At 57.8% G+C, this 67174-nt stretch overlaps 3 protein-coding genes across 3 annotated transcripts; all 3 read left to right on the plus strand.

Moving 5' to 3' along the window:
- The first annotated feature begins 6078 nt into the window (after nucleotides 1–6078).
- Nucleotides 6079–21794, plus strand: RAC2 (Rac family small GTPase 2). Its single transcript, XM_058568416.1, has 7 exons — nucleotides 6079–6261; nucleotides 8360–8431; nucleotides 15839–15956; nucleotides 16434–16496; nucleotides 16831–16990; nucleotides 20321–20453; nucleotides 21029–21794. The coding sequence occupies exons 1-6, from the start codon at nucleotides 6227–6229 to the stop codon at nucleotides 20449–20451; spliced, it is 579 nt and encodes a 192-aa protein (XP_058424399.1). The 5' UTR covers nucleotides 6079–6226; the 3' UTR covers nucleotides 20452–20453; nucleotides 21029–21794.
- Nucleotides 21795–36500: 14706 nt separating this feature from the next.
- On the plus strand, nucleotides 36501–38637 carry SSTR3 (somatostatin receptor 3). Its single transcript, XM_058568819.1, has one exon. It carries the CDS (start codon nucleotides 36530–36532, stop codon nucleotides 37796–37798), a length of 1269 nt encoding a protein of 422 aa, XP_058424802.1. The 5' UTR covers nucleotides 36501–36529; the 3' UTR covers nucleotides 37799–38637.
- Nucleotides 38638–47799: 9162 nt separating this feature from the next.
- C1QTNF6 (C1q and TNF related 6) lies at nucleotides 47800–55606 on the plus strand. Its single transcript, XM_058568417.1, has 3 exons — nucleotides 47800–48154; nucleotides 50602–50860; nucleotides 53322–55606. Exons 2-3 carry the CDS (start codon nucleotides 50608–50610, stop codon nucleotides 53867–53869), a joined length of 801 nt encoding a protein of 266 aa, XP_058424400.1. The 5' UTR covers nucleotides 47800–48154; nucleotides 50602–50607; the 3' UTR covers nucleotides 53870–55606.
- The last annotated feature ends 11568 nt before the right edge of the window (nucleotides 55607–67174 follow it).

Genomic DNA, 67174 nt, shown 5'->3' on the forward strand with positions numbered 1-67174 from the left:
AAAAAAAGGACAAGGATAATATGAAAAAGACTGGCCAGTCTTACTGATGAACATCTCCCCCCCAATCCGCCCCAATATTGGCAATTTGAAGCCAGCAGTATATAAAACGCACCATCATGACTGCATTGCTTAGGGTAGAGTTTAAGCTGCTATAACAAAAAGACCCCAAACACAGTGGCTTAAAGAAGACAAAGTGTGTTTCTCTCTGGCGTCCAGAGGTGAGTGGTCCCCATCTACCGTCCCCTACACATCCAGGATTGTGCCTGATTTTCTGTTTCCTAGCCAGTGGGGAGAGCGGAAAAAGATGTGCAGGACAAACGGATTAGCCTTCAAGGAGATGATGACTCCGAAGTTGCACACACCACTGCCACTCACACCCTTTGCCCCCGGACTTAATCATAGGGCCACACCTGCTGCAGGAGGGACTGAGGAAGGTGGTCTCCAGCTGGGCGAGCATGTGGCTGGCTGCACTTCTTGGAGCTCTGTTGTTAACAAGCAGCAGAGAGTGGCCACTGAGGGACAGTCAGCAGCCTTCCGCAGGGTGACTCAGTGGGGTTTATGCCGGAACGAGCGGGTAAGTGAACATTAGAACATGTACTAATGTTATTCACACCATCTCCATAGATACAGAAAAAAAACATGTGATAAAATTAAACACGATAAAAACAAAACAAGACTGTTGTTACTAAGAATAGCAGGGAAACTTCAGCTGATAATAATATCTGCCGAACGCTTACATCACGTTCAGTAGTGAAACGCCAGAAGCATTCTTTTTCAAAATCAGAAACAAGACGGAGATGCCCGCCATCACTGATTCTGTTCAACGCTGTAGTAAAGGCTCTGGGCAACCCAAGGAATTAATGTTATAAAAATTGGGGAGGAAAAACATAAAACGGCCATTTTCCCACAAATGATAAGATGTCCACAAGGACAGTCTTAGACTTGTTAGTGGCAAAATCTCTAGATAAACTATAATAAGAATTTCCGGGGGCCAGCCCGGTGGCGCCAGCGGTTAAGTGCGCGTGCTCTGCTGCGGCGGCCTGGGATTCGCGCGTTGGGTTCCGGGGCGCGCACCGACGCACTGCTTGGCAAGCCATGCTGTGGTGGCGTCCCATATAAAGTGGAGGAAGATGGTCACGGATGTTAGCCCAGGGCCAGTCTTCCTCAGCAAAAAGAGGAGGATTGGCATGGATGTTAGCTTAGGGCTGATCTTCCTCATAAAAAAAAAAAAAATTTCCATACAGGTTGGCATACGTATACATCCAAGATGCAAAATTTGACATTTTTCCTACAAATAAGCAACAAACAGAAAATGCGATTTTAAAATGTGTCAGTTGCAATGGCACTGAAAGTAATAAGATATCAAGAAGTAAATCTTATGAAAAAATGTGTGTGACCTTTCTGGGGGGAAGTTATGAAACTTTATTGAAAGTTATAAAGAAGAAATATAACATGTTAATGGATAGGAAGATCGAATATTACAAAAATGTCAATTCTCCCCAAATTCCTCTGTAAATTGAACAGAATTCTAATCAGAATCCTGACATGGTTTTTCCTGGAACTTGACAAGCTTATTCTAAAATATATACGGAAGAGCAAATGGTTAGTGATAATTATAACAATTTTGGAAAAGTTCAAGAGAGGAGAAATTGCCAGGCTGGATAGAAAGAACTGACAGAATCTCGGTCATTAAGGCAGCGTTGTACTGGCTCCAGGGTGGACTTACAGACCGGTAGACAGAGAAGCCAGGAATGGACTCACAGACGTTCAAACGCGCGCAGTGAGACAGCCCTGCTGCAGCTCACTGGGGAAAGGCGGGCAGAGCTTCCCGGTAAATGGTGCCGGAGCAATTGATCGTGGAGACGACGAAATTAAATCCATATCTCACAAAGATTGAAGAGGTTCATATCTCACCACACTCTAAAATCCACTCCAAGTGTGTAAAGACCTGAATGTGAAGAGCAAAACTTTAAAAGCATTAGAAGAAAATGTAGGAGGACCACCTTTATGAAATTGGGAGCAGGGAAAAACTTCTTAGGCAAGACACTCTCCAAAGGCACAAGTCGTGAGGGAGGACGTTTAAATTAAACTGTATTCAAATAAAAATTCTGTTTGTTGAAAGTCCCGGCTGATTAAAAGACATCCCTAAGACTGGAATGAAGATTTGCAATGCATACAGCAATTTAAGTTTGGAAATCAGAATATACAGAGAACTTCTCCAAATAAATATAAGAGAATAGAGAAATGGACGAAAGATGTGAAAAGACAGTTTGTGGACTAGGAAACACAAATGTCCAATAAATACTTGCAAAGAGGCTCAACATCACCAGAAATAAGTTAAGGTAAGTTAAAACCAAAATGAGATGCCGATTCATACCCACGAGGTTCGAAAAAGTATGACACCTTACAAGTCAAATGTGGGCGAGGGTGTGGACCGTGAGGGCCTCTGAAGAACGACTTCTCCCTCTACTGCGGTGAAAGGTGTGCGTGCCCTCCAGCTCTGCCGTCCCCCGCCTGGAGAACCTCACACACCAGCTCCAGGAGTCCACAGATGCTCATGGCAGGACTGTTTGTAAAGCAAGCCTCGGACATATCAATTAACAGGAGATAAATACATCTTGATGTATTCGTATTATGGAATATTACACACCAGCAAAAATAACTACACTCGAGCTATAAGTTCAACATTTGCCAGCACGTTGCTGAGTGGAGGTTGTGCCTCCCGAATCCTAAGGCCTATGGTGGGAAGGAGGGAGCTGACCGACTTGAGTGTCCCCAGGATAAGAACTAGGACTTCTGTGGGGACAATCTAGGGAGGTGGATTTGGACTGAAAATGACGAAGGGTTTTCTAGCAGTTCCGGCTGCCCAAGCCTGGAAGAGACTGTCTCCTAAGGGAATGAGTTCCCCGTCATTGGAGGTATGTAAGCAGGAGCTGGGGGCTGCTTCCTGGGCAGTGAATACCAGGGAACACCAGCATTGGGTACAAATGGTGCAAGGGTGGGTTGAGCAAAGATGGCCTTGATGATCCCTCTATGCATGCCTGGGGCCCCGTGGTTCTGTGATTCAGTGAGTCTGCAGAGTGTGGTTAAAAGCAGACAGGATGGAATGAATAACCCAGCTGTGACAAATCCCCGCGATGGAACACTGCTCATTGATGGGGGGGGACGAATCGAGGCACATGCAACAACATGGATGAATCTCAAAACACGCTGAGTGAAAGAAATCTTGTGCAAGAGGCCACATGTATGTGAAATCCCATATACCTGAAATTCTAGAAAATGCAAAGTAATCTATAATGACAGAGAGCAGATCAGAGCTCCTGTGTGTGGCGGGAGGAGGGCGGGCTGGACTGCACGGGGGTGCCAGGAAACTTCCTACGGCGATGGAATGTTCTGTGATGTTCTGTATCATGATTGTGGTGGCGGTTCGGTGGGTGTATATTTCTGTCAAAATGAATGGAATTGGACACTTTAACTGGATTTATTTATTGTATGTAAACTATATCTCAATATAGATATTAAAAAAGAGAAGAAGAAAAAGAAAAGGTGAAGAGGACTGGACAGGAGGCTGGGGCTGCTGCATCATCACGGCCTTGGTCACATGGACTGGGGCCTCAGTTTCCCCATCTGTGAAACGAGCATATTGGACAAGGAGACCTAAGTTCACTTCCACTGTAGTGGCCATAAGTGTGTCTTCCTGGGCAAGTGAGTGATCCTCTCCGTGCCTCGGTTTCCTCATCTGTAAAGTGGGGGAACGGTCGGAGCCACGGCCCGTCCTGTGTTCCGAGCACTGGCCACTGCGCTGGAAGCACACAGCGATCGCCACTCTCCTTCTAGTCTTGCGTCCACCTGGCTGCTGTCGTCCAGGCTGCCTCACTCCCCGTCTCGTTCCCCTGCCAACCCTGGCCTGTCCACACAAGTGACCCTAGGGCCACCTGCAGATCAGGGACATCCCAAGACAGTGGTTTCAGGGTACCCATGTCACTCAGGACAGGTCACAAGTTCTTCAGGGCTGGCTTTCTATTCTTCTGTGCTTTGTACTCAGTGTAGTATCAAGCCCAGAGCCAGCTATTCAAGTGGCGCATAATCAATGCATGCGGGATGGAGGAGGGAGTTAGAGGGCCCTAAGTCAGGGCTGTCCTGGAGAAATGGCTTTCTCAGGATGGAGGGCAGGTGCAATTTTAGGGCCACCGTGGCCATGTATGGTTGGGCAGGTTGCTTACTGCATAAGGAAGAGCCACGCTAGGGGGCGAATAGGGAATAAAACCCAGTTCATATATCCTTTTCCAAGTAGTGTGGCCATCCTCATTGGCTGTGTCTTCCCAAAGATGTGCATCATTTTCTCTTTCCTTTTTTAAAAAACAAATGTTTTGTTTTTTAATAATTTTAGACTCACAGAAAAATTGCACAGATAGTAAAAGAGTTAAGAAATTAACTTAATTTCAGATTTGTTTTGGATTTTACTACTTTTTCCGCTAATGTTCTTTTTCTGTTCCAGGATCCCATCCAGGACACCACGTTGCATTTAGTACGTTGTTTTTTCAGATTAACACAGAGGCTGTCCTATGGGCTAGGAGTGGTGGGGAAAAGAATGTGAATACGGCTGAGGCCCCAGAGTAAAGTCCTTAGGTGGCCTGTGAGGGAGGGAGCCCCGGTGGGTCATGGAGGACGCTCGGCCTTCCTGACCCGGGCTGGGCGCCCAGAAGTGCATTCCACCGGCCAGCTCAGCCTACGAAAGCACACAGGGAAGACAACAGTTTGTTGGCTGGTTTTAATCACTGCCTGGCCCAGTGTCGGAGCAGACCCTTGGGGAGGTTGCATCCCGCTTTCTGCAAAAGCCATTTTTGCTGACCCTGTAGCTTGTGTGGACAGCTCTGGGAAGGTTCAGCCTCCAGGTGCCGGGGAGGAGTCTCTAGCTGTGCCCTCCGGGCTGGGGAGCTGCAGGGGTGCTGGCTGCCCAGCAGGCCCCTGCGCTCCACACGCTCCTGTGGGTTTCCGGTTTGTCCTGAGTGAGTTCAGGGTGGGTGACCAGTGACTGCTCATCCCCTTCCCACCCACTGGCCCCTGGAGCTGGAAAGGTGGTGGACGTGGGGAGTGGTGCCAATGAAGAGTACGAGTTATGTGAACTTGGAGCCCCCCGGGGTCCAGTGCTGCTCAGACCCTTGTCTCCCCATGGAGAAGGGGGAGCACTCACCCTCCCCACCAGCTGCAAAACTCAGGCTTTGCCCCCCAGACAGCAGCTGGGGTGCCAGAAGAGTTTGAAGTCACTTGGCCCTGGGTTTGTTTTCAGGTCAGCTGACTTCTCAGACCCTCTGTTTCTTCGTCATTAAAACGGGCCACGGTGCCTAGTTCCAGGGTGCCTGTTCGCACAGAGCTGCCTCCAGCCCAGGGCCTGGCTGGCACGGGGCACTGTCTGTCACTTCCCTTCTATTTCCCCTTCTCCATCAGCTGGTCCCCACCTCTCTTCCTGCCTCATCACCTCCACACATCCCCCATCCTTCACACTCAGGGGTTCCGGCACCGGCCCCTGCTGGGGGAGCCTCTGTGTCTTCCTCATGCAGTCCCCTCACCTGGAGGGCTCTCTCTCCAACATGGCCTTTCAAGTGCTGGCTTGAATGCCACCTCGCAGACCCGGCTCTCCCGCTGTGTAACTCTGAGGTCCCCTCCCTGTAGATCCCCCGTGGCCCCATCACTTCCTGCCTTGTGCTATGGACACCCGTGATGAGGGCGTATCTCCCCAGGGACCAGCCATATCTCTTGCATGCCGGACTCACCAGCACCCGATACTGTGCCCGGCACACAGTAGGTGCTCGTTAAATGCATATTGCTTAGAACTGAGATGAACTGAATTCTTAGAAACTTCGAGTTCTTGGAGAACAAATCTGGCCCTGCCCGTGCAAGCGAGTCCCCAGCCAAGAGGGTCCCCAGGTCTCCTGCTGGCGCCCCAGAGCAGGGGCGCCCGAGGGGGTGGCCAGAGGCCAGCCCAGCACCTGAGGCCCCCCCCCCCCCCCCGCTGTTCTGCCAGACCGCATGCTCCGCCTCCTGCAAACGGCCATGGGGGCAGCAGCTTGGGTAAGTTCCCCTTCCGCTTCCTCCTGCCTCCTGTCCTGCTGCTGCCGCTGCTCCACGGCTGGGCGCCCCGCCAGGCTCTCCACACCCCTGGTATCGGCAGAAACGCTCTGTGCCCTGAGCTGTCACCACTGCTGCCCGCCAGGCCCCGGACACGATGCAGGCCATCAAGTGTGTGGTGGTGGGAGATGGGTAGGTACCTGGCTGAACTTCCTCACAGCCCCCTGCCGGGGTAGCCCGGAGACTCTCTTGCCCTGGCGTCCCTGTGGAAGCCCCCTGCCCTGCAGATGTGGGAGTCTCCGGGAGAAGCCGCTCCCTTCTTCTCCAGGGCCCAGAGGGAGCCCCCCGGGTGGGTCGAGGACAGCTTCACTCTCTCTGCCCACCTCACCCCGGAAGCTACGTGGGTGCAATGTACAGGACTGCAGATGGGGGTGCCTGGGGCCCTTCGCCTGCCCTCTGAGAGCTGGGGCAGGTGTCCCCTGGGACCTCAGTCTTCAACTCTGTGGACGCAGGGCGGCGGTGGGGAACCAAGAATCTGGCCTTTGTCCCTGGTTGACCTGGGCTCTAGTCATTGGTTTGTGCTGCTATCTGCCCTTGGCCAAGTCACAGCGCCTCTCTGAACCTCAGCCTGGCTGTTTGGGAAGAGGCCCGCGCCCGCAGGGTTGATGTGGGGTCACTTGAGATATTCCGAGTGGTTGTCCTGTGCTCAATAATTGTTAGCCTCCTACCCCCACCCCCTCTCTCCTCCCCCTCTCCCTCAGCGGCCTGCTTGGGGAGGATGTGTGGGGGATGTGGGCGAGGAGCAGAGGGGGAGGGGGACACGAGAGACAGAGTTAAGAAAGGAGGAGGCAAGAAGGGATGGGAGGGTGACTGTGGGGGTCCGTGGGGACTGGCTGGGCTGAGGGGCCTTCTCAACTGTCAGACCTCGGTGACCTCGGGTCATCGTGTCCCCTTGTGAGCCTCAGTTCCTCATCTGTCAAATGACAGGTCTAATATGCCACTCCCTCGTGCCTCCCAGCGACAACGTCCTAGGGTCCAGCCCAGAGGTACATCCTGGGGTTTTGTGTAGGTCCAGCCCAGCACAGCCCAGCATAATCCAGCTGGGCAGCCCTCTTGTCTGACTCTCCCATTCTACAGAGGGGCGGCTGAGAAACTCGGATCTTTGCTGGCCTGGGTGGCCGGGGTCTCCCGGGCCCCTTCCTGTCAAGGGATCGGGACGCAGGGGGCCCAGTCTGGCAGTCTCGGCAGCGGCGGGCGGGTTATCAGGCAGCCCTCAGCGGACTCTGGTGCACGGCTGGCGTTATCTGGCCGCCTGCACAGCCCTGCTCCCTTCTGCTTTGTATCTGATATAAGGAGGGCCGGGCGGAAGCCAAGGGCAACGTTCTACTCATTCAAAGTTACCTTGGTGGCAGGCCCTGGAGGGCGGCGGGGAGGAGAGGGGGGGCAGGCAGCCCCCTGAGAACGGGAAGTGATGAGACCTAGCAGGGGAAAGCCCAGGGCTGCCCCTTTGTCCCCTTGGCTCCCCACTGGTCTACCTGTGCCCCCGTCACGCCCCCTCTAGTTTATCCTCCCACCAACCCTACTATGAGGCCCATTTTGCAGGTGGGAAAACTGAAGCTCAAAGAAGTTAAGTAATGTGCCCGAGACCTCATGGGATTTGAACCCGGGTCTCTGACTCCAAAACTCCGTGCTCTTAGCGGCTACGCTGTCTGTGTGGCGAGGGGAGCAAGGAGGCCTAGGGTCCCCTGACTTCCGCTGGCTGCTGCCCCATGCCAGGCACTGTGCTCAGTTCTGTTATGGACTTCACCTAACTCACTTCTTGGCACACTCCTGTGAGGTTGGACTCATCCTACCTCTATTTTCTAGACGGGGAAACTGAGGCATAGGGAGTTTAAGTGACTTGCCAGAGGTCGTGCCACTGGTAGGTGGTGGGGCTGGGATCTGAAGCCCCAGCGTGCACTGGCAGAGCCCCAGTCAGGCAGGCAGGTCTTAATCCTCTGTCCCACATCAGCGTCACCTGGGAAAGCTTGTTAAAAACACAGATCCCCAGTTCCGCCCTGCACCCCTGGATCAGAATCTCTGGGGTAGGACCCTGGAGACTGCCCTTTAACAAACACCCTGGATGGCTCTTACGACTCTCAGGTTTTAGAGCACTGATACGGGGATTCTCAGATGGGGAAACTGAGGCCCAGAGGGGTGGGCCTGGGGGCTGGGATAGGGGACTGGGCAGGTGCTCAGAAACTTCCCCGTGTCCCGTCACCCTTGGCCTCTCGAACTTCCTGTCTTTCAGAGCCGTGGGCAAGACCTGCCTTCTGATCAGCTACACCACCAACGCCTTCCCAGGAGAGTACATCCCCACCGTGTGAGTGCCGTGGGCGCGGGTGCTCGGGGGGCGGGGAGACACGCCTCGCCAGGCCCACTGCCTCTCAGGCACTTCTTGTGTGCCGGGCAATGAGGGAACTGGGGGTCGGGCAGCCGGGAGATGCCCCAGCCGGTCTCTGCCTGGAAGACTGCCTGGTGATCTGGCCAGAGAGGCAGCTACCAATGCTGAGATGAGCTGAGGGCGAGCGCCGAGGCTCCCAGAACGGGGGAGACTGCGTCACTGTGGGGTGGTGGAAGGGAGCGGGCGGCCTTCAAACAGGCCTCTAAGAAGAGGGAGATGGAGGGGGCTAGCCTGAGCAAGGGTAGGGTAGGAAGAGGGGCCGGGTTGGAGAAGTGGCGGGGGGTGAGGGGTGGGTGCAGGAGGAGGTAATCCAGGCCTTGATCCCAGGGAGCAGAGACCCCTGGACACGCGTGTGCTGGGGAGAGGGCAGTGCCATCTGGAGGCCAGTCGGAGGCCCTGTGGAAGCAGGGCTGTCACTCGACCGACCGTAGGTAGGAGTGTGTGGGTGTCAGACTCAGGCGGGAGTTGGGGGAAGCAGCCCTCCCTCACCAGCCCTCAGTGGCTCCCATCTCTCAGAGGACAACTTCCCAGCTCGGTGGCTTGGCGTTCAAGGCTCTATGTGGTCTTCTCTCAACCTCCCCTTCTAGCTTCACGGCCCATTACTTTGCTTCATGTTCAGTCTGCTGCCCGCCCTCTCTGTTCACCAGACATTTCCACCTCAGGGCCTTTGCTGAAGCTATTCCCTCACTGGACTGCCCTTCCTTCCCCTGAGCACGTGTCTAGCTCCTCCAGGCCAGCTCCAGGGCCCCCTCCTCCAGGAGCCTTTCTGATCTAGCCTGCAGGGGTCTCTCTGGGGACTGACTTTATCTGATCTTTGCCCATGAGCCTGTGGAGGGCAGGGAGCAGATCCAGTTCTTTTGGGGTCACCTCTTGTCTTAGCACAGTGTCTTACGCATGGTGTCATCTACACGTTGTCTCATACATGTAGACGTGTTTTGCGTTGACCTGAATTGAACTTCATGGAGAGGCCCTAGGAGAGTCAATCATACCTACCGTCTATTGAAGGCCTACTGTGGGCTGGCTCCTGCACAAAATGGCACATGTGACCTCATTTGATCCTCACGGGGGCTGGGTATTATTATACCCAGGACGCCCTCGGGGATCTGAGGGTCACAGCAGCTGAGGGGCCTGTCCCCAGGGTCACCAGGTGCCCTGGGCTCTCTCTACTGATATTTTTCCCCAGGACACTGACCCAGGCCCCGGTTGCCTCAGACACCGTGGCCGGGCAGGAGGAAGGCAAACAGAGAAACCTGAGTAGGGAGGCTGGAAAGCCGATTTCTGCCCCAGCTCTGTCCCCAGCTTGGTCCCCAGCTCACCATATGGCCTTGTGCCAGTGCCCGCCCCGCTCTGCCCCTGCCCTTATCTGCCTGTTCACCATCAATCATCAAACGTTTATCAGCAGCTCCTAGTGCCCAGGGAGGGCTGGCTCTAGACCTGAGTGGGGAGGCAGGTGCAGTCAGGGAAGGTGGCTCCTGCAGAAGGCCATCGTCACCAGCCGTGTGCTGGCACTGCCTGCGTTCCTTCTTCTGCCTGTCCAGCTGGCCTGGAAGGCCCACTTGCCTAAGGACCTTAGACTATTCAGCTCCTCTCTCTGAGCCTCAGTTTCCCTTTCTGTAAGAGCTGGGGGCTGGGCTGGGAGATCCCAAGCTCGTTGCCCGGGTGCCTTCTCTCTGCAGGAGGATGGAAGGCATATTCTCTGGTGCAAGACAGTGGGACTAGCGGCAGCCAGGCTGGGGCCGATTGTTCTCAGCAACTTGGAGAACCCTGGGCCCTGGTGGCCTCTAGTGGCCTCAGGGCACTGGACAAACTTGCAGAAGGACGGACAGAATGGACCAGACAAAGTCCACCTTCCCAGGACTCTCTGAGGAGCTGAGTCGGAGACCAGGGCCGGCTTCCTAGCTGTGCCGTCTAGGCGGTTGCACAGGCCCCGTGCTCAGAAGGGTCCTGCACTTGGCTTAATACTCTGATGTCCTCGTCTTGAAATTCTTAACTTTTGAACAAGGGACTTTGCATTTTCATTTTGCATTGGGCTCTGAAAGTATGTGGCCAGTCTTGCACGCCGCCCTCCTTGGTCTTTGGGTACAGAGTTCCTCAGCTCTGGACAAACCCCCAGAGGGGCTCCTGCTACAATGCCTGTGCCCCTGCGACAGGAGGGGAAAATCAGTCACCCTGAGCCCGTGACACTGGAGAGTGGGGGCAGCGGGGAGAGTGGAGTTGGGGAAAACAGGCCGCCAGAGAGCTCTGGCACAGAGATAAAGATTTGGGGAGTTTCTGGGGCCGGGGAGGGGAGGGCTTGCCGGGGGCAGGGAGGCATGTGCCACCACACAAGATCAGATAAGCAGGGGAGCTGAGCTCCGCTGGCTGCCAGCGGCTGGGGGTTAACAGCCAGGGTCAAACCCCGTTTTACAGATGGGGAGATGGAAGCCTGCTCCGTGGATGGTCCTGTGTGGGTGCTGGGGATTCAAAGACACAGCAGGAAGACCCTGCCCCTGGTCACAGGAGACCTCTGTGACATGGGGGTCTCCCCTTCCATCTCACCTCCTTATAACCATTCTCAAAGGGAAGCCCAGGTGAGCTTTCAAAAGGGAAAATTCGATGGAGCCACACCCTGGCCTGAATCCCTCCATGGCTCCCTGCGCACTTAACACCCATCTCCTATCCTGGCGTCAAAGCCCTGAATGGTGCTCTCCGTCCTCCCCCGCGAGCCTCCCCCCAGCCTCTGTGCTTTCCCCTTCCCATCATTCGGTTCCCTGCCCAGGTATCACCTCCCTGACCCCCCCCAACCCTTCTAAAAAGGCCCTTCCTCCCCCCAGGACCCCCCCATCCCACCACCTCCTTCATAGGCGGTGCTGAGCTGACTTCCCTCCCCGAGATGGAAGCTCTGAGAGGACAGGGTCCTGGTCTGTCTAGTTCACTGCTGTCCCACCAGCTTCTAGAACAGAGCCGAGCACACCGCTGGCACTCCGTAGTGACAGGACCACCATGGCAGGCAGGCAGGGCACACTCTGGCCTGCCCCGAAGAGGTGCGGAACTCGCCGCCAGCGGGGTGCTCAGCTTTTGGGTCTCCTCTCCGAGAAGGAAGAACACAGATGGTTCATTCAGGTCTGATGGGCCAGTACTTGATGTTCACCCTCATCTGTGAACCGGCAGATGGAGCCTGGAGACCCCATAGGTGGGATGACATCAGCGTCCCCTCTAGCTAGACGAACCGGGGGCCCTGCCCAGCTCTCCTGCCTGGCCCTTCAACTGCCCCTCTGCCCAGACTCCGGCCACCAGGCGTGCTCTTCCTCACCGTGCTCAGCTGGCTCGAGCCTCCCATCTTGGCTCATGCACCCCCTCTGTCCCTTCACACCCCATCTGGGACCCCTCCCTGCTTCCGCACCTCCCCCAGCCCCCCTCCTCTCTCTCCACTGGCTCTGTAAAGCCTCCCATTTGTCTCCCAGCTTCTCCTCTGGCCCTTCTCCAAACTGCTCCACGAGGCCGAGAGGGGCATTTTCTAAACACAAGTCTGATCACGTCACCCTCTGCCTGGTGAAGCCCCTCAGCGGCTCCCCGTTGCCCTGAGGACCAAGACCTCAATCCTAACAGCCCGCCTGACCTGGCCAGTCCTCCCAGGCCCCCCAGTCACCAGCCACGCACGCTCGACGGTCTCTGTGTTCCTTGAAGGCACCATCCTCTCTCCTGACGGGTGGGCTTGGGTGTGGGCTGGGTGACGCCCGGCCCCCTTTCACCTGCCCCCGTTCCAGGCCATGCCAGGGTCAGGGCTGGGCCTGCAGGCCTGAGGAGCGCAGAAAGAGGCTGCGCAGACTCTGGGTGAAAACACCCTGCTGTGTGACCTTGGGCAGGTCACTTGCGGTCTCTGAGTCTCAGTTTCCTCGTGTGTAACATGGGGACAATGAGAACGTCCGCTTCCTGGGCCTACTGAAGGGCCTGGAACAGTGCTTGGCACCCCTGGGTGCTCAGCAAACGTGAGCTCCTGCCCTCCCGCAGCTTAGGGCAGCCCCACGCCCCAGCTCAAACCTCGTTGAGCCTCCAGCCATGAAATAGCTGCGATGCTTACCACACGGGCTTGTCCGAATTGGGTAACGGGATCTAGTCCTGGCTCTGCCACCAACGGCTGTGCGATCTTGGGCAAGTCCCTTCCTGTGTGTGAACCTCAGTATCCTCCTCTGGAAAACGGGTGCAAGGACTGGCCCCAGCTCTGGTGGAAGCTTCCCCTGGTCCTGGCTCCCTGTGGGCCTCTGCAGGAGGGGGCCCGCCGGGCGTTGGGGATCATGGAAGCATTGTCCCTGCAGCGATCCTCAGGCTCCGGCAGCTGGTCCTCTGGGGAGGGGCCAGCGAGGGGTGTGGGGACATCGCACATGAGATTGCTCAGCTTCTCGGCATCCTTCATGGGGTGGCTTGAACATCCTCTGTCTTTCTGGATCCTCCTAATTGCGCCGAGAGACAGGGCTTTTTTCACAGTGAAGAAAGTGAGGCTCAGAGAAGCTAGGTTACTCACCCAGGGTCACGCAGCCAAGGCAAGGCTTCACAAGGGACTCTATTCCCTCCCAACCCTGGGTGGCTGACGGCAGGTGGATCAACCCTCTTGCAGTGCATCTGTCCACTCACTCGCTCACGAATGGGTGTCACAGAAGGAGCAGGGCTGAAATCCCAGCTCCTCGGTTTATGAGCTGGCTGGCCTTGGAAAATTTACTTGGCCTCTTGGGGCCTCAGTTTCCTCATCTGTATAATGGGTCCTTTTGTCTCGGGTCACATGGGATTTCCAGACCTAATGTATGAAGGCCCTTATCCCTCTGCCCGGCCCCAGAGCAGGTGCTCAGTGCTGTTACAGGTCCCAGGAACTGGCTCTTTTCCCATCGCCGCGGTCCCAAGACCCTGGGGGCGGCTCAGAGAAAACAGACACCTTTGGCTCAAGAAATCCTGGGAGGCTTTTCATCTCCAGAATTTCAGACTGGACGTTAGAGGAGGGAGTGTCGCTACATCCTAAGCTCATTGCAAAGGAGTGTTTCTGGCTGAAGCCAAATAAAGTCTGGTTGCTTCTTTTCCCATCATGCCCAGCAGTGTCTCCCCAGACAGCGCCGCCTTCCTGAACCCCCGTGGTTGAATGGGTGGTGCCCAGAGGAGGTACACTGTGCCTCGACTACATGCCAGATGCCGTGCAGGGAGGAACAAGCCAGGCTCGGTGCCTGTTTCTTGGGGTGCCGAGTTCACTGCAGATTGCTGGGTCAGGGCAGTGTGTGGGCCCCGACCCGGCTAGGAATCAGGAAAAGCTTCCTGGAGGAGGTGACCTGGAGACGGGGCTGGAGGAGGGCCTGAGTAAGAGTCAGCCCAGCACGAGGGAGGAAGAGGAGTGGGAAGTCTGAGAGGGGTGTTTGCAGGAGCAGGAGGCAGGAGGGAGCAGGGCCATCTGAGGGACGGTGAGGCGACCAGGAACACACTCCAGGGCTGAACCAGCACAGTGTGTTAAAAATGTCAGGCTGCCACGTTGTGTGTGTGTATCTGGGCGGCGTCTTTCTCAGGGCAGGGGCTTTGGAGTTACTCTGGAGCAGTGGGGCTCCTGCAGCCTGTCACTGAGCAGCCTTCTGTGAGGGCTTCGCCGAGGAGGTGGCGTCCCTGGGGCTTCCGTTTAGCTGGGTTTAGTTCTGTTCTACTTGCACTCACTGGGGCCAGGCCTGAGACTGTGGAGCTGAAGCCCCCCACAGCCCGTGGGGACAGAGATGGGACAGAGACGCACTAAATGTCTGCTCCTCTGCTCATGGTCAAGGCAAAGCAGTTGCCCGAGGGAGGGAATGCGAGGTCTTTCCAGCTGGGGGACAGGGAAGGAGGTGGCCCGGAGGCTTCCCCACAGGGGAGGAACTGCCTGGGCAGGGTTTTGACGCATGAATAGGAGACAAGGGGGAAAAGGAAATGGAAGGGTGTTCTAGAGAGAGGGCCAGACAGGAGCAAAGGCCTGGAGAGTGTGGTGACCACGTGGTCAGGGTGGGTGGGAATATTTGGACAAGGAGAGGTGGGGAAGGGCGTTCCGGGCAGGGGTCACAGTGCGAACAAGGGCAGGGAGGAGCGATGCCTGGAAACGGCTTGGCTGGTGTGTGACAGGAAGAGAAGGAGGAGAAGCTGGAAGAGCCTGAGGTCTCAGTGGGCCAGGTCAGGAGACAAGGAGCAGGGCCTGTGCGGTGACTTCAATGAGGAGAAGTAGGGTGGTGGTCCCTAGCTCTCAGGGGAGGGATGCGGGTATTGCGGAAGCACAGCTGTGGCATGGGGCAGTGAACCCCAGATCAGACAGAACTGGCTTCTCACCTAGTTTGGTCACTCGCTGGCTGTGTGGCCTTGGGCAAGTCACTATACCTCTCTGATCCCAGTTTTCTCTTCCGGACCTGAGGAACCAGCCCCTTCCTTGCAGGGGTATGTGTATGTAGAAATACTGCGGGGTTGAATTAAAAAATCTGGAAGCTCATTTGATGGCCCTGGAGGCCTCTCTCGTGCTGGTGGGGAGATTTTAGTCCCTGTCGGTGCCCCACCCTATCCCTTGGGCATGTGTCTTTCCAGTTTGTGCCCCATTTCCCAAAAGTGCCCGTGACGGCAGGCTTTCAGTGTGCACTCCGGGGTGGGCTGGAAGACCAGGAAATTAACCCCCAAGGATGTGCCTCTGCCAGGGGAAGATGGAGATGGCGGGCAAATACCCCGCTGCCTGCCTCCTCTGGGGACGCCTTGAGCACAGTTCATGCTGTCTCCCAGGTGGCCCCAGAGCGTCCTGCCCCTGCTGCCCACAGCGGTAACAGCTCACCCGCACACGCTGTGTCGGCCGCTGCCCCTTCCTGTCTCCTCCCCACTCCCCCCTGTGGCTGCCGGGGGTCGCTTCCCAAATGGCTCAGGATTTGCTTCTGGGGGCCGCACCTAAGACGGAGATGAGCATTCATTCAACAACATTCAAACAGTCAGACACTGGGGGACCGACTTCAGGGTCCAGCGTGGGAGGGGGGCAAGGTTGATTCTGACCGAGCCTTGGAGGGAATGTTATGCAGCCTCAAAAAATCGCCTCTCGGAAGGATAGGGCAGGAGATTGCAAGGGCAGAGCTGCAAGGGCAGAAAAATGATGGAGACAGTGTTGTCCTCTTTATGCTTACCCGCATGAAAAACATTTTTAATGTGATAGACCAGTAATGAGAAAAAAAATAAAAGAAAACCCAGCCACGCAGTGCTGTGTGACTTCGGTCCTGTCCCCGTCCCTCTCTGGGTCTCGGCCTCTGCCGTGGGGCTGGGGACCGGGGCTCCTTGAGCTCTAGGGTGGGAGACTGACCCTTCTGTCTGGCCTGCTCCGCACAGGTTTGACAACTACTCAGCCAACGTGATGGTGGACAGCAAGCCCGTGAACCTGGGGCTGTGGGACACGGCCGGGCAGGAGGACTACGACCGCCTGCGGCCGCTCTCCTACCCGCAGACGGTGCGCCCCCAGCCCCCAGCCTGGCCCGCGCTCTCCCGTTCCCTCTGTGGGGGATGCCCTCGGCCCGCTCGGCCTAGTGGACCCTGACCCGCCCCCTAAGGCCCAGCCTGTGGGGGCTGTGACCAGACGGTAGGGTAGTGAGGGCCTGGTTGGGTGTATGGATTCTGGTTCCAGACAGCAAACGCTATAACCTCTGTAGCCTCACCTTCCCCGTCTGTAGAATGGGCTAGTAGCAGCACTTCCTGCAGAGTTCTGTGTGAGGATGAAGCTCTTAGGGCAGGCCCCAGCCTCTAGGAGGTGTTAGACGAATGGATAGCAGCCTGGGAGCAGAGGGGGAAGGGCACCCCTGCTCCGCCCAGATCCTAAACCCCCAGCGTCCCCAGGCCCCACCCCTCAGTGGCTGCCAGGGGTGGGAGGGGCCCAGGTGGGACCCCCTCCAGGCACCGCCCGGGTAACCCTGGCCTGCTCTGTCCCCAGGACGTCTTCCTCATCTGCTTCTCCCTGGTCAGCCCCGCCTCCTATGAGAACGTCCGAGCCAAGGTGAGCTGGACAGAACAGGGTCCTGGGGGCACGAGGCAGGTGACCCAAGGGAGAGAGGGATGGACAACTTTAGGCCTGCCCCTGGGGCAGCAGTGGGCCTGGGCAGAGAGTGTCCCCGGTGGCAGCCAGGGCTGGGGGGACTCAGGGGGTGAGACCTGGAGGGGGTCTCAGAGCGGGCTGGGATGGCTAGCTTTCCTCTCTGCCGTCTGTAATCTTGTCCCCCTCCTCCCGCACCACCCGGTGCCTCTTCTCACACCCTTGCCTGCCTCTCCTCTCCTCCCTGCTCTCATGCCCCTCCTGCCCCTGCACAACGCCTCCCCGCGCACCTGCGCAGTGGTTCCCCGAGGTGCGGCACCACTGCCCCAGCACGCCCATCATCCTGGTGGGCACCAAGCTGGACCTGCGGGACGACAAGGACACCATCGAGAAGCTGAAGGAGAAGAAGCTGGCGCCCATCACCTACCCGCAGGGCCTGGCGCTGGCCAAGGAGATCGGTACGGGGCCCGGGCTCAGGGGGGACCTAGAGGCAGGGGCCCGCCTCAGCCTCGAGGTGGCTGCAGACAGGGCTCCAGGGCCAGGCTGTGCAGTTCAAGCCACGTACCGGCTGTGTGACCCTGGACGAGTCACTTAGCCTCTCCGTGCCTATTTCTTCAGCAGTAAAACGTGGCAATAGTGATAGTTCCAGGTGGTTGGGAGAGTTAAGTGAATTAGTACACACGAAGCTCCCAGAGCCCACTCACCATGTGGAAAGCCCTCTGTGTTAGTTAGTCGTAGTAGCAATATAATCCATAAGCAGATATTGAAATAGTGTGTTTTGAGCAGACAGAAGCAGGGATGGAGTGAGTGTGCTGTGGTTGCCCGGAGGACGAGCAGACAAGTCAAGCTTGGGTTTTCCAGGAAGACTTCCTGGAGGAGGTGCTTTGGTCTTAGGTTAGAAGGGTGACACCTTCCCTTCTGCCTTCTTCTCACCTCCTTTTTCTCAACCCCCTGGCTTCTCAGCCCAGCTCTTCTTTGCCTCCTGATCACTGGGCCAGAGAAGTAAAGTGACTTCTCAAGGTCACACAGCTAGCAGGTGTCAGAACTGGGATTTGAACACAAGGCAGCCAGTTGCTGGCTTGGGGGCCTCCGTGTGGTGGCTCAGGGCTGCCTGCTCAGGGAGGTGGTGACTGGCCTGGCCTGTCCATGGCGTGGGGGCCTGCTGTCCTTGGCGAGGCCCTGATCTGCCTGCCGCCCGGGGATGCGACACTTGCCTGAGAGCCCGGGATCACCAGCTGGGTGTGGCCACTGTGAGCAGTGCCCCAGTTGCCCCGGCTCGGCCTCCCCACAGGCTCCTGCAGGCCAGGGTTTGGCCCCCGAATAGGTGGGGCCTCCCCACTCGTCCCTGCCTCGGCCCTACCACTCTTCCTTCCGCCGGAACTGGGAGGGCCCTGGGGACTCACATCTCTTCACAGGAAGAGAAACCGCAGCCACCACCTCCCCCTCCTGTGACTAGCCCAGGGACATGGCCATCTTCCCCAGGGGGCCTCAGGCTGCCTCGTAGACCCTGAGCTCCATGCCCCATCCTAGGGGCTCTGGTTCCCAGCTCTGCGGGTCTTTCCCACAAACATCGAGGATTGCACCCCTGCCTTCTCTTCTTTCCAACCAGCCTGTCCCCCCCGGACTCCTTCCGCCCAGGACTGACTCTCCAGCCTGCACTGATGCTTTCCGTTTAAAGCACGTGCCCTGGGATAAGGAGAAGGGGCCTGGATTCTGGGCCTGGCTCTGGCACTGACTTTCTGTGTGACCTCGGGCCAGTGGCTCCCCATCTCTGGGCCTCTGTCTCTCCACCCACACAAGCTGGCCTGGACGATCCCGCAAGGTCCTTTCTCCTCTGCAAGGAGATGACTCAGGATTCTGCCTTGGCCTCTAGCCAGCCCCTCCTGGAGCTGATCCCAGGTGCGGGTGGGGCAGGGGCTGCGAGTTAACTAGCCTCGGACAAGCCCAGGCCGAGGGGAAGGTTGGGGGACCTGCGGGGCTGATGAGGAGGACAGCGATTGCCTCTGCCCGCCTGGCCCCTCCGCAGCCCCAGGGTGACAAGGTGTGGGCGCCACTCTGACCCCAGCCGATAATCGTGCTGCCATGGACTGAGCACGTCCTGCGTGCTGGGCCCCTGCATTGTCCCTCCTCATTCTTAGAGCAACTGTGAAGGAGGGACTCACCACCCCCACTTCACAGAGGAGGAAACTGAGGCTCAGGGGGAGGAGGTCACTGGCGCAAGGCCACTCAGCCAGGACGTGGCAGAGCCCAGATTCAAACGCAGGCCACCCGGCTCCCTCAGTCATGAAGAGCAGGGTCATCTGCTGCCCCCATGCCCCCTCTGCAGCTCCCCTGCCCCCCTGGCTCAGCTTGACAAGCCGTCACCTGTCAACATGTCCTAGACAGGTGGGAGACCGAGGTGCAGAGGGGGGACTGGCCAAAGTCTAGACTGGTCAGAGGAGGAGCGGCAGGGAGCCCAGGCCCCCAGCTCAGGACCTTTGCTCTGGGCGCCACTGAGCCAAGAAGAACAGGAGGGTGGGGGCGCCGGGGAGAGCAGTTGGTGGGTGTGGAAGAGTGGACACTGGCTATGGTCCCCTGCAGAGAACAGTGGCAAAACGCCCAGTGCCACCCTTCTAGGGACAGATGGTGATGGCGGTGAGGCCCCCAGAACTCAGGAGGCTCCGTTCCTGCCAGCCGAGCCCTGGGACCACTGCCCATGCGCCCTGGTGGGAGCGTGCTCCCCCTGGAGGAGACACGTCCAGCGTGTGACTCTGGACAAGCCACATCCTCTCTGAGCCTCAGTTTCCTTGTCCCTGTCCCCTCCCCCTTTCTCCCCAGCCCCGGGCCTTGGTGGGCTTCCCCCTTCCAGGGGCTGCCCCTCCTAAGGTCCTGGCTCCCCCTCCCCTGCTGGGTGTCCCTAGGCCCGTGGCTCCGCCTCTCTGGGCCTGCTTCCTCATCTGGGAAGTGGGGAATCACAGTATTTCCTCACAGGGTTTCTGGAAGCACCCGGCTCGGTGCCTGGCAGGGAGCAGGTGCCCAGCAGTGTCACCTGCTTCCTTCCCTAGAAGAGGGGCTGCAGGGAGGAGGCAGAGTCCCCCTACCACCTGGATCCTTCATCTTGTTTCTGAAATTGGCCCCCAGGCCTCTCGAAGAAGGGATTTGCAGTTCCTCACTGCAGGGGAACTGGGTTGTAATGGACTCGCACAGGTTGCTTCCAGAAGGTCATGGCACGCTGCCCTGGGAGTGGGGCTCTGCCTGCCCTTCTGGCTGTCCGTGCCCTGGGCTCCAGCCCTGAGTGGGCTCCTCGTGGGGCAAAGGAGAAGCTCTCCACTCTCCTTCCTCTTGCTGAGGCCCCAGCTGCCCCGAGGTGAGGAGGGATGTCCAGCGTGTGACTTTGGACAAGCAACTTCTCTATGAGCCTCAGTTTCCTCGTCTGTAAAATGGGTGATGCTAAGCAGTGGTCAGACGACTTTTGGAGGGTCCTGGTGAGTTGGCCCTGAGGGCCTCAGGCCTCTGGGGGAAGCATGCAGGCAGGTATGTGGCTGTTTTCTAGAAGAAACTGAGGCATGGAGAGATTCGGTCACTGTAGCATGAGCCTTTCTCTTCCCAGGAAAGTATCGAAATTCCCACTTGTTTTCCGCTGATTAGGGGCTTATGTGTCCAAGAAGGACACGGACCTGCTCTCATGGGTCTTAACCCCTTCCACCGTATTCAAGCTCCTGACTTCAGACATGAGGGGGCCTGGGAAGGGGTCTTGCCCAGGACTCTCCCCTGACCAGGGCCTCTGCCCTCTTTCTGCCCCGCCCCAGACTCAGTGAAGTACCTGGAGTGCTCGGCCCTCACCCAGCGAGGCCTGAAAACCGTCTTTGATGAGGCGATCCGGGCCGTCCTGTGCCCCCAGCCCACGCGGCCGCAGAAGCGCCCGTGCAGCATCCTCTAGGGGTAAGAGCCTCCCTCGTGCTTCATGACCCCGCCCCACACACACACAACAGGCTCTGGCAGGGAGGGGGCATCCAGCCGCCGCTCATGGCCCTCACTTTCACTGGGAGTGCATTTAGGCCAGGACAGAAGGAGGAGTGGCAAAGTGGCCTCAGTTTCCCCATTTGCCTGATCCAGTCCCGCTCGGTGAGCCCAATTCCCAGAGGAAGGTCCAAGGTGTCAGAAAATGCCGGGGAACCTGAGCCGAGGAGCGAATGTCAGCAAGCTCCTGCTCTGCCGTCCCTGCAGGAGGGCGAGGGGACAGGGGATGGAATGACACCTCGGCCCCTGCCCCCAGGAGACCCCAGTCTGGCCAGGGATACCTGACACCCACGTCGGGGGGAGCAGGACAGACCGAGCTCTGAGACTCTTGGGGCGGAAGGAGGACGGAGAGGACTCGGCGTGGCGGCTGAGGAGGGGCGCCGTCCTGGAGGGAGGGCCCCCCCTGGAGCAGGAGCCGGGAGATGGGAAGGGGCCGTGAGCGGGCTGTAGAGTCTGCTCGTCCCCAAATTCTCAGCCCCTGCCTGCCTCCCTTCCAGGTTGCACCCAGCCCTCCCACCCAGATGGTTGTGACCTCCAGGAGCCCCGCCCAAAGCCCGATGGCACCCCAGCTGGCCACACTGTCCCCTCCTTGTGGCGTTTCTTAGCAGATGACTGCAGAGCTTGGTTGATCGTCTTCTCCGTGCCGGAGGCCCCCTGGGGCCTGAAGGCTGTGAATTTGTAGGTGCTGCGTCCCCATCCCCTCATACTCCTGCCTTCTCAGGGGCCAGAGGGGACCCCCGGACCCAATAAACCCCTGTGCTACCGTGGCCAGTGCCGGCTGCTGCACGTGGCAGCGTCCACCCGTTACTCTACTCCCACCCGATGCCTGAATCCCCTCTGGAAACTTCGGGCCACATGGTTGCTGGCCACCACTTGTATACCTTCAGGGACGGGCCTCTCCCTCCCTCTCGAGGCAGCCTACTTCAATACTGATGGTCCTGCTTGTCTGAATATTCTACCGAACTAAAATAAGCGTCAGATGTTTACTCCTCTGGTCTTAGTTTTCCTTTTTGGGACAATGTAGGACAAATCATATTGTGTAAGTCTCTGTGGGCATCTGCCCAGCCAGTCAAAAGCCTGGGTCCAGCTGACTCCTGCCATGTCTCAGGTCTTTCTGCTCCACTCACAGGATCCTGAGCTGCATTTACCTGTGAGAGTCTTAAAACTTTCAGACCCCAGTCGAGACTTTTGCTATTGCAAATAGAAAACCCAATTCAACCTGCTTAAGCAGAAAATAAATTTATTGATTCAAGTTTGGAAATATCATGATTTCAGGTGCAGCTTGATCAAGGGGACTCAAATGATGTCATCAGGGCTCACTTTCCTGTACCTCTTTGCTCTGCCTTCTGCTCTCCGGTTCCTTCTCAGGCAGGTGACTCTCAAGGGCTTCATCCTTCCAGGTTCAAGATCAGCAAAAAAGAGCCAGTGTTTGCCCCCGACGAAGTTCTAATTAAGGTTTACTCTGATTGGACCAGCTTAGGTCTGGGGCCCTCTTTCAACCAATGATATTTGTCAGGGAGATGCTGTACTCTGATTGGCCAGGCCTGGACCACATGCCACCTAGAGCAAGGAGTGGAGGCAAAGCCACACACACCAGGTTCCCAAACGGAGACTGAGAGCCTTGCTGGGATTTGGGAATATGGGTGTCACAGCCAGAGACCCCCAGCCTCTACTATTGCAGGTCACGGGAAAGTGTCCCAACAGCGTAAGGAAGCAATGGCGGTCCCAGCAGGCACTAAGCAAAGGCAAGTCTCTAGGAGAGAGATGGGGCTGTCGTAAGGACTTAGGAGGGTCATCCATTAAGCACACGGTGCCTGGTATGGCGGACCCCACCATAGTGCCTGCTAATTTACAAACGCCAGACTCTCCGCTCCTGCGGACAATCACACGTCTCTATCTAAACCTCATCCATTATTCCACACGTGTTCATTAGGCACCTGCTCTGGGCCAGGTGCTGTTTCAGGTGCGGGGGTGGGGGTGGTGGTGACGTCCAGCTGCGGGGATCCAAGGATGCACACAAGTTCCTGCCCTAGCGGCCTGGCACTCTAGACGCTAAAATAAAGGAATAAACAAAGAGACAGAAGACCTCGTCCCTGACGAAACAGAGGACCCCCAGTTCCCAGCCAATGAAATGCCTTGGGTTCCCATTTTCGGCTCCCCCAGAGCTCCTGGCCCCCCCACCGCCCCCCCTGATGTCCTGAGGCTCTGAGGCAGGACCCTCCAGCTCACTGGCCTCCCGGAGCCCCACCGTCTTGAAAGGGACTGGGCGCAGGGGGAACCCCCACGGCCTGTCTCAGCTGCAGCTCAGACAAGGTTGTCGTGTTTTTACCGTTACTTCTCCTCTGAAACAAAACAACAAACCCCATTAAAACCCACACCCACCTGACACGAATGCAGACATGGGTGGGTCAGACCCCACATCCTAATACAGTCAATGTTTAGGCACCCCCTGAGGCGCCCCCTCCGCTTGGTGAGAGTCTGAGGGGAGCCTCCTCCTGCTCTTACTGGGGCCTCAGGATAAATTCGGGGTCCCTGCCATGGCCCTGGAGGCCAGGCCACACACCCCCCTCCTCGGTACTCACACCTCCACTGTCGGGCTCAGCTCTCTCTCATTTCCTCAAAGCCACATTCCGAGACCTTTGCACTCTCTGGTCTGGTTTCCTTTCCTCGAATAATTTCCTCTGCTCCTCCAACTTCCCTGCATGCCAAGGGCGGGCTTCTTCCCCTGAGCGTGCCCCAGGGGACACAGTCCTTGCTTTATACCAATAATCACATCAGCGAATAAATTCTCTCACCATTGTGTGCTCCCACCTAGCACATATTATCTCATCTAATCCTCCTAGCAGCCTTCCAATGTAGGTAGTAGCAGCTCTGTGGTGCAGAGTAGGAAATAGAGGCACAGGAGGCCACAGGACCTGGAGCTCAACTCACTAAGGCAGACACTCTCCTCTCCCGCCCTCTACCACTACTCCCATCCTCCTTGCTAACAGGATCCTAGCTTTGTGCAGAGCAGTAATGTACCTAGCCTCAGACAAAAATACTTGCTTTCCCAGCCTGCTTTGCAGCTGGGGGTCCCAAGGTCGCACAGTTCTGGCCCACAAGACATAGGTGTAAGTCAGCTGGAGAGGTGGCTTCTGTGAAAGTTTTTGTTTTCTTCCATAAAAAAGTGATAGACCCAAGCAACACTGCCCTTTGTCCTGTCCCCTTCCCTGACGAATACTGATGAGATGTCTGGAGCTGCAGCAGCCATCTTATGAACTTGAAGCCACAAGCGTGAAGATACGAGCTAACACGCTAAGAATGGAGGAGCAGAAAGATAGAAGGGCCTGGGTCCTTGACAACTTTGTTCTGTAGCTGAGCCAGTGCCAGTGGCTGCCTTGCTATGGAAACAAAATGAAAATGAAACCACCTATTTGTTTACGCTGCTGTTGGTCGGGCCTTCTGTTACCGTTAGCTGACAGCACTTGTAACTTAGGTCTTAGGACTCCTAGGCCTGTGCTCTTTCTACTGTATCAGCATGCCCAGCAGGCACTGGACATGGGGTGAGTCACTTGTTTCTGCTCTGCAAGGTGGCAGAGGGCCAGAGGCCCTTTAGATAGGAAAGAGAAACCTTGAGGGAAGTCGGTGAGGAGCCTGTTTTGAAACAGGAAGAACTGTTGGTTGTGGGCAGGAGCTGAGAGCAGGTGACGCTCGCTCAGTTGAGAGCAACCGCTCACGAGCACCCACGCAGTGCCAGGCCTGGGCCGGATGGCGGGGCTCCAATGCATCAGACTTGGGCAAGGAAAGCACCTGCCAGACGAGACTACTTCATTCGGTCTCGGTCTCAGAGCCTGGCTGCTCCTTGCTCCTTCTTCCAAAGCAGAGGCTTGGGGGTCCCCCTGGCTGCTCCCGATCCCTCATCCCAGCATTCACAAGCCTGGAAAATTCGGCCTTCCAATATCTGCTAAACCACCCCCTTATCTAACCCACTGCCACTCGCTGCTCCAGCCCTTTCTTCTCTCCCCTGGACAGTACCTACGGCCTCCTCACTGGCCTCCCTGCCTCCACTCTCTCTGCCTGTCCTCCACCTCCACCTGGAAGCCTGGAGGATCTCCCTTATTTACAAACAATTGTGTCACTCAGATGCCGGATGTTCTCCTGTTGCCTTCAAAACTGCGTATACAACTATCAATTCGTTCAATCATCTAGTCGTTCAGCAAACAGTTATTGAGACTGTGCCCCCAACACAGGGTTTGTGGGTGAGTCAACGTGGGCCTGCTCTCAGGAGCTCAGCGCCTGGCGGGAGGCTGCGGAGCAAGCAGAGAGCCCAGGGAAACGGCCCCTCTGCTTGGAGGGCCCCCCACGACCCTGGCCAGCACCTGGGACCTAGTACATGTTGGACAAACATTTGTTGCTTATATAAATGAATAAGCGGATGAAACATGGATTTTAATGGCGACAGAGACCTGATCCTTCCAGTGACCCAGCTGAGCGCAGCCTTCCGGCCATCCTTGCCAAGGCCCCAGTCCCGCGTGTGCGCCGTCTTGGATGTGCCAGCCCAGCTGAGTCCCCGGATGATTGCGGCCCCCGCCAACACCATGTGCAGCAGAAGAGCCACTCGACTGGGCCCAGCCAACTCACAGAATCATGAGAAAGGATAAAATGATATGCTGAAACAGTGACTTTTCTGGGGCGGAAGTCCCCTCGCTCTCTTCTTTTGATCTCTTCTCCTCCTCACCCTCTCTACTCCCCACCGCCCAAGAAATATCCCCCCTGGGGACATCTGACTATCCAGGCCTCCTGGGGTGTGGGAGGCAGGCCAGGGCAGGCTCTGGGGAGGGAGATGGAGATCTAGGATGGTTCTAGAAGACTTCCAAGGCCTCAAGAAAGGTGAAATGATGAGCAGTCATCCACGTAACCTGAGTTCAGTTCAATTCAGTTCCCCTGTTTTAACTGCAGGCTCTGTGCCAAGCTGTGCCGGGAGCTGGAGGTGCAGAGAAGGGTGAGGCCAGCTGTCTGCTCCCCAGGGGCTCAGAGGCCAGGGGGAGAGGCAGACATGTACGTCGACACCTGCCACGAGATTCGTTCCACATACCGCAGAAGCGTGTTCAATAGAGAGGAAGAGTCTGGTCTCAGGCAGAGATGATTCCGCCCTCCCCCTCGCCGCAGGGCAGCCACGACAACAGGCAGAACACGAAACAGAAACACAAAGTCTCATCTTCAGATAAACCCGGAGACACCTGTGGCCCCAAACCACAGCACACCACGACAGGGAGCAGGCGGAGGGTGGCCAATGACGCGACAGGGCCCAGGAAAGGCAAACCCAAGCGCCGGCTGTTCCGCAGTAGGGCGGGCCGGGGGGCTTGGAGACGGAAGAGATGCAAACCACCTGGCCTCGTGGAGCCCTAGAGGGGCTCCAAAGTAGGGGACCCCGACACCACAGAGGGCGAGGCAGGAGGCTGAAAACAGAGGGGTGCGTGTGGAAGTCTGTTTAAGCAGCAGTTAGACCCCTGGGTCCCCCCTGCACTGTGCAGCCGGGCAGCCACCCCTCCCTGACCCGGGCAGGGAAATCAAGCAGAGAGTTCTGGACCCAGGGACACCAGCTACAGCGCCAGTGGGGGTGAGGCCCCAGACTGATGACTGGGGATGTGGTAGATTTGATTATGTGTAGAAAATACTCACTCCCTCCACCCCCACCTCCCGGGGAGGAGCTGCTCCCCTCCACTGATGCTGGCCTTGGCTGTGTGCTACGTTTCTGCCGACGGGACGTTAGCACATGCATAAGGAGGACTTTCGCACCTTGGCGTGCTCTCTTGTGCTGACAAAAGAACATGCCCTGGTAAGTCTGCTGGCTCCAAGAGTATAAAAGAAACACGGGGCAGAGGTGTTCAGCTGACCTGCAGACCTGCAGCCCAGCCTAGACCACCCGTCCCAGCTGACCTGAAGAGTCAGGTCAGAGTGCAGTGAAATAAACGCTTCTTGTCATGTGCTGCAGAGATTTTTGTGATTGTTTGTTACACGGCAATAGCTGACTGATACACGGGGATTCAGCGAAAGTCTGAATACTGAACAGGGTGACCCAAGCCCCCTTCCCTGGCCCAGTTCAGGAATGCTAGCACCCAGGCATACACTCATCCCAGGAAACTGGACAGGATCTGACCACCCCAGAGAAAAGTCTTACAGATGCTGACATCTGGGTGTCCTTGACAAAAAACCCAGCTGTCCCTACAGAGATGTTCACTATTTTGCAGCTCTGCCTTCCTACATGGAGCTTCCAGTCCGATTTTTAATGCTTCATTCTGAAAAATGAATGGATAATAAAAGAGGACTAGACAATTGAGGAAAGCTCTAATATATAAGAGACCCAGTCAAACAAATAGAAAAAAAAGGAACTAGCAAGAAATAGAGACAATGCAGTGATCAGGAGAAAATTTTAAAAAAAATCATCCTTGCTATCCTTGGAGAAATAAGGAAACATATTACATCCACAAATAGACACAGAATACCATAACAAAGGAATAATCAGAAAACAGAAGAACTCTTAGGAATGAAAAATATGTTGATTAAAAATTTTAAAAATTAGAAGCGTTGGAAGATAAAATACAGTAAACAAACAAACACAAAAACAGCTCCCAGAAGGTAGAATAAGAGGGTAAAAGTAAACAACAAGAAAACTAAAGGATTAATGCAGGAGGGCCAATAATCAAATAATAGGAGTTCCAGAAGAAAATAATACAAAAATTCTTCCCAGAACTGAAGAAAACAAACCTTCAGATTCAAACAGTTCACTGAGCGCTCCAAACACTTGGTGCTGGGGGCACATGACCCAAGTGTTATGAAATTTCAGAAGTTTAGGGATAAAGCAAAGATCCTAGAAGCTCCCAGAGTAAAGAAAAAAGCTACCTAAAGTTACACACAATGGATTGAGAATAAGAATATTACTGGAAGCTAGAGACATAGACAGATGCCTTCCACCATCTGAGTCAAAGTGATTCTCAACCTGGAATTCTATACCCAGCCAGGCTATCAACAAGTGTGAGAGGAGAGTTAACTATTCTCAAACACGCATACTTTCTCAGGAAGTTACTGGAGGATGTACGCCAACAAAATAAGAGAGTAAACCATTAAAGAGGAAGACAGGATTCAAGAAACAGGATCTAACATGGGAAAAAGCTGAGGGGAGTCCCTTATACAATGATGGAGAGAGAATCCCAGCTGTGCACAGGCACGGAAGACACTGGGACAGATAACGAGGAGCTTAGGAGTCTCCAAGAGACAATTATCACTGTGGTAGACCCTGGAAATTCCACTGTGAGGTTTTTATGAAGCTGTAGGAGTGTATGGAAATAGTTAGTCCAAGAAATCTAAGATATTAAAAAAAAACTAAGCAAATGAAAAAATGAGGCAATTATTAAATCCTGGCTGAGCAGGAAATAATAGTTATATTACATTAATAATGGAAACTCTGACTATGCATTTAACAGAAAATTATGTTGTGTTGAGAGGATGGGGAGAAGGGAAGAGAGTGTGTAAGAAATCTAAAATCCTCACCTACATAATAGGAAGTCGGTGGATGATGGGTGAAGTAGGGAATCAAGAGATGGAAAAATAAACCTGATAGTTAGCAAGATGCAGATAGATACAAGGAGAAATAGCTAAGAGGGTGGAATTGACTCTGGGATAAGGGGTGGGTCAGGGCCACCGGAAGCCTGCTACTTTTTGCTGTTATTGGTCTTTTTAGCACTATTGGTTTTTAAAATTTACTTGCAAACAGTACTCTGATAAAAATAAAAGCAAATTTAAAGTAACTGCTTTACAGATAAAAAGGAAGCCCAGAGGAGGGACCGTCAGAGAATGGGAAGGCTTCAGAGCAGGTGATGCTTAAACCTGTTGAAGGATGAGGAAAGGGATTGGGAACAGCCTGTGCAAAGGGCCTGGGGCACGTGTGAGGCTGAGCCTGAAGGCCACGGTGCTTCGGAAATAGAGGAAGGGGCGGTTGGGAAGAGAAGCAGGCACAGGGTACTCAGGCCATGGCGGGGACTGTGGATTTCATTCTCAGCAACAGGTGGCCCCAGGAGGGGCTCAAGGAGGAAGCAGCTGGTGTGACTTAGGTTTTTAACAGACTCATGCTCCCTGGTGAGTCGGGGTGAGGGCAGAAGCAGGGGGACCAACAAGAGGTGACGGTGGCTTGGCCCAGAGGGAGTTTGGGGGCTGGACAGGCTAGAAAGATGAGAGTTCGAGGTGCAAGCAGTAAGGCTTGGTGCTCAGAGCGACAATCTTACCCGTGTCTGTTTCATCTGATCTTCACAGGAAACCCCTGGGGGCTGGCAGGAAGGTGGGCACATTCTACCCAAGAAGAAAGTTCTCAGAGGAGTTTCACAAAGTCACGCTGCTTGACTGGGGCAGCGCTGGGGCTCAGACTCACCTGCAGGAGATGGGGGGTGGGGAGGGTCACGCTAACATGCGGGTCCCAGGACACCGGGACCACTGCTATGTAAAGGGGTTGACCAATTCTGTCTCGAAGCAACCAGTGCAGCAGGTACTGACAATGAGGGGCTGAGGCTCAGAGAGGTTAAGTCGCACATCCAAAGTCACACAGCCAGTAAGCGGCAAAGCTGAGATTGAACCCCAGCAGGAGCCAGCAGAGGCTGATGAACTGGAGGACACCCTTGCTGGGGACTCCAGTGACAAACCCCCGGGGGGCTGGGCTGGGAAGGGGTTGGGATCATCTCATCTTATTTGAAAGACGGACCTCAGCATCAGTAGCTGAGGCCCCCACCTTGCATTGTGGTCGGCTGTGTCCTGGCTCTGGGGGATGGGAGGAGCCTCGGCCCCGGCTCCTGGAAAACTACCTGTCTGACAGTAGAGGCACAGTCGTTGTCTTGGGGAGCCCTCCAGTCTGAGGGTGGAGACATGGCCTTGGGTTAAGGAGGCCAGGATCTGATGGGGGAGATGGCATTGTCCCATCTCGGGGAGGCCAGCCAAGCAGCCCCCCAGGATAGCAGGCAGACAGGACAGCACTGAGGTGCCAGGTCCAGGCCAGAGGTCAGAGGCCCTGACGCTCCAGGACCTCAATGCCAGGCAGGCGGGGCCGCCCCACGGTGCCAGACACCCAGCATCCGCCGCTCCCCAGAGCTCACAGGTGTGGGGTTGCACTTCCTCTTTCTGCCCTGCCGCCCCCAGGAGGAGGGGCGGATCGGGGCCCCAGGGTCCCTTCTGCCTGGGGAAAGCCCCGGGGTGGGGTGGGTGTCTGACCGAGGACACACCTGCCCCCAGCCCGGTGCCCAGGATGGCCACCTCTCCAGCCTCCTGGAGGCGCTCGGCGGAGCACAGCCTCCCCCAGCCCCCCACTGCTGGCTATCCATCCACCCTCCTCTCACGAAACACGCAGCAAACGCCTACTGCGTGCCAGGCTGGGGCCGGGCCTGGGGCCACAGCGGGATCCACACAGACTGTCCCTCAGGGGCTCCCAGCCCAGCATGGGGAGGACACAGAGCCTTGAGGAGCTCGGATCAGAGGCCATGGGGGGCTGGGGGCTCCGGGAGGTCTAGAGAGGGGCCGAGCTAATCCAGGGCATGCGAGGCCCGGGAGGGGCCACCTCAGGGAGGACTCCATCTCACACGTGGAGGTGGCGTGAGAGAGTGTCCCAGGCGGGGTGCACAGCCTGTGCAAAGGCCCTGAGGGGAACCAACACTCTCTCACTGTTCCTGACTGGTGGGCCTTTGAGAGACACAAATCAGGTCACACAGTTCCTCTGCTCACGCCCTGTGAAGCTCCCCACCCACCCGGGCTGAGACAGCAAGGCCCTAGGTGGTCTGGCCCGAGCGGGCGCCCTCTGCCTCCCTCCTATCCAGCCGCGCTGGTCCCCTTCTGGTCCCTCAAACACACAGGCTTGTCCCCACCTCAGCGCTGAGGCACGGCCGTTGCCTCTGCCTGGGCGCTCTTCCTCAGACGTTTGCTTGGTCTCCCTCACCTCCTCAGAGAGGCCTTCCCAGCTTACCCATCGAATGAACGAATGAAAGATCGAATGAACGAATGAATGAATGAATGGCTGTCCTTAGCCCTTTATGATGCTCATACTGAAAGAGGAGCTTAGGAATGATCTAGTCCAACCTCCCCATGATCCAGATGAGCTAACTGAGGCCCAGAGAGGGGAAGACTCCCACAGTCAGCAAGCTGGGACACAGCGTCCAGGGCAGCCAGGCCTGTGCTCAGGCCCCAGGGCAGAGCATCTCAGACCAAGTGTTGGCACCCATGGTCCAGGGGCCGAATCCCGCCCACCGCCTGTTCATGTGCAGCCTGCCAGCTAAGAATGGATTGTATAGACGACCATTTGCAAGCAATTTGACGACAGGAAATACTAACTTTGAGCTCCAATTAAGCAAAGTGTGATTCCCCCAAAAGAATCCCATTCTTCTCAGTGGTAGACCTGTGTTATAAAAAATGTCCTCAATTGTTATTATTATATTCTGAATTTCGTCAATTTACAAATAGCAGACATTTGTTTTCTCCTGTATAGTGTCTTTGATTTTGCCTCTTGGCCCCCAATGCCTGAAATATTTATTCTTCACCCTGCCCTTCCTCTCCTCACCCTGCCTGAGGCTCTCCAGACTCAACTGGTCTCAGGACTAATGACCCCCACCTGGCCTTCCTCTGTGGCCGGTGTCCAGCCTGTGGCCAGTGAACCCAGACCGTGGGATTGTGGACTCCCAGCCCAGTGCTCGCCCGTGCTCCCAGCCCACCTCGCGGCACTGCCCAACCCCACACCTGCCTGGCCTCGGGCCCCAGCTGTCGCCCCGGGGGACATGTGCCACAGTGGCCTGGGGGGCGTCTGGCCGCTGGCTGTCGGCCCCCAGCTCCCCTGAGCACCACACTCTCCTCTCCAGCCCCCTGCAGGAGCCAAGGCCAGCGTGGGTGGCTGGAATCTCCCTGGTAACAGGGTCTGGCCCCCAGCCTTCTCCCCAACCTGCCGCCCCTCCTCCCTCACCCCGCACCTGCTCCGGCCCCTCGGCTCCTCCTCCCGGCCCCTCCTGCACCCCCCACCCCTGCTCCCTCCTTCTCTGGCTCTCCATGTCACCATCTGTGGCACAATCCCTCTCTGTCACTCTCCCTGCCACCCCCTCCTTTTCCTTCCTCCTTCCTCGCTCTCTCCCTGCTGCTCTCCTCTCTGCATCTCTCCCTCTGCCCCTTCTCCGCTCCCTCTCCTCTCTCCTTCTCTTCTCCCTGTCACGCATTTCTCATCGCCCCCCCTCATTCTGGCTTTCCACCCACTCACTGTCTTCTCTCTCTCTCTATCCCCACCTCCGACCGACCCCCCTTTCCCTCTATTTCTATTGGCTCCTTACAGTCCACTGTTCCCCTTTTCCTTCTTTTCCTTGGGAGGCTCCTGCCTGCAGACCCCCCATCTGTGCCCCTACCCCCCCCCCCCGTCCAGGAGGTGTCCTGGAGATGGGGGGTGACGCACCAGGCGCCGGTGGGGAGTCAGGGCCGGAGACCAGATGGGAGCGGCTCTGCGGGCAGCCGTGGCCGCTGCGGGCCTAAGAGGGGCCGCCGGCCCGCACCCAGTCTAGAAGTGGGCACAGTGTGGGGCCCCCGGTGAGGGGGTGCTCTGGGGGCACTAGGGGACTGGGCAGGGAGAGGGGCCAGCAGAATGATAACCAGCCTGGCAGCAAGGAGGGCATCCCTCGCCCCCTGGGCAGGTAAGGAGGCTGGGGCCTGGGTGGGGTCCCGGAGGGTGGGTACTGGAGCCCACCCTCTGCCCAGGATGAACGTGGGAGGCTGAGGCTGGGGGCTGGGCCCAGGGAGGAATGAGGGCTTCCTGCGACCTCTTGGTGGGCTGCAGGGGGTGGGGGGCATTAATCTCAGAATTTCATGCCACAGTTCTAGAATCGTGGAATCACAGAACAGCAGAATGTCAGAGCTGGGAGGAACCAGATGCATCACGTCGTTGGCCTCCTCGGCTCACGTGCCAGCTTCCCTGAGCTCCCTTCCGTGCTGGGCACTGTGCTCAGCACACTCCTGTTTAGTCCTTTCAACAACCCTGGGAGGTGGGTACGCTGGTCTTCATTTTAATAGGAGGAAACTGAGGTTCAGAGGTAGGAAGTGACTTGCCAAAGGTCACACAGCAATTTGCATCATCACTCTGTGGCAGAGCCTAAGCCCCCAGCCTAGGGCTCGTGGGGCATGTTCCTGGGGGCAGACTCCAGGCCTGGGGTGGGAGGGAGTCAATGGCCCTGACTAGCACTATCCGGGCCTCTTGGGGGAAGGCCGAGGGGAGCAGAGGGCAAGCAGAATGCAGAGCTGGCCAGGGGCCATCAGCCTGCATCGTCCAGGGCTGTCCCAGTCCTCGTCTCCTCTCAGCCGAGGCCTTCTGGGAAGCCGGCAGGGCCGGGAGGTACTGATGGGTTAGGAGTAGACAGGGCTGGGTTGGAATACTGGCTCCCACTCCCAGCTGGGTGACCTTGTGTAGCTGACTGAACCTCTCTGGGCCTTGCCTTCCTCCTCTCTAAAAACCCTCCCTCGTGGGCTTGTGAGGATTTCCTGATCTGAGTTTGAGGGCTCTGCCAGGCAGCAGCGGCCCACCTTGGAGCTCTACTCACTGAACTGCTTGGTCTGTTCCCATTTCCCGATGTGCTGGTACTGGGCTGCAGGCCGGGGTTAAACAAACAAACAGCTCAGGGTCCCTGCACCCAAGAGCCGGCACTCCAGAGGGGAAGGGAGTGGGGGACAGACAAAGGAGAGTGACTGGGGCGTCTGGCATCCGTGAGGGACCGTTCTGAATTGCTGTAGGGCTCAGGGCAGCCACTCACCCTCTCTGGGCCTCCGTCTCCTCCCGAGCAGTCCTCTGAGGAGTCCGGCCCCGGCTTTCAGGCAATCTTGTGCCCAAGATAAACCAGACAGGGAAGAAAAGTCCCTCCTCCCCCAGGAGGAACTAGATCATGCACAGGATTCCAGCTCCTTGAAGAAAAGACGGCACCTAAATTGCAGGTCTGGCTGACACCCACGGAAAGCTGTAATTTCCCCGCTTCTGACGCCCCGGGCCGTTAAACTTTGACAAGGAAGATGGGCCCAGATAAGGGTGGAGGCAGGGAGTCTTCCAGAGGAGCCAGGAGCTCGGGGAGGGGCTAGTTCACCCCCTCCCCGTAAAAAGGGAGAGCCTGGCTGGAGGGGGCTGTCCTGAGAGCTCACCCCCAGGTTTCCCTGGGGGCATCTGTCCCTGCAGCCTGGAAATTAGGTTTGCCTGGCTCACTGTGCCTCTCTCGGGAGCCCGGACTCTCTCAGGAGCCTGGCGCTCTCCTCCCTCCTCCAGCTCTGGGTTGCAATTGGCCGCCCGGAGGGGATGCTGTAAAGAGGATTTGCGCACAGAGGCAAGGTGGATGGGTGGTGACGTAGGGCCCCCTGGCTGAGGAAGCCAGGACTCTAAGGTCCCAGATTCCACAATTCCGGGTCTAAGAAGGGCTGATTCTGGCATTCTGGAATTCTGACATTCTCGGATTCAAGGACACGGAGTCTAAAAATCTATGACTCTACAACTCAATTCTAAGAATCTAAAATGCTATTTTTAGGCCTTTAAGAGTCTAGGGATTTGGGTCCATGATCCTAATAGTTCAAGAGCCAGTGGGAGAGCTGGGTGCCAGCTGGGTGCCCTGACCAGCTGTGACACTTAGGCAAGTGTCCTCCCCAGGCCTGCCTGTGAAATGGAGGTGGGAGGAGGGTGGTCTTAAGGGTCCTCCCAGCTCTGCCCCTTCCTAGCTGTGTGACCAGAGCACACCTTTCACCTTTGTTCCCTGTCTGTACGGTGGGAATGACACCAGTGTCTCCCTCATAATACCCCATAGGGTGCTGTACATCACCAGCTTAGCCCTGGCAATCGGGCCTGGGTGACAAGGAGCTGGCAGCACTGTTAGGGTCCTATGAGCCCACTGCCCAGACAGCCCCTCCCTTAGTGCCGCTGTCCCAGGCTCAGGAGTACTGACGAGGTCCTGGGGTGAAGGGAGGTTTGAGGTCAGTTGGGGGTCTCCCTCCTGGCTTGGAGGAGCAGCGAGGGGTGCTCTGAGCCCCAGCCTGGGTTCTGTGCCGTTCTCAGCACCGCCCTGCCTGGCGCTCAGAGCCCTTGGAAACCCCACGTCACCGGGAGGGACAACCAGGCGCGCTCACCCACTCAGAAGTGTTTGCTCGATTTGCGGTGCCTGCCCTTTCCAGGAGCTGTGCATCTTAAAAGTGGTGTCCGGACAGGGCCGTATAGATCGCAGGTCTCGCTGGAGGCAGTTCAGGCCCATCCTCGGGCGGGAGGATGTTGGAGGAAGAGCTTCTCCTCTGAGAGATTTCTTTCTCCCTCAGGGTTTCTGGAGGGAGAATCAGGGGGCAGCCCAGAGCCAAGGGACGGGGAGGGGGTATCATTAGGAAGAAAGGGTCGGGGAGATCCAGGCCCCAGACGAGGCTCTAGCTTTCAGGCTTGGCCTCTACCTGGGCCTCCTGAGAGCCAGGAAGTCTGCTGAGGGAGGCTAGCAAACCCTGGGGGCCTTTCCCCAGGGGGCCTGAATCTCCACTAGCAGCAGTTCATGCACCCCTTGCATTAAGAACTGTCCACTCCAGTTCCTGTGAGTCATTGATGCCTCACACACTGATGCAGAGCTGTGTTTGAGGGGAAGGGTCAAAGTGAAACAGGAGTGTCTCCAACTTAAGGAGTGTCAAGTCTAGCAGGGAGCCTGGAAGAGTCCCAGATCCTTATAATACACGGGAGTGGTGACACGAAAGGTGCTAACAAAGTAAACAGGGATGCTGGCTCCCACTGTGCCCGTGGGCAAGCTCCTACTCATGCTTCAAGACCCATATGAAATGCCCTCTTCTCGGGAAGCCTGCCCTGCCAGTGCAGGGGGAGGGGGCTGTTCTCGTACCCACCTCCAGTGTGTTGTGAATTTCTCCAGCACAAGTCAGCTTCTGGCAGGAGAAGGGGCCCTAGCCCCACCCCCAGCTTCACAGCCAACCGTCCCAGGCAGGGTCTTTTGGGGGCAGAGTGGGGTGGGCTGGGTTAAAGGGGTCCCCAAGGGCTCTGACTCCCAGGGGTGGGGACACTCCTGAGCCTGTGGTTCTTAACTCCATTCGGAATCTGATGAAAGCTCCGGGCTCTGCCCAGACAAGACACGGACATGTTAACTTTCACAGAGTTTCCACAGAGGGCTCGTGGATCCTCTGAAGTTCATCTAGAGACCCGGGTTCAAGGTTAAGGACCTGTGATGTGCAGTAGTTTTTTTCAAAGTAGAGTTTTTCACTGTGTCCTTGCATTGCAGAAGGGGCAGGGGAGCTCCCTGGAATCTCCTTTATAAGGGCACTAATCCCATTCACGGGGGATCCACCCGTATGACCTAATCACCTCCCAGGGCCCCCCTCCTAATACCACCACACTGGGGGTGAGGGTTCAGCATATGAATTAACGGGGTACACATTCAGTCTGGAGTAGTGGGTGATGCACTTGGGGCTCTCAGCTGGGGCCATCCTATGTAGAAGGGGCAAGTATTGTTTTATGAAACAACATGGTTTCAATGGGTTGCGATGTAAAATGCACTGGTGTCAAAAATGTTTGAAAAGCACTCGTATAGAGGGAAAGACCTAGTTTGTCATCAGCTGATTGAATGACCCACTCGTTCCTTTATTGGACACGTGTGGAGCACTCACCCTGTGCATGGGCGAAGGGACACGGTGGTGTACCGGCCAGCGCTGGGCCCTGCCCTTTGGAGCCAGGCAAGCCCATGTCCCATGCCATGCCCTAGCTGTGTGAAACAGGGTGGTCATGTCACCTCTCTGAGACTCAGCTCCCCGATCTGAGAAGTGGGGACACGTTGCCAGCCTACCTTGCCCTCCTGTGCAGAGTGAATGGGCTGGTGCAGGTCAGATTCTGCCCAGGTGCACGGTAGCGTGATGGGGGAGGGGCAGTGGAGAGAAAGCCAGCTTCTGCCATGACCGGGCTGTGTCCTCCCTCCTCCAGCCAATAGCAGCTGCTGACCGCCCTCCCCTCAGCCATGGACACCCTCAGCTATCCTTCATCAGTGCCCACGACCTCGGAACCTGGGAACACCTCCTCAGTCTGGCCCCTGGATGTCACCCTGGGAAATGCGTCCTCAGCCCCGAGCACAGCAGGGCTGGCCATCAGCGGTGTTCTGATCCCACTGGTCTACCTGGTGGTGTGCGTGGTGGGCCTGCTGGGCAACTCGCTGGTCATCTACGTGGTCCTGCGGCATACGGCCAGCCCGTCGGTCACCAACATCTACATCCTCAACCTGGCGCTGGCCGACGAGCTCTTCATGCTGGGCCTGCCCTTCCTGGCTGCCCAGAACGCCCTGTCCTACTGGCCCTTCGGCTCCCTCATGTGCCGCCTGGTCATGGCCGTGGACGGCATCAACCAGTTCACCAGCATCTTCTGCCTCACCGTCATGAGCGTGGATCGCTACCTGGCCGTGGTGCACCCCACCCGCTCTGCCCGCTGGCGCACGGCGCCCGTGGCCCGCACGGTCAGCGTGGCTGTCTGGGTGGCCTCAGCCGTGGTGGTGCTGCCCGTGGTGGTCTTCTCGGGCGTGCCCCGTGGCATGAGCACCTGCCACATGCAGTGGCCCGAGCCGGCGGCGGCCTGGCGAGCTGGCTTCATCATCTACACGGCCGCGCTGGGCTTCTTTGGGCCGCTGCTGGTCATCTCTCTCTGCTACCTGCTCATCGTGGTCAAAGTGCGCTCTGCCGGCCGGCGGGTGCGGGCACCCTCGTGCCAGCGGCGGCGGTGCTCCGAGCGCAGGGTCACACGCATGGTGGTGGCCGTGGTGGCGCTCTTCGTCCTCTGCTGGATGCCCTTCTACGTGCTCAACATCATCAACGTGGTGTGCCCGCTGCCCGAGGAGCCTGCCTTCTTCGGCCTCTACTTCCTGGTGGTGGCACTGCCCTATGCCAACAGCTGCGCCAACCCCATCCTTTACGGGTTCCTCTCCTACCGCTTCCAGCAGGGCTTCCGCCGGGTCCTGCTGCGGCCTTCCCGCCGGGTGCGCAGCCACGAGCCCCCTGCGGGGCCTCCGGAGAAGACCGAGGAGGACGAGGAAGAGGATGGAGAGAAGGGTGGGGAGAAGGGGGCAGGGAAGCCAGGGGAGAGGCAGGAGGAGAACAGCCGGGTCAGCCAGATCACACAGCCCGGCACCAGCGGGCAGCAGCAGCCGCCCAGCGGCACGGCTGGCAAAGAGCAGCAGTTCCTACCCCAGGAGCCCTCAGCTGGGGAGAAGTCAGGCACGCTGCACATCAGCTATCTGTAGGGGCCTGCAGAGGGCCAGGGTGGCCCGAGGACAAGACAGAGGCTGTGGGTGTGCCTAGGGAGGCCACCCCAGGGGCCAGGGGCCCATGATGGGGTGTTCGGACGCCTGGGCTCTGATCCCAGTGCTGCCGGGACTTGCTGCATGACCTTGGATGGGTCAGCTTCCCCTCTCTGGGCCTCGTGTTCTCTCGTGACTCAGGGATGGGAGTCATTGGCCTGGACGAGCTCCACCAGATGAGAAGTCTGGAGGGCATCACTGCTGGGCTGACCTTCCTGAGGCGGGCCCAGGTGAAGAGGATACGGGCAGACTGCCCTTTCCCCTCCTAGATGGAGCAACCTGGTGGATCAGCCTGAATCTTGGCCCTCAGAGGGATAAACCAAGGCCGGAGTTCCTGGGCTCAGAGTCGGGTTCCCAGAAGAGGGACTGGGGCCCCAGGTTCACAGGGAGTTGGACTCAGGCCACGAATAGAGGAAAGTCTTACCTGGCAGGAGGAGGGTGTGAGACCGTCAAGACCCATGTCAGCTCTCCCTCACTGGCTGCAAGGCCTGGAACCACCTCTTCTCCTCTCCGGGCCTCAGGCCTCACCTGCTGAACAACCCAACAAGCTCCAGGTCCCCTTGGCCCAGACGGTCAGCGCCGGGGCTCGTGTGCTCCTGGACACGAGGAGAAGGGGTAGATTCTCCAGGAAGCTAACTAAGTCCAGCTTCAGGGTCCCTTACTGCTGGGGCCCTTCTGAGGCCCTGCGTCTAATTTTGTACTCGTAATTTTGTATTCTTTTTCTTAAAGAGGGACTCCAAATTGCATAAGCTTAGGCCACCCAAAACCTAGGTTAACCTCTATTGAGGGCAGCTGACCAATCCCCAAAGCAGCTCACTTTGTGTCCTGTGGCTGCAGAGGGGTGGGGGTGGGGCGGGGTGGAGGGCAGGGGGTGGGAGGGAGTCTCAGGATCTTTGAGACTCCAGGAGCCCCCTCACAGGAGACACCGTCCCCGTTCCTCCCCTCCTAGGGACCACAGCAGGGACCCGGCCCAGGCGGACAGGCATGGAAGGCAGAGTGTCTCAACAGAGGAGAAGGAGGAAGAGGAGGAGGAAGGGGGGGAGGGGGAGGAAGAGAGGGCAGGGGAAAGAGGAAGAGGAAGGGGTGAGGACCAGGAGGAGGGTGGAGGACAGATCTGTTCCATGACCTTGGAGCTGTCCTCCACCCCTCTGGGCTGAGCCCAGTTGCAGCGTCAATGAAACTGGGTTGCCGATGGTTGGCCGGATCAATCTCAAGGAAAGGATGCCACCAGGGTGGAAAAGCAAATGCTCTGAAGGGTCCAGGGCCGGCCCCCTTGAGGGCCTGCCTCTCTGTTCCCTGGGGCTATAGTTCGGGGAAGCCCAGGGGAGACAAGAGGAGGCTGGCGTGGGACCACAGGAAGAGGCCACTGTCCAAGGCTGGGCATGGACCCGCCTGGACTCCCTCCCAGAGATGACCCCTTAGAGCCACAGTGAGACTGGCCCCATGGAGGGTGGTCCCTTGGGCTAAACCCATCAACCCCCCACCCTGCAGAGGGCAAGGGACCCTCAGGGAAAGCATGGGAACCACAAATTGGGAGACCTAGGTCTTCAACCTACCTCAGGATCCTGGTTAGCTTTGACCTCTCTGGTCCTCAGTTTCCCCACCATAAAATGGAGGTGGTTGTCTCAGCTTGCCTGGCTCCTGGGATGTGAGCTGGGTAAACAGACCCACACACTGCAATGGGTGGGGGTGGGGGGGTGCGTATCAGGGCGTTATAAAGTGGAGGCGGCCCCCATGCCAGGCTCAGCCTACACCCCCTTTTTCTTCATCAAGTGGCCTCTCTTTCTCTAGCCCTTGGGGGAGAGGACACTGCAGGACACGACAAACGGGGCCTTGGGGGGTCAGAGGCCAAGGATCAGGGAGGCGGGGCTTGGGGGAGAGGTTGGCCCCTTCAGGGGGAAGGAATATCACAAAACCAGACCTTGTGTGGAGGTTGGAGGCTAGAGGCCCAGCCCTCGGTCTGGGGTTCCCCTGAGGAGGATCTGGGGGTCCGAGGGAAGAGGGGCCCCTGGCATTCCAGCATTCCGTGGCCAGCCCTGCCTTCCTGATTCCTGGGGCAGGGGAGCCTGTTCTGCAAGGGTGGCTGGGAGGCCCCTTAGAGAAATCTGCTGCTTCTGCCCCTAGGTCTTGTCAATAAAGACGGTAACACATGACAACAGCTGTGGCCTGAGCCAATTCCTCTGCCAGGTGCTGAGTGTCTAGACTGGCATGCATGGATGGGCGTGTGTGGGGGTCCGTCTCTATCAGGATGCTCCCTCTATCCACCTTTCAGCTCTGTGGCCAGGCCTCTTTGTGTGTGGCCCCCCAGAGTCCCGGTCTTCCAGGGCACATGGAAGATGCCCCTGACAAGCCTCAGCCTACACCCTTACAGACCTTATCCAAAAGCAGTAGATATACTCTCTTCCTGTGTCCAAATATCAAATCTCATGGAAGAAAGCTGATTGGCTCCAACTGGGACACATGATGGTCCCTTGGGCCAATCACCAAAGACGAGGTGATAGAGTGTCATGCTTGGCCAGGTGTGGGTCACATGCCCATCCTTCCTGCCACTGTGATGGACAGTTTGGCCTGACCAGTGGGGTAGGGGATGAGTCACAGGCAGACTATCCATGGCAAGGGGAGGTGGGCCAGGCAGCGACAACAGCAGACGGGAGGGGTGTGTGTGTGAGCCCAGTGCAGGGCGCATAGTAGGTGACAGGGCATCTCAGCCGATCCATGAGTGAACGTGAAGGGGTTTTAACACCGAGGGCCCGCTGTGCATGTGGCAGGTGTGCACGGGGTGGGAGCAGAGGAACTCTGGGGGCCGAGTGTTGTCTGGGAGGAGTGCTTGGGCCGGGGTCCCCCCGCTAGACCCCACAGCTCCTGGGCCTTCCCCCGACACAGTGTGTCATGGCCTGTGCATGCTCATGTGCATGCGTGTTTGTGGGTGTCCCGCTCGCCTTGTCCCTCCAGGTAGGGGCCGTGCCTGATGCGTCTGTGCGCCCAGGGCCCAGCAGCACTGCGGGCCTTCACGTGAATATTTGGAATAAATGAACAAATGGGAGGAATTGCCTTTCCCAACTCCAGGGGCAATTTCCACCCTGAGACTCGAGCCTCCTTTGGATCTGTGCGACGCGGTGACCCTGAATAAGCAGAGGAGAGGAGCCGAGGGCACCGAAGGAACTTGTGTTGGGGTTCGGGGCTGGAGTCTGTGGGTTATGGGACCTGCAGGGGCTGCAGGGCGAGGGTAGGCTCTGAATTGTGAGCCTGAGCGGCAGGAAGGGGTGTGCCGACCCTCCCTGCCTGACTCCTCCTCTCCAGACAGCCAAGTTGCTCAGACCCAAGGCCATACCTTGAACTTGTCTCTCAGAGGCGGTTGCCAGGCAACAGCCCATGGCCACCAGGCTCTGGACCAGGACTTCGTGCGTCAGCATCAGCATCAGCGTCAGCATCAGCGAGAGGAGCTGGGAGGCCGCAGGGCCAGGGAGAGGGGAAGCCGAGGCCCCAGCCCTTCAGGTGCTTCTCACCTACAAGGGGTGGGGCAGACAGAGGCCACTGTCCCATGGGAAGGTGACAGCCTGGGCTCCACAGGACTCCAGACACAGAAGAAAACGCTCTAAAAGCAGCGAGAACCCCAGGCTGTAATGTGAGGGGCGCTCCCTGGAGTTGTGCAAGGCCACGTCCAGCCACAGCCTCAGGGTGCTCTGCTGTCACGGGCAGGCCCTGGTGAGACCCTCGGTGAGTCCACTGGAAGGCGGTGGGGGAAATGCAGCCCCTAAAAGCCATGGGACCCGAAGTCAGGAGGCCTGGACCCTAGGCCCACTCTGCCACAAACATGCTGTGTGGCCTTGGGCCATTCACTTCACCTCTCTGGGCACCTAACAAAGATTTTCCTGAGCACCGACTATATACAAGGCCCTGACACTGGGTGGGGAGGACAGTGGAGGGAACAGACACGGCGCCTGTGCTGTGGGTGCTCACAGGGAGCCACACAGGTAGCTCTCCCGTGGGAAGGGAAGTGCAGTGTGCTCTGGGGGCACGGTTCAGGCGGAGGGGTCAGTGAGGGGGCTGTGCTGAGAGCAGAGGACCAGTGTGAGTGTGCCAGGCAGAGGGCCCTGTGTTCCCTGAGGCCTTGAGGCTGGAGGAATGCAGTGGATGAGAGGGAGAAAGGCTGAGGAGAGGCCTAATTCAGGGATAGAGGCTGGCTCAGACAGGACCTCCCAGAGGGTTGATTCTTATTGTCGGATGAATTGCGTCTCCCCCGCCCAAGTTCGTATGTTGAGGTCCTAACCTCCAGCACCTCCGGATGGGACTTTATTTGGAAATAGGGTCCTTGTAGGTGTAAGTAGTTAAGAAGAGGTCATATTGGAGAGCGGAGGCCCCCCCCCCAAAGGACGGGGGTCCTTAAGAAAAGAGATTTGGACACAAACACGCACACAAGGAAGATGCTGGAGTGACGCTTCTACAAGCCAAGGAACCCCAGAGATGGCCAGCAAAGCCCCAGAAGCTGCAAGGGAGGCCCAGAACAGATCCTTCCCTCACAGTCCTCAGAAGCAAGCAGCCCTGCCTGTCACTGTGATCTTCCAGCCTCCGGAACTATGGGAAAGTAAATTTCTGTTGTTAAGCCACCTAGCTTGCGGTACTTTGCTATGGCAGCCCGGGCAGACGAATACGATTTCCCACCTGCAAGACCGAGATAACGGCCTCTCCTCTCCGGTCTCCGGAGACTAACTCATTCAGGCTTTCATTCAACAAGTGTTCACTGGGCGGCTGCCAACTGCAAAAAGCCGAAGGCAGAGAAGTGTGAGGCCCGTCTTTCAGGGTGAAGGAAGTCGCAGCGAAGATAAGAGATAAAGACGCAGAAAGAGGCAGTTCCTAAGTCCCCAGCCTGCCTGGGTTTGAATTCCGGCTCATCCATTCGCTAGCTGTCTGACCTTGAGCCATTAGTTAACTAATCTTTCTGTGCCTCAGTTTCCACCTCTCTGAGAGGAGGATGAGAGCAGATGTGTGTATTGTTAGGAGGTTTAAAGGAGTTAATATTTATCAACAGCTTAGAAGAGTGCCCAGTGCATCGTGGGTGCTCCGTGTTGAATAAACGTGAGAAGGGCCTTACAGGAAGCAAGAGTCCATCCCTGGTGGGGGTGGAAGTCTCCCCAGGAGGGGTTACAGCCCAGCTGAGCGTAAAGAGGGAACTGGAGTTTGTTCGCCCGGTGAGGGAGGCCTGGGAGACAGCCAAGTGCTGAGACCAGCTCTGATCTGCATTTCACAGCTGAAGACAGTGAGGCTAGGATGGTCCTGTGACTTGCCCAGGGTCACTGCCCCAGAGGCAGGACCAAGAACCTGTTTTCCCAGCCCCCAGTCCAGTGTGCATAGTTTTTGAAAACTATGAGATGAGGGCCAGGGAGGCTGAGGGTGCAGAGAGCTCTGAGGCCACTGGTGCCAGCTCTCTGATGGCCCCCGGGCAGTGGCAGACGATGTCCTTGGGCAAGACCCGACAGGCAGGAGGGCTACCCAGGCCCCACGGGGACCTTGATCAGCTCCTAGAGGCCCAGCCACGCTCTAGCGAGCCCTGCAGCCCCGGCACAGGCCTGCCTGGCAGGCTGAGGTGGTGTGGACACAGGGGAGAATGACAGGCACACACTCATGCACAAGTGCGTGCGTGGAGGGCAAGGCTGCCTTCACTTTTTCACAGGCTCAAAGAAAGTACTGGGTCCACACTTGGCCGGTGTCCCAGCCTCCAGGGTCCCAGACACCGGGAAACACAGCTGTAGGCAGCCAGGAACCACCTCCTCTAGGGCCATCTCACTACAGGAGGACGAGGACGGCGGCACGTGGCCTCTCGGCCCTGCTCTCTGCTTAATGACCAGGAAACATGTCAATATTTGCACACGGCACTGCTGGCCCCGCGGCGCTCTGTCGGCACGCCCGGAGCCTGTCCGGTTTCTCCATCAGTAAGGGGGGTTGTTTCTGAGCTCGGCCCGGCCCTCCGCCTGCTCACCAGACAGGGCGGGCCTCTCCTCCTCTCTGGCCGTAATAAATGGCTGCCATTACGGGAGTAACACAAAGTAAACACCCAATGCCCGTGTGCATGGGCGGCGGTGGCAGGTGAGCTCTCGGCCACGCAGTCAGGTTCGAGCCCCAGCGCCACCACCTCTTAGCTCTGCGTGTCTTTGGGACAGCCTCGGGGCCCCCTGGAGCCTCAGTTTCCTCATCCATAAAATGGGCTCCATATCCCCCATCTCACAGCACTGTCTCAGGACCGGGGGGGGGGGGGGCGGGGGGGGCGGGCGGATTGGCTCCGGCGAGGCCAGCGCTGCGCTCTGTGTCCGGCAGGGGGCGCCGCGGAACCTCCCCCTCGCCGCGCGGAGTCGGCCCAGCAGCTCCGCTCGACCGGACTCGGCTCTAGTTGGCCCCACTCGGTCAGACTCGGCTATGTTCGGCCGGACAGGCTGGGCTCGGCTGGACTCGGTTCTATTCGGCTGTCGTCGGCAACCCTCGGCCGGACTCGTCTCTGCTCGGCCCAGCTCGGCCTTGGTCGGTTCTGCTCGGCTCCCCTCGGCGCCAGACGCGCATGGGCCCCTCCCTGGCGCTGCGGCGGCTCGTCTCTCCGGCTTCCGGGAGGGAGGCTCCGAGGCGGCAGCGGGGGGTTTCCCGAGGCGCGGGTCCCCTTTGGCTCCGCCCTGGGCGGTGCCCGGCGTGGCCGCGACTGGCGGCAGTCTTCCCAGTGCTCGAGGCCGAAGCGGGCGGGAATGGAGGGTCTTCGGGCCTGGGGTGGGGAGTCGCTCCCCTAATTCCCCCGAGAGAAGGGGGCGGTTGACGCTGGGCTCCCGCGCCCCTGGCGACCCCATCATCCGGGCTCTGCCACTGGTCGGCCGTGAGGAGGGAGCCGGTGGCAGCTCGTTCCCCTGAGCCTCAGTTTCCCCCTCTAACAATTAGCAGGGTCCTCGTCAGGGTCCAGAGGCCCTGGGTCGGCGCTGGCTCCTTCCGTCTCTGGGGGACTCAGTTTACCCTTCTGTAAAATGGGATGAAACTCGCCCGACTCAGATTAACACCCATATCAGTCATGGGTTGCTGAAAGCCCCGGTTGGAGAAACTGAGTCCAGGGAGCGAAGTTCACCCAGGGCCACCCCACTAGTTAAAGGAGGGCTCAGCAGAACCAGGAAGCCCAGCGAGCGAGCTGCTTGGGCGAAGGGGGTCCCCTTGGATCCTCTGCTTACTTTGCCGGGAGTGGGGTTTGGAGGAAGAAGGCTCCCCAGCCGGCCCCTAGCGCGTCTCAGTGGGCCCTTCATCTTCCTCTCCCCCTCCCCCCAACCTTACCTCTCGGGGAAGGGGATGGGGCGGGGGGAGCATCGCCAGCCGCGGGTGGATGGGTGGGCGCCGCGTGGGATGGGGAGATCACAGCCGCCGGGTGCGACGGCTGCCCCCAGCAGGTGGCGCTCACCGTCTCCTTTGTTTAGTTTCTTAATGGGTCTCTGTCCTTGAACAATTAGATCTGTGACTTGTCGTTCACAATTTGCATAGCGGACTCCAGGAATCATTGTGTTTTCTGTTCTCTCGCGTTTTGGCAGGCACACGTTTTGTTTTTTAAATACGTGAAGGGTTCCTGTGCTTTGTAAGCACTGACTAAGTGTCACGACTTTCATACCTTCTCCCGACCCTGGGCTGGACGGTGGGATGTGGCTGGGAGCTTGGTTCTGAGCGTCAGCGAGCCTGTGCCTCATTTTCCTCATCTGTGTGTGTGAGGAGAATGGGCTCTCGCCCTCCCCGTACTCAGGGTTTACCCAGGGAGAAGCACGGATGGGCGGCCAGGATAGAGTACCCCCACTGGGGGTCCCACCAGGCTGCTCAGATGGTCTTGGCCTCCTCGTGTCCCTCTGGCCCAGGGACACGGAGGCTCAGGGGCAGGGAAACATGCCCAAGGTCACACAGCTAGAAGGAGAGGAAGGTGAGCCACAACTCAGTTCTTTCGGCCCTGGGGCTGGTGCTCTGCTGGGGGGATCCTTGGAATGGTTGGGAGACCAAGGGATGATGCACGAATGGAGGGATTTTAGGTACGGTGGGAAAATATTACAGTATAATATTCCTGAGTCCTGCTCTCTTGTCTGCCCTGCCCCCAGCCAGCCGCCCTGGACTAAGGGGGACAAGGGGACCCTTTTCTGGGTCTGTGTCAACGTGGCTGGGAGCCAAAGGGGCTGGCCCTAGAACCTGGCCTGGAGTCATGTGCCTTTCCAGGGCTCAGCCTCCTCCCCTGTCAAGGGGGATGAGCAGCCGTCCCTGCAGAGGGGCTGTTGAGTGTGGCGTGGAGCAGAGTGCTCTGGACAAACCACTCCTGTGTCCCCAGCCTGCTGCTCCCATGCCCCACCCGCCTTCCCTTCCCTTCTCCCTTTCCTGAGATGCTAGGCTTTCTCAGGAGCTGTGCTGCTGACTCAGCCCTTTCCCCTGGGGGCAGCTGAGTGGGGAAGGTGGGGAGGATGGCTCCCCTTGGCTCCCTCCCTCAGCAGGCCTGGCCCTGTGCCCTGGGAATGCTGCCTGGGGCAGGGCCACGTAGAGGGCACAGCCACGTAGAGTGTGGACCTGACAGTTTTCCCAGCTGTTAGGGTCCTTCCATCTGCTTTCCTTTGGGCCCCTTCGACCCCTAAACAGGCCTCGGGGGGAAGGGGTGCTGCAAGTGGGCTTGGGAGGAGGAAGCCCCACAAGGCTAGAGGTTGGGAGAGTCTGGCTCTCATCCCGGCTTGGACTCCAGTGGCTGTGTGACCTTGAGCCAAAGACTTGCCCTCTCTGAGTCACAGTGTCCCTGCGGGTCAGATTAAGGGGTTGGATTAGATCCTCCCTAAGGATCCTTCCAGGCCTGATATTTTCTGTTTGGTTATCCCTAAAACGAATAGGAAACTGAGGCCCAGAGATGAGAGAGCTGGTCAAGGAGGCACAGCCCTGGGGCTGTTCCATCCTCCACACTTTGCCCAGCTGTGAGTGGGGACAGGGGTTTAGAGCCCAAAGCCCCAGACTTCAATAAATCCCACTCCTGCACCTCCTGAGGGAGATAATGTCACCACCTCTCTCTCCCCAGGGGACAGCCCCTGAACTGCAGCCTTTGCCCCAGCCGTGCCCAGCTGTGCCATCGTGGCAACTCCAGGGGCTGGAGAGCGCTTCGTTCTGTGGGGTTGTGGTTCCTCTTCACTAGCCCTGTGACCTTGCACAAGTCCCATCAGCTCCGACTCTAGCTCTCTCTCCCAAGGCTGGGGTAGGATTCATTGAAATAGTGGATGTGAACACCCTCCGGGTACCAAAAGCCCTACAAAGATGAGGCCTGGTCCCGGCGGTAAGCACTCAACACATGTGGATGAGAGACGCTGGAGGGCGGAGGACGTTTGAGACTGTCTTTGCACAGGGGTCTCTGACTCCAGGAAGCAGAAGGAAGGTGAGGCAGGAGCCGGCCCAGGCCCAGGGGCATACGGTGCAGTCTGCCCTCCTGCGAGCTTCTTGGAGGTCATGTCCATGGGGACATTGGCTCTAAAGACTGCTAGGCTGAATCGGTCGTGGCAAAGTTCCAGGCAGAGGAGGGGGACTTTGGTGTCCATTGGGGATGGGGGCATTGTCCTGGCTGCTGCCCTTACCTGGTACCTGAGGAGGTAATTCCTTCGCTCAGCAGACATTTACTGAGCCTCCCCTATGCCTGGCGTGGATGGGCTGGGGACTGGAGTTCTACAGGCACCTAGGGTCTGGGAGGCGAGGGTTCTGGCCCAAGTCACTGGCTAGTGGGTGGCAGTGCCGGGATTCGAGCCTGAGGCTGCTGGGCTGGTGCCTGTGCCCTCTCCACTCCGCATCCTGGAGTGAGGGAGCTCTTCAGCTCAGGCTGGAGCCCAGGCAGCGGGAGTCCAGCACTGCCCCCACCTCCTGAGCAACTCAGGGGCCTCCTGCCCCTCCCCCTCCCCCTCCCAGGCCTGGATTGCCCAGCCTGCACATCAGGGGCATCAGACCCCTTCCTGCTCTGACTTTATTGGGCCTCTGAATCAAGCAAGACCCCACTGGACCACCAAAGAGTTAAGCAAAGGAAATCCCCGGCTCCTTTCATCTCCGCAGAACCCAGAGGCTGGAGGGGAGGGCGCTGGGAGGAGGAGAAGTGGGAAGCCAGCTCAGCCGGCTCCCTCTGCCCGCCCTCCCTCCCTCCGCCCTGCCTCCATCCCTTCCTCCCTGCCTCCGCGGCTGGGCCTGGGGGCCTGGGCCAGCAACAAGTGATGATTGCAGACATGGGCCAAGGAGCCAGAGGCCGCCCAGAGGCCCGGGGTCCAGGAGCCGCTGTGTGAGGCCGCGGGACACAGGGTGAGTGGTGGGAGGTGCTACAGCTTCCTCCAGCAGGGACAAGGGGGCTGGGGTCAGAGCCTGGAATTCCTCTCCTCCCTCCTCTCTTCCTGGACCGGTTTAGGGACCGGCTCTCTCTCTCTGCTCCCGGCCAGCCCTTCTAGGCTCTCCCCTCCCCATTCTCTCCTGTGACTGAGACCTTAGCCCCTGGTGAAGAGCTGCCCTCCGCTGCTCCTAGCTTGTGGCCACCCCTGCCTGGACACACACCACCTCAGGTCAGCAGGGCCTGGCCCTCCTCCCATCCCAAAGAGGTCCCTGCTGCCTCCACTCGGGAGCTGGGACACATCACCCCCAATTGCCTGGTCCTCACGCTTGATCCCTGCCCGGCACCGTCTCCCAGGGCCAGTCAATGATGTGGCTGTGGGTATTTCTTTTGTTTAAGTCTGCTTGGCTTCCTGCTTCCTGCCCCCAGGTTACAGTTCCATGTCGCAGAGCTTTTGACTCCCATCTGGCCGGGGCCAACAGAAATGTCCCCAAACCGTGCCGACCCTCTGGGAGAAGTTCTGCCCTTCCTATCCCGTGCAGGCACTGGGAAGTAGTCTTGTTGGGCAGAATGAGGACAAGCTTCTTATTACGAGTCTTTTACAAGTCAGGCACTTTCCCTGCATTTAAATCCTCCCAGGTAACCTGGGAGGGAGGTGGTGCTGTCATTTCCTTGTAAGTATCAAGGAGCAGGAAGCCCAGAGAGGTTAAGCCACTAGCCCTAGGTCACACAGCTTGTAAACTATTCTGGGATCTCAGGTCTGACTCTAAGTCCTCACCTTTCCCCAAGAGGTCACATCTATGCCCAGGAAAAAGGGAATTTTTGCTCTTCTCAAAATCACCGGGATGGTTTTAATTTACAAATAAAAAGTGAGGGTGATGATCTGGGGGTGGAGTGGGGTGGGGGAGCCACTAGCAGCTCCCAGGGAGCGGAGGTGGGGGTAGGATACAGGTGGGGGGAGGGCTCCTGGCCCTTTAAAACCTAGCTCTTATCTCTGTGCTCAGCAGAGGGAGGATGGCATTTAAAAAAAATAATAATTTTACCTTCTCTACATGTATTAACCACAGAAAAATATTTTTGAATTGTACTAAATGTTAAAGGAGAACGAAAAGGAAATAAACAAACACCAGAAGTGTAAAAACCAGTCTGGTTTCAAAAGCCGAGTTTCTGATCCTGTGATAACTTGGCGCCAGCCCCCAAAGACTGCCACCGCCTCAAAGGCTCTGTGCCCGGCTTCCTGCCCACCCGGCCCCGGCCTGTCTCCAGCCCCTGTCCAGGCGACTTCCTGCCTTTCTGCTGGAACGCTGATCCCTTCTCGGCCAAGGCCAAAGACAGACCCTCACAAGCCCTTGGACTCCTCTGATCCTTTATAATTTTCCAGCCCTTCTGGTCCGCCCTTAATCCCAATTTACCACCTTGGCTGCTGATTGGCAGGTCTATTATGATTGACACACCACCTTCCAATGAATTAACGCTCTCCGGAGCCTTCCCTGCAGGGCTTCTGTGTAAGGCGGAGTTGTGCAGGTTGTTGACTGCGCAAAGATGCTGAGAGGGGAGGTGGGCTGACACCAGCCCTTGCCAAGCTGCACACATTCAGTGTTGCATTCCTCCAAAAGGCACTTCTTTTCTTTTTTATTTCCAATTTGTCGGTCCAGAGAGGCACCTTCCTCTACCTTGCACAAAGGCGCTGTATAGGCTGGCAGGGGCGTGCAGTCTACAACGCAGCTTACCTGCCCCCAACTTCTCACCGATATAATAACACCATCACCACACATAACCTGCGCATTTTGGTTGGTGTTGCTTCCTGTCTGCTAGAATAAACGACCTTTCCTAGCTCCTTTGTGAGGACCACGGTGCTCCCACGCCAGACCATGGGCTCAGCCACGTGTCCCCTCTCCTGGAGAACGAGCCTGCAGAATCCTTTGTGTTTGTCCCAGGGGCCCACTACCCTCCCTCATGCCACACTGGTGGGGGGCACGCGGTTGCAGGAGATGATGGAATCAACGGGGAGAAAACAGGTCAGTGGGAGGCGGGAGGGCGGGAGGAGCATTTACAGTCTCATTGGTTATGGCACATGGGCAGCTGGGCATCCTCCTCACCCGCCCAGTGAAGGCCTCCTGGGACCCTGCTCTGCTCTTGGCTGTGGCTCTCTTCAAGGGGCTTCCTCCTCCGCAGGGCCATGTGTGGCAGAAACTCTGTGGATTGGTCCCGGGAAACGCAGCCTCCAGGCCCTGGTGGGCCCAAGTCTCTTTGGAGAACTTGCTTCTTTGTAGGCCTCAGTCTTCCCATCTGTTAAGTGGGACACTAACAGTTTCTCCCCGAGTTATGTCAGGAGAGCGCTGGCTGTGGGTTGCAGCATCCACGCCGGGCAACGGCACAGCGATGTTAAGTGGAACATGTGTCTGCCCCTCCTGCCCTGCTCCAGGTCGCCATGGGGATAGCTGCCCCGGGCCTCCTCTCGACAGTCCTCCTGCTTCCTCTCCTGGTGTCTGGGGTCCCTACCGAGGAGCCCGCCTCTGGGGAAACTGTGGCCTCCAGTCCCCCTGGGCACTGTCGGCGGTGCTGTGACTCTGAGGACCCCCTGGTCCCTGCCGACGCTGCAGATGTGTCCTCGGCCTCTCCGTCCGCCCTCCCATGTGTGCTGCCTGAGGTCAGGCCCTTCATTAACATCACCATCCTGAAGGGTGAGTGCCCACAGGGGCTCTGCTGGATGGGCCTGGTTGGGGACAGGGAGGGCGTGGGGGTCTCAGCCTGGGGAGGTGAGGCGGAAGGAGCAGGAGAAACCAGGACAGAAGACTGAACAGGACGTTTTCTTTCATTCACACATTTATTGAGCACCTACTGTATGCCAGGACTGTTCTGAATTCTAGGATGGAGGATGAACAAACCAGACAGCGATGCCCACAGCCGTGGAGCTTTATTCTAGTGGGGGAGCCAGGCAGTGAGCAATACACATATTACCCAAGTTAATGAGACAGAATGTTTGATGGTGATAGATGCTACGGAAATGACAGGGTGGGGCAGGGTAAGGGGCATCCAGAGTGCAGGTGTGGAGGCAGGTGGCCTGTCAAATGGGGCGCTCAGTGTAGGCCTCACTGAGTAGGTGAGGGAGAAGCCATGTGGATATCTGAGGAAGAGCATTCCAGGCAGAGAGAACAGCAGGTGCAAAGGCCCTGGGGCAGGAGTGGGCCTGGTGTGTTTAAGGAACAAGGGGCAAGGGGAGGAGCTGAGGTTGGCGATGAAACAGGGGCCAGGTCAGACTTGGGCTTCTCCTCTGAGTGCGTTGAGGAGCAAGGGAAGGCTTGAGCAGAGGAGGGACCTGATGCAACTTAGGTTCCAAGTGGATCCCTCTAATGTCACATGGAGAATAGACGGCAGGGGTCAAGGGTGGAAGCAGGGAGACCTGTGGAGGCCACTAGGGCCTAGCTGGCTCCCTGTCCTCTAAAATCTGACCTGAAGGAAGCTGCTTGTGCTACTGGGGCATGAAGGGCTGGGCTGGGGCGTGGACGTCTGGGCTGGGGCCAGGCCCTTGGCATCCTTCACCTCCTTCTTTGCTCACAACACTCCCGTGAGATCTGCACTTTGTCTTTCCTCCCACTTTGTAGATGGGAAAACTGAGGCTCCTAGAGGGGAGGCGCTCTCCTGGGGTGACACAGCTGTCAGGGGCAGAGCCAGGATCTGTCCCTGAGGCCTCCACAGGCCATTCCACCCCGCGGCCAGGGGTCAGCTGGCGTCTGAGACCCTCCGGCCTCCTTTCCTTGCCGCACCCCCCACCACCTCATAGGTCACAGCTTCCCCAAGGCCCCCAGGGTCCTGTGCCTGAGGCTGAGGAGGTGCGTGGGTGCTGACGGCACTTCCCCCACACTCCCCTGCAAAGCCCCGTGTCACCGCTCCTGGGCGGGCTTAGCTGCCTGCCGGGGCGAGTGGGCAGTTTGCTGCGGCAGAAGGCACCTGGCTGGCACTAGGAGTCCTGGGTCCCCGCCCCGGCTCTCCAGCTCCTCGCTGTGTGGTCAGGCTGCTCTCTCCCATCCTGGGCTGCCGGCCTCCTTTGTAAAATGGAGAAGGTAACCCTCGTGTGACCAGCTTCACCTGACCCCTCAGGGCTAAGGCCAAGCAGGTGCCCTGCAAACTGTAAAGTGCTGTGCACGTGATGAGGCGGGCAGTTCTCCCATGAGGCCGCCGAGCCAGACCTCCACGGAGCTGCGGATCCCTCCTCCCCCTGCTCTGCAGGCTTCTCCTCCACGGGCCTGTGCCCTCCTCTCTGCCTCTTCCTCCACTCTTCCCAGGGGCCCTTGGAAAGCACAGGGCCGGCCAGTTCACTCAAAGGGGTGTGGCTAACGTGGGATCCCGCGCACTGTGACAGGCAGCAGGGAAATGTTTGGGATCAGGTCCCTCAAGACATAGCGGTCACTGCTTTTCTTGTTCCAGGTCAGCCTGGAGCAAGGGCTGGGCGGAGGCGTGTCTGACTTGGGGCCTGTGACCAGACCCCAGGGCGGGCAGAGATAGCCGAGCAGTGCTGGGTGACCATACTGCTTCATACCTGCAGAGTCCGCAGAGCGCAGGGCATTTTGTTGAGGGCTCACGAACACCCCTGTGTGGTGGGCATGATCCTCTTCCAGATACAGACAAAAAAACCCAGACCCCAACCCTGAAATGCCCCAGGTCACACAGTGGGGCAGTAACGCCAACCGAGGGCTGCCTGGCTCCCAGTCCGGGTGTTTCCTTCCAGGTGGGCAAAGGTATTTTCCTTGGTTTCTTCTCTGGGTCAGAAACTCAAGTGCATCCTGCCACCCCCCACATCCCCACTGGAGTCTGGCCTGGCCTCCCGGAGCCCACCGTCGGACCTTTACTGCGGGGCGAGGGGAACAGGTGGGCGTGGAGACAGACCGTGGTCGGAGTCCCGCCTCTCCTGCCCCTGAGCTGTGTCACGCTGGGCAAGTCACTTAACCTCTCTGTGAGCGAAGCTGGTCACGGTGTCTCCTTTAGAGGGGCGTTCAGGGAGGCAATGCCTGGTGTGCAGTCGGGGCTCAGTAAATGCTGGCTCCTTCTCTGGGCAGGGGCAGAGCCTTCTGCCAAGGAGCATAGGTGCCTCCTTGGTGCAGGCCCGGGTGCCTGCCCTGACTTCTCCCCTTCTTGTCCCCACAGGTGACAAAGGGGACCGCGGTCTGCTGGGCACTCCTGGGAAGCTGGGCAAGGAGGGTCCCCGGGGGGAGCGCGGCCCGCAGGGCCCCAAGGGCGCCAAGGGGCAGGCGGGCAGCCCCGGTGGCCCGTGCCAGACGCGCTTCTCGGCCTTCTCGGTGGGCCGCAAGACGGCCCTGCACAGCAGCGAGGGCTTCCAGCCGCTGCTGTTCGACACGGTCTTCGTGAACCCGGACGGGCACTTCGACCTGGCCGCCGGCCGCTTCGTGGCCCCGCTGCGCGGCCTCTACTTCTTCAGCCTCAACGTGCACAGCTGGAACTTCAAGGAGACCTACGTGCACGTCGTGCACAACGAGGCGGCGGCCGTCATCCTGTACGCGCAGCCCAGCGAGCGCAGCATCATGCAGAGCCAGAGCGTGATGCTGGCCCTGGCGCCCGGGGACCGCGTCTGGGTGCGGCTCTTCAAGCGCGAGCGGGACAACGCGGTCTACAGCGACGATGTGGACACCTACATCACCTTCAGCGGCCACCTCATCAAGCCCGAGGACGAGTAGGGCCTCCAGCAGGGCGGCCCCGGGGCGTGGCCGTGGGCACGTCCATCCCCTGAAGGGCCTCGGTTTGCTCCTCGGTAGCGTGCGCCCCGGGGCCTGGCATCCTCCTGATCTCCTTTTCTTTTCTTCCCTCCGTCACCCCTCCCAGCCTGTTTCTGCCTCTCTCCTCTCTCGGACATATTTTAAGAAGTTCTAACCTAAGTATTCTGGAACTTTCCTAACGTTTTAGACCAGCACTTCTCAAACTTGAGTGTGCGTGTGAATCACCCAGGGATCGTGCTAAAATGCAGATTCAAACTCAGCAGATGTGGAGTGGGCCCAGGAGTCTGCATTTCTAGTAAGTTCCTGAGTGATGCTGATGCTGCTGGTCCGTGGACCACACTTGAGTAACCGGATTCTAGAACATTCACAACATGCTAGTACTTTCTGAACATTCTGGAGTCTTCCAAACATTCTAGAATCTTCTCAACATCCTTATATTCTCTCATCCCTCTAGGACTCCCTCGTCTCTGTTCTCTTCTTCTCTTCTCCCCCTTCCCCCTTCTCTCTCACTCTCGTCGGCACCCCGACCTGTGCAGCCGCCATTCGTTTATTCATTCATCGAACACTCACCGAGCACTCACTCTGTGCCAGGCTCTGGGAGAGCTGAGGTGAATCAGACACAGGCCCTGCCCTCGGTGAGCGCCCAGTCCAGCCAGGGCAGGGGGATAGGATTCTGAAACCAGACCCCGAGAGACACACGGGGCTCTGATCACATCCGTCTGTTCTGGGCATTCAGGCACTGGGCCCCTCATTACCCACCACTCCCCAAGGCTGGTGGGACAGGGTCCCTGTGATGGGGGGTTATCCCCTGCCCCTTCCTTTCCTTCCTGCCCAATGCCCGTCACTAAAGCAAACCCCACAGGGGCCTTGGTCAGGGCAAGGGTGCTGTGTGGGGAGGGCTGGGGGCTTGAGGGCATTTTGGGGGTGAGAGAGGCCCCTGGGGAGGGAGCCCAGACCCACAGCTCCCCACCCAGCTGGAACGGTAACGGCGAGGGCTCCTGCCCCCTCACGGCATCCCCTCCCTGCCCGCTCCCGGGCTCTGTCAGGGCCTTGCTCAGCCAGCCCTGCCAAAGCACTCGGGCCTCAGTTCTCCAGGCCCCCAGCCTCTGTCAGACATGGACGTCTGTCCCCAGGTGCTCTCGGACCCTCCCTGGCCACTCTCGCAGGCCCAGTGCCCCCGCTCCCCAGGCTTTGTTAAGGTGCTAGGCGTGGTGGGCAGCTGCCGCCCAGCAGAGCCTCCTCGGGCCTGGTGCTGCCTCCACAGACGCCGCTGGGCAGTGGCCGGGACGGAAGGCACCAGGCTTTGGAGCCCTCAGCTGGTCTGGGGAACTGAAGCGGGCAACACTCCAGGCCAGTCAGGGGACCCTCCTCTGAGCCGTGATACCAAGAGAGGCCCTGGCGAGGCAGAGGCCAAGTAAGGGGCATCGGGCTTTCTGTCCCTCTCTCTCCCGGGTGGCCTGAGCCCCTCCCCAGAGGGAGACGGCCTCCGCGCATTGGTGCTTCTGCAGACTCCGGGGCAGAGGTGGCCCCGGTGGTCTCTGGTGCTCACTCATAGCCGAGGGGACCGTGGCTGCGTGGTACGTGGCTGGGAGGTGGCAGCAGGCCTGACCAAGTGCCACAAGGCCGGTGCTATACACCCGCCCCGGCCCAACTTGGCCCCTGCCTTGCTTGTCCGACGTGATTAAAGGATGTGTGTCTTCTGGCAATTCAGCCTGGTTCTTTCTGCTCGGCTCCCTTTCCCCTCCTTGGGAGGACAGCCGGTCCTGGTTCCACGGGGGCCCAGATCCGGGGCTCCAGAGAGACTGAGGCAGCCCAGGGCTCCACCTCACATACTCCCCACTCACAAAGAAGCCAGCCCCTCGTCACTCCAGCAGCCGGTGTGCCTTGGGGTGAGGGGAACCGGTTCAGAGTCCGCTGTGCCGTGCCCTGGCTGTGGCCTTGGGAAAGTCCCCACATCCCTGAGCCTCAGTTTTCCTCGTCTGTAAAATGGGGATGATGATAATCTACTTCATGAGGTGGCCGTAAGGATTAGAAGAGAGGTTGCTTGCTGAGCGCTGTGTTCATCCTTTGAACTGCACCTATTGAGCACCTACTGTGTGCTGGGTACCCTACTAGGCATGGAGGTGCAGTGGGGAGCAGAATCCACTCCCCTACCCCCGGAGAACACCCATGGAGTTAACATTCTAGTGGGCGCTCGGAGGTGCCCAACAACGACAGCCCCTCGCCTGGGGATCCGGGCTCACGTTTTGTGTTTGACATTTATGAGGGAACTGTTGGATGCTCTCTGGAGGTGAAACATACACCACATTCTACAGTGCACTGTCCTGAGGGGTCCTGACTGTCTAAGCAGCCTGGTGGCTACTGACATTAATACATTTAGAGTAATCCATGTCGACTCCCTGTACTGACCCGACGGGGGCATCCTGCACTGCTGTGTGTTACTATTGCTGCATTTGATGCTTTTCTGGGCACCACTTGGAAGAGCGTGCTGGAAAAATGAACCCACCGTAACTGCCCCAGGACTCAGCTGAGCCCAGCCGCCGCACAGGTGGGGATAGACACAAGCCTTCCTTTCCTTGGAGGGCGTCTGGCCTCTGACGGAGGCTCCCCAGCTCACCTGAGGGCCTGGTAGCTCTCACCCGAGAGCCCTGACAGGGCAGAGGCTGCTCAGAGGAGCGATCCACGGCCTGCTTTGGGTCCTGGCTCTGTTCTGCATCGTCGGCCTCACCAGCACCCTCACACTGACCCTGGTGGTCAAGCTGTCTCCCCCAGGGCCAGGCAGGAGCCTTGTGTCGTGGGTGTCACGAGGACGGGCCGTTTGCTGATTGCTGAGGCAGCAAAGCTTTGGAAACTCCTTGCCAAACACCCGCAGGAGTGTTGAAGTTTGTCCTTTGCAAACTGAGGCCAAAGGCTGCAGACGGTTCCGGGTCGCATCAGTTCAGAGCTCAACACCGGCAGGTCCTTGGTAGTCTCATCTGGCCTGCTGCAAACGCTCCTTCCATCCACGGGTCCCATGCAGCCTCTGCTCCGGGATCACCAGGACCCCAGTTCCTGACTTGCCGGCATATCCTTGGTGGGTGGTAAGAGCCTCGAGGTCTTGGTGATGGAGAATCTCCCAACTGGCGAGGTCTTAGCGGGATTGGGGAAAGGGCCCTGGAACCTGGAGGCCCCGAGCCTGCTGCCAGGTCTGTGGAGACACCGTCGCCCAGGAGACCCACCGTGCTTAGTCCTGGTGACTCCAGCGAGCTGGTGAAACACCCGTGTAGCCACCTCCCCACCCTGGGGGCAATCTCTTTCAATTATGTATTTCCAAAATGACGTTTCTCCTTGAAGTGTTGGGCAGCAGGGAGGGGAAGGGAGAGGAGGGCCAGGAGGACAAACAGCCCTGGAGGTGCAAATACCCTGGGCTGGGAGTCAGAGGAGCTCACCTCTGCTTTGCCGTTGCTTGGCTGGGCGGCCTGAGGCAAACGCAGGGAATGTTGAGGGCAAAGGGTGATCAGACAGTGATCTGAGTTGAGACCAGGGGCAGAGCTGGTGCAGGTGGCTGGGCATGGCTGCGTCCCTGGTCACCTGCGGCCCGGATGGGAGAGCTGGATCATTCCATGTTTTTGGGTAGGGTGCATCTGGAAGTCCTCAGCCTTCCTGGGAGGAGGATCCACACAGGAGCTCCTTCCTCTGCCACATGGGAGAACGGGGAAGAAAGTGGAGAATTCTAGAGAGGGTGAGCTGAGAAAGCTTCTTAGTGGAGGGGACATTTGAGCAGGGCCTTGGAAGATGAATAGGAGTTTGAAAGACATGATGTGGGAAAAGGGGACAGTGGTATGAAAACGTTGGAGGTGGGACAATGCAGTCTGTGTTCTGGGCAGTGGGAGAGACCAGTACTCTAGATAGATGTTTGGAAAGGATGCAGAGAGAGAGAGCAAGATGGGATTTGAGACTGGAGAGATAGGGGCCATGCCATGAAAGGCCTCGAATGTCAGGCTAAGTCTGGACTTGACCTCCTAGGTGGTGGGGAGCCGCTGGAGGTTTCTGAACAGTGCGGGTACTGGTTAGAGCTGATTTAAGAGGGAGATCACTCTTGTGGCCAGGTGGGGCATGGGTTGTAGAGGGTGAGACCGGAGGCAGTGAGGGGGCCGTGCTGTGGTCCAGGGGAGAACATGGAACGCCTGGAAAGTGGGAGAATTGTGGACGTCATTCTGGAGGAGGGGGCCGTGTCCCCACTGGACTTTGAAGGAGGTAAGAGATTTCATAGCAGAGGGGCAGGAGGAGGGCAGCCAGGTGGGGGTCCAGCTTGGGCAAAAGGTCTCCAGGCTTTGTTGCTCCTACCGGACTTTTCTCTGACAGCAGGAAGAGGGCAGCCTGGGTGCCAGGAGGTGGGCTCCTGTCCCAGCTCTGCCCGGGGGAGTCACTGATTGACTCGAGGACTGGAGGGTGCTGGGTAGCTGGTCTAGTCTCTCTGGACCTCTCGTTGTCCTTACCTGTCACATTAGATTCAAAGTCCCTTGTCTCTTGCCCCATCAAGGCCTTTGGGAGTATCTGAGGCTATGTGAGGTGACTGTATTTTCAGAACCCCAAATGAGACCCATGGACTAACAATGGGGCAGAAAACCTGAAATTAATGCTGATTGCCCCAGAAAATATTAAGTGTATGTGACAGGGCTTGAGAAGTTTCAGAGAAGCTCAAATTCCAGAGTGCATGGGCTCTGCAGCCAGGCCAGCGGGTTCTGTCCACACTTCTTTAGAACAGCTCCTGGCTCAGAGCAGACATTATTTTTCCTATACGTGTGACCCGGGCTTGTCACTTCCTCCCGCGAGTCTCGGCTTTGTTCCGAGCAAGGACAGAAGGTGGTGGTGGTTTGCGCATCAGCAGTGGCTGGCACACGGCGGGTGCTCCAAGACAAGAGCACTGGTTCCAGGAATGATTTTCACCGAGCGGCAGGGGGAGAGGAGTCATTGGCCAAGAGATGAAATCAGGCAACTCCCTCTCCGGCTCCCTCCTCTTCCTGCCAGCTCCTCTGGCCTTCCAGTAGCCACATACTGCCACGTGTATGTCGGGGGGTGGGGGGGGGCGTGGGGGGGTGGGGGGGGCAGGGAGGAGCATAGGCAGGAACTCACCACAACCAAAACAGATGTCAAGAACATTATGGGTGGGGCCGAGCAGGGGAGAGCTGGAGCCAGCGGGCAGCCGTGGGAGCCAGAGAGGAAGGAGGGATTTCCATGACACGAGTCAAGAGTGCACGGGGCTAAGCCGGCGTGGCTGGGAGCAGCTGGCCTACAAACCCAGGACGAGAGGCTGGGGCGGCCAGGCACCAGGCCCGGGGTCGTAGCTCAGGGTCAGGATGCGGTGTGACGTCGCGGCCTGGAGGTGATGGTGTGGGCGGGAGGAAGTGTAACTGGGGTCCGGGCACACGGAGGAAACAGGGGACCCTGTGCAGGGCAGCAGCAGAGTGAGGGTGCGGGTGCGGGTGGCCGACCTTCATCTGGCTGTCTGCTGTTCACCACTGGGGGGAATGAACTGACACCGCAAACTCAGATGTACACGAAATAGAACTTGCTTTATTTCTCCACTACTAAACTTAATTTCCGTTAGGCACGTCCATTCTGCTGAAGTCAAAGAAATGTGATTTTGGCCAGCTGGGGTTCCTCTCCCAGCACCTTCCCCAGGGGGTGCCCCATCCTGGCCGTGGGGAGGGGTCACCTGGCGCTGCATGTCCACGTGACTTCTGCTGAGTTTGTCAAGGTCCCATCTGCTCTGAGCTCCTGGATCTGCCCCCACACCTCTGAACCATGCTCATCCCTGCACAGCCTCCTGGGTCCTCATCCCTGTTGGGACGTCCAGGGCCTCTCTGCACAGGTGCCTACCTCACAAATTCTCTGTCCCCCAGAGGGCTGTCCGAGCCTGTCTTCGTCTGCCTGGATATACCCTGTGATTGTTTCTTCCCTGGGGTCTCAGCCACCTCCCTGGAGTTCTGCCCGGGAGAGAGAAACAGCTCCTCTGAGTCTCAGGTGCCCCAAACCTGCTGGGGGTCTCCTCTGTAGCCCCCCAAACCTGGCTCAGCTGGGGAGGAAGGGGCAGGATCCACTTTTTAGCCAACCATGACACATTCCTGGCTTCCCCTCTGCCTGCCCCCCGCAGGGGCATCTTGGGTGTTGGGGGAAAGGGGACCGTGTGTCTACTCAATCCGTCCTCTCCCCAAACTCTTGGCTGGGCAGACAGGCACTCTCCTTCTGGTTTTGACACTTAAGAACCTGGAAAAGACTCCTTTCCTCCCTCCGCTTTTTGCTACATATCCCTTGTGTATTTGTTAGGATTGGTGCTCTAGTGGTTAAGGTCGGTGTTCTTATCGCCGTGGCCCGGGTTTGTTTCTGGTCAAGTAACCACACTACCCATCTGTTGGTTGTTAGTGGTGGCTGCGTGTTGCTGTGATGCTAACAGCTATGCCACCAGGATTTCAAATACCAGTAGGGTCACCCATGGTGGACAGGTTTCAGCACACCTTCCAGACTAAGACAGACTAGGAAGAAGGACCTGGCCACTGACTTCCGAAGAACTTGGCCATGAAAACCCTGTGAACAGCAGTGGAGCATCTTCTGACACAGCGCCCCAAGGTGAGACAATGGCGCAAACAGACCAGGAGGAGTTCTGCTCGGCTGTCCACAGGGTCCCTAGGAGTCGGAATCCACTCGACGGCACTAACAACAACAAAAAATTTGTTAGGATGCTTTTGGGTGCAAGGAACACATATCGAACATAAAGCATCAAAAAAGACAAATAACCCTAAGTCCCAGGGTGGGGCAACTCCAGGGCTGGTTATTCAGCAGCCCAGCAGCGTCACCAAGGACCCTGGGCTGTCCCCTATTTCCACTAGGCACACTTAGTGCAACTGCTTTGTTCTTAGGGCAGCTTCCCTCAAGGCCGCAGGACGGCGGCCACAAGGTTGCCGTCCCGGTTCCAGTTGTCACATGAGGCACGAGGAGGACCAGAAGCGTCAGAGGTCCTCTCGTCCGGCAGCCTCCCTCACTTCTCACTGGCCAGAGCTGGTCACATGACCACACCTAACCCCACCTCTGGGAAGGAGAGCAGGATTCTGGGAAGCAAGATTTACCCCTGAGCCCCGAGGATCTGGCTGAACCCCTAAGCAATCACTGGGTCATGGGGGAGGAGTGGTCAGGAGTACAGCTGGGGCATCTCCATCAAAGCTCTCCGGCCACCTTATCCGATGTGGCTTCTGACTCAGCCAGGGTGTCTTGCTTCCAGGAAGCCTCCCGGGACTCGGGCGGCGGCTTCCGCCCGAGTGTCCCCTGATTACAGTGCTTATCAGCATCAGCCCTGCCCATGGGGCTCACGGTCCGGGGCACGGGGGCTATAGCAGCAGCAACATCACCACCCCCTGGGAGCCCTCCCCAGCCCTCCCATGCAGGGCTGAGCTTCCCTGAGTTCAACCTCGGGTGCTGGAGACACTGCCTGGGTCCAGATCTGACCAGGGAAATGAGGGCAGGCCACCTGACCGCTCTGTGCCTCAGTTTCCTCACCTGGAAAATGGTGGTGATAATGACAGCATCTCCCCAATAGGGCTGTTGAGGGTTGAAGGAGTCAGTATCTGGAAAAGATGGGCACACAGCAGGCTCTCTCTAGCTGTTGAATATTTTCAGGTAGACATTTTATTCTCATTTTATAGAAGAAGAAACTGTGAAGTGCAGAGACGGGATAATTTCTTCATGCATCGCGTGCGCATTCATTCAACGATGAGGGACCGACTACCTGTTACAGGCTCTGGACTGTGCTAGACACGGGGGCAAAGTGGTGAAGGAAAGAGCCGCATGGTCCTGCCCTCCTGTGGCCTCCAGTCCAGTGCGGGGGACAGATGTTATACAGGCCGTTGCACCAAGGCTTCAGGTCAGGGGACATGCTCAACGGATAACAGGAGAAGCTGGTTTGGAAGGTGGCGGGGAGGGGGTCCGAGGAAGAGGTGGTTCAGCGGAGCCCCAGAGGGCGAGTGGGGGACCCAGCACTGCAGGCGGAGGGGCGGCATAGGGAAGGCCTGGAGGTAGGACACTGCTCAGCACCTCCCAGGGCCTGAAAGCAGGGCCAGGAGGCAGGAAGGAGCCAGGTTCGCAGGCCTGGGATTTGCCATCTGTCCAGAGGGCAGGACCTGAAGGAGGTTAAGGTCATCGGGTCAGAGGTGGACCCAGGACTCAAACCCAGGCCTTCCTGACAAGCGTCCAGGACCCGAGCTCTCATTTCTCAGAGGACGGCTGGAGCACGCACACCTCCTCAAGCTCCGTTGCTCGCTCTCATGCTAGGGCAGGACTCCTCACAGTCTGAGGAGCTCATGCCCTCGAACCTTGACCCCCACAGCCAAGGTTGTGCCGGGGCCGGCTGGCACCAGCTGGCGGGAGCCCACTGTGTGCATCTGTTCCCAACTCTGAGTTCAGAGATGTCATGATGTCGACTTGAAATTGGCCATGGTGGCAGTACTTACACCACAGAAAGTGGCAGATGTTACAATTTTGATTTTTACAAAACCAGGCCTTCATTAAAAATGCAGCCCCCCAGTGGTGACAGGCTGTTCCCAGTGCGTTTACCTCCGTCACGCTAACCATTCATAGGAGGCTGGAGTCCCTGGCCTCTCACTCGGGGTAGGGGTACGGGCAGGCTGGGGCCGGGGCAGGGTGTCGTGAAGGAGACACTTTGGGTGTGGTCCCCAAGCTGGGTGACCCTTTCTTTTCCTGGGATTCTTTACCTCCCCCTACCCCCACCCCGCCCAGGGCCCAGCTGTCTACTTTACCCTGCTCCCTGGTGGCTAGGGTGGTTGATGGCTCCAAGGGAGGCCCCAATCCCAGCGGATCCGGCCTGAGTCCTGCTCTGGGGATGTGGGAAGCAGAGCCACAGCTGGAGCTGATGGAGCTGAGCACGTTAGGGGCTGCAGTCAGGGAACCCAGGCACGGCAGGTGCCAAGGTCCTGGGGCTGCCCTTCTTTCTCCCTCCCTGAGGTTTGGTTGGGCTCTAGCTCCTTGCTCCCATCCCCAACATTACCTTTTTCTTTTTACTTTAACAGGAGTTGAATTCTCTTGCTCACAACCAAAAGGAGCTCAACTGATGTGCCCCAGGTCCCAGAAATGCAAACCACTTCCCTGAGAGGGAGCACTGAAGGAACGATCTGTCATTTCAATTCTGTCACCATTAACCTAGCATCTCCAGGAGGCCCTCAGGATCCAAAAATAACTGGGACAGGTCAGATCCTCTCTAGGGCTCCCAATCCAGGGGAAGGCCCAGACCTGCAGGAAAACGAGGGAAACGCAGTGCATCGGGGGCTATAAAAGAAGTTTGTATAAGGTACAAAGTTTGCATAAGGGTGGGTAGCTCAAAGGAGAGAGCAACCAACTCTGCCCATATGTGTTTGGGTCTTGAGGGATGAGTAGGAGTCTGCTAGGAGGAAGGTGAAGAAGCAGGTTGCAGGTAGCATTCCATTCCAATCCACAAACCCCATAAATACTTTTGAGGGCAAGTCAGGCCATCTTATCCCACATGGAACTCACAGGCTGGCGTGGGCAAAGGCACGGACCGGAGGTCATGGGGCGCATACCAGGGAGTTGTCAATTGTCATGCACATTCAGGAGACATTGCACATCTTCCATCCCTCCTCCAGTTCTGCCTGGCTCCCCTCTTCCAGATTTTCACATCATCTTCTCATGAGGTCTCCCCGGGCCGCCTTATTTAAGATTGTGCTCCTCATCCCCCATATTCTGCACTTTCTTTTCCTATAGTGTTTGTCTTCTAACTTCCTATGGAATTTACTGAGTTGTTACATTTATTGTCTGTCCCTCTCCCCCTCCTCACCCCCCGCCCCCTGGACTGTAAACTACAGGGGTGGGAATCTTCACTGTGTTCACTGCTGAATCCAGGCGCCTAGAACAGAGCTTGGGACTCAAGCCTAGAACATAGTAGGGACTCAAGAAATACTTGTTGCCTGGATGAGCACGAGTCCTAGAATGTGGGGAGGTTAGGGTGTGGGGGGCTCCCTGCCTGCCCCAGCCGAGCTGGGCTCTGGTTCTCTGTCCTCTGCGTGGGTTTCGTTTGACTGGGCACACTCCACGTCTCTTACGTTCACTATGACCACATTGTCTAAAGACAAAATTGCCTGTATAGTCAGAAAAATTATGTTCTCTGTCTTGTTGATTTATTTAGATAAAGCCTTAAAAGGTCTGGAATCAAATCCCATGTACTTACTCTGATCACTTGATAACAGCACTGTCCTGAAAATTCAAGCCAATGGTCACTGTACTGACATGCTCCCTTAGTTACAATTATTTGCATATTTGTCCTACCCCGTACTACGAGAAGGTTCCTTGAGTTAGGTGGACTTCAGATCCTGCCGTTCCTTGTTACTCCCACAGTGCCCAGCGCGGTGCCACCAGGAGGTAACCAGTAACTCCCTGAAGAATTAATAAAAGGATGAACAGACACCCCCTCCTCCTGACACCAAGACCTTTCTTCCTTCTCTCCTTTCTTCCATCCTTCCATCCATCCCTCTATCCATTCTTTCAATAAATACAGTTTGAGTGCCTACCCTGAGCCACACATGGCTTTAGGTGCCAGAGAAGCCAGGGGACTCCAAGGACTTGATCTGTGACCTTGAGCCACAGTCCAACCAGGAAGACAGATCCCAAGCAAATCCTCCACCAGTGCCTAGCCAACCACAAATGGGAGCAGGGAGCGGGAGACGAGGGCGGGTGCTGGGACCCAACAGGCCCACGTCTACTTTAGATGGGGTGGAGCTGGCCAGGGCAGGCCTCCCTGAGAGAGTGACCGCAGCCAGAGGCCTGGGCGGTGGGGACAGGCGGAGGCCCAAGGCAGGAAAGAGCTCTGAGCTTTCCAGACACTGACCGGCTGCCGGGGGTGGGAGCGGCAGGGCCAGGAGGGGAGGTTGTATCATAGGAAGGCTTTGAGGGGTTTTAAGCAGAGATATGACATTATCTGATTTTCACGTTAAGAGGACAGTAGCCAAGGGCGTGACAGGGGTACTCAGGTGACGGATGGATGAGCAGGACAAGGGAGAGGGAGGGCTGAGGCTGCAGTCTTGGCTGCAGGGGCAGGACTGTGAGTCCTTGGCCCTGAGAACAGTTAGGGCTGGAGGTGGGGGTGGACGCCATCACCAGGGCCAAGGGAGGGAGATTCAGGAACAGAGGGCTGTGGCCTGGGGCTGTCTCAGGAACCCTAACAGTCAGGGCCAGCAGAAGGAGGTGAACTGTTTCTGATCTGCACCACCTAAAGGAAGATGAGGACCCACCTGGGCTAAGCTACCTGCTCTGAATCTGGGGGTGAAGTGGGATGAAGGGATCTGAGAGGCTGGAGGCCAGAGTTCAAGTCTCTGCCCTGCTGTGTGACCTAAGGCTGATAGCTGCCCCTCTCTGGGCCCAGACTCATCATTTATACAGGGTGAGATAGACCTGAGAGCCTCCAAGATCCCTTGCTGGTCACTGGTCTGGGTTTTCTCCTTCCTTGGGCTCCCCTCCTGCTGCCTTCCTGGAACCCGGGGGCCCTGCTCGCTTCCCGCCTTGTCCCGCTGGCACCCGGAACTCCCAGGGACAAAGCAGTTGCTCTCCAGTTCCAGCCACGCTCCTTGCCTTCGCCTTATCCCCCTCCTGCAGAACAAGCCCTGTGTAGGGGCTGGGGAGAAGCGAGCATCGCCCCCTGGTGGCAACTTCTGGGCCCACACGTCACTGTGCCCCGCTGCGTTTTAACTCTAGCATGCTTAAAGCAATTATTGAGCGCCTTTAGTGTGCAAAGTCCTGAGGCAGGTGTGAAGGAGGTGTGCAGTGAGGCGAAGGGGGACAGAATCCTGTATGTGGTGCTCAGAGTTCAATTCTAGAGTCAGCTGACGGGCTCAGATCCTGATTACAAGCCAGATCCTTATCCCCCAGGAGACCTGGGTGTCCTTGTCTCTGCAGTGGGAATCACGTAGAGGAGCTCCAGTGGGTGCAATGGGCAGTAAATGGCATCATGCCTGGAGTGCGTGTCAGCCTTGCTCCTGGCCCAGGACACGCAGGCTGCATTTATAACACGCGTGCTCAGTGCCTTCAGAGGAGACCGCCATCCGGAGGGGCACACTGCTGCGTGGGTGGAGACGCCAGCCGTGGGGTTCCTCCAGGCAGAATGGACCCAGGTGCTGAGGCGCCCCTTTCCAGTGCCGTCCCTACGGTGCAGTGGAGGCCCCCTGGCAGCTGCTCCGGGAAGGGAGACCCGCCGTGCAGGTCCCCAGCAGGTACCCTCCTGATTAATGGTGGCGTTTCCAGGGAGCCAGGACTTCAAGGGCCGACGGGTGTGGGGGCCTGTCTCATGCAGCAGAGAGAACTTGGGCGTGTGTGGTGGAGACCTTGGGCAGTGCAGCAGAGACCTTGGGCGTGTGCGGCATCTCTCCTTCCCCCGTTAACAGCTGCACTGGCTGGATCTGCATGGCTCAGGTGTGCTTGAAGGAGCCCACCTGTGCACAGGTGTCCTGGCTTGAATGAACTCATCTGCGTGCACACCTGTGAACACATCTGTATGGGCTTGCTCTTATGGGAAGGAATGACCTCCTCATTGCAGGGGGAATTCCAGGGAGTCCGGGCACCCTGGGAGAGATGCTGTGGAGGGGAGATGGGGATCGGATGAGGGTTGGATTCAGGGGTGTTTAGAGCTCCAGGCGCCTGCTTAGCCACACAGGCCTCTTTGCATTTCTGTCTGCTGCCTGCTCTGCCCCTTTGCTCAGGCTGGTCTCTGACCCTTGCTCTGTATTAGATGTTATTCAGCCTTCAAGGCCTGACTCAAAGCCACCTCCTCCACGAGGCCCGCCCTGAAGAGGCAGCTGCCCAGGGAGCGTCTGAACACCTCACGCCCACTCCAGTTGTGACTGCATCCATGCATGAGACCATTTCCCGCCTCCCAGCTCCTCAGCTAGGCCCTGGACTCCTGGAGGCAGGAGTGAGGCCTGAGCATCTTCTGTAGCCGCCATAACTCCCAGCCCAGAGCTGGGGGGATGTGGGTGCTGGACAAATGCTCCATGCTGATTCGTAGGTGTTCTTACCTTCCGTGCCTGGGAAAAGCATGATTCAGACTCTCCCTGGAGAGATGGGGGCTGGAGAAATGGTGGGAAGGCCCGAGTGGGTTCCAGAAGGCCAGAGCAGTGCAGACAGGACAGCCACAGAATGGCCAGCAGAGCCTCGTTCCAAAGGCAGCGGCGGCTCGGCAGTTAGGAGCATGTCCTCTGGAGCCAGATGGCCTGA

Source organism: Diceros bicornis, chromosome 25 (assembly GCF_020826845.1).
Source record: "Diceros bicornis minor isolate mBicDic1 chromosome 25, mDicBic1.mat.cur, whole genome shotgun sequence".
NCBI classification, from domain to species: domain Eukaryota; kingdom Metazoa; phylum Chordata; class Mammalia; order Perissodactyla; family Rhinocerotidae; genus Diceros; species Diceros bicornis.

What these genes read in the sequence shown, in the direction of transcription:
- RAC2 (XM_058568416.1), top strand. Translation starts at nt 6,227, where the DNA reads ATGCAGGCCATCAAGTGTGTGGTGGTGGGAGATGG. An exon ending in TGTGTGGTGGTGGGAGATGG is followed by an intron (nt 6,262 to 8,359) that starts GTAGGTACCTGG and finishes CCTGTCTTTCAG; the next exon opens with AGCCGTGGGCAAGACCTGCC. An exon ending in GGAGAGTACATCCCCACCGT is followed by an intron (nt 8,432 to 15,838) that starts GTGAGTGCCGTG and finishes TGCTCCGCACAG; the next exon opens with GTTTGACAACTACTCAGCCA.
- SSTR3 (XM_058568819.1), top strand. Translation starts at nt 36,530, where the DNA reads ATGGACACCCTCAGCTATCCTTCATCAGTGCCCACGACCTCGGAACCT.
- C1QTNF6 (XM_058568417.1), top strand. Translation starts at nt 50,608, where the DNA reads ATGGGGATAGCTGCCCCGGGCCTCCTCTCGACAGTCCTCCTGCTTCCT. An exon ending in TAACATCACCATCCTGAAGG is followed by an intron (nt 50,861 to 53,321) that starts GTGAGTGCCCAC and finishes TTGTCCCCACAG; the next exon opens with GTGACAAAGGGGACCGCGGT.